The 58,931-nt window shown below is 42.7% G+C and overlaps 2 protein-coding genes across 8 annotated transcripts; one reads left to right on the top strand and one right to left on the bottom strand.

Annotated features, from left to right (window-relative positions):
- Positions 1–2,360: 2,360 nt before the first annotated feature.
- LOC143328559 (equilibrative nucleoside transporter 1-like) lies at positions 2,361–32,310 on the top strand. Of its 3 annotated transcripts, none has more exons than XM_076743756.1 (13): positions 2,361–2,506; positions 21,183–21,273; positions 21,401–21,482; positions 22,554–22,735; positions 23,521–23,660; positions 24,817–24,951; positions 25,681–25,778; positions 26,043–26,124; positions 27,059–27,141; positions 27,413–27,521; positions 28,145–28,230; positions 29,598–29,797; positions 30,521–32,310. In XM_076743756.1, the coding sequence occupies exons 2-13, from the start codon at positions 21,245–21,247 to the stop codon at positions 30,630–30,632; spliced, it is 1,338 nt and encodes a 445-aa protein (XP_076599871.1). In that variant the 5' UTR covers positions 2,361–2,506; positions 21,183–21,244; the 3' UTR covers positions 30,633–32,310. The 3 variants fall into 3 exon arrangements, with proteins under 3 accessions (XP_076599871.1, XP_076599870.1, XP_076599872.1); XM_076743755.1 differs by lacking the exon at positions 2,361–2,506 and adding an exon at positions 13,037–13,109; XM_076743757.1 differs by lacking the exon at positions 2,361–2,506 and adding an exon at positions 20,582–20,634.
- Positions 32,311–33,171: 861 nt separating this feature from the next.
- On the bottom strand, positions 33,172–48,637 carry atl2 (atlastin GTPase 2). Of its 5 annotated transcripts, none has more exons than XR_013077790.1 (15): positions 48,548–48,630; positions 42,969–43,135; positions 42,382–42,594; positions 40,495–40,626; positions 40,205–40,309; positions 39,388–39,438; positions 39,251–39,307; positions 39,032–39,124; positions 38,658–38,796; positions 38,433–38,560; positions 38,049–38,105; positions 37,853–37,924; positions 37,250–37,685; positions 35,823–36,237; positions 33,172–35,636 (listed from the first exon to the last, which is right to left on the bottom strand). XR_013077790.1 is itself a non-coding variant. In XM_076743090.1 (15 exons), the coding sequence occupies exons 1-15, from the start codon at positions 48,618–48,620 to the stop codon at positions 36,118–36,120; spliced, it is 1,854 nt and encodes a 617-aa protein (XP_076599205.1). In that variant the 5' UTR covers positions 48,621–48,630; the 3' UTR covers positions 33,178–36,117. The 5 variants fall into 5 exon arrangements, 4 of the variants coding, with proteins under 4 accessions (XP_076599207.1, XP_076599206.1, XP_076599205.1 ...); XM_076743090.1 differs by adding an exon at positions 36,505–36,519 and having other exon boundaries at positions 33,178–36,237; positions 37,254–37,685; XM_076743092.1 differs by having other exon boundaries at positions 33,172–36,237; positions 48,548–48,637.
- Between the last annotated feature and the right edge of the window lie 10,294 nt (positions 48,638–58,931).

Raw genomic sequence — 58,931 nt, 5'->3', positions numbered from 1 at the left:
ACTCACCAACCCACCCAGCGAAGTCTCTGCGCTGCCAAATCAGCGGCCAGATGTGGATGGAGGTGATCCAAGGGAGTTCCTGGTGCAAGGGCGATGGATGGAGGGGGAGATCTGACAGGATGATCCTCGTGGGGTGGGCTTGATGTGGAGGAGGACAGCAAACATCTGGTGGACGTCCTCCAGAGACAAACAGAGAAATATGCTGTTGGTGAAAAACTGTTTTCATATTTTTTTTTTTTTTAAATTATACCCACACATCTGTTTCAATGTGGGAGTTGATGGGAGGAGACGCATGCAGACAAAGTGCAGGAACATGAGCCGCGATGAAAATCCTTCACTTCGTTGGACAGATACTCAAACCCTGATGAGGATTTCTGTTTTTATTTTGCAGTCCATTAAATCACATTCCTGCTGTAGATGTTTTAGATCCGTGGAGTAAATTCAAAGACAGCTTGTTTTGTGGAAGAACTTTGAGGAAGTCCAGATGATACATTTACCCCGTTGTTTACTTTCTATCGCTGATCCCAGTGTAAATAAATCACACGCTGGACCTTTCATGCATTGAGGAGCTCGGCTAATAAAAGCAGAGAGAATGGCCGACGCTGCTGCTGCTGCTGTCGTCGCTGAGGGGACGCGTCCAAACACAGTTGTTTCCTCGCATACCTCTGCACATTTGTCCTTTACTGATCTAATAAGTGGATCATGTGATGCCTCGATTGTCATCTGTGACCTTGTTTGTACAGCCTGGTTCACCAAATGATTTTAGCCAGAAACTTGAGCAAAAAAGGGCTCGCAAGCTTCTCTCAAATGGCTTTTTTTCTCTCCTCTTTGTCTCAATTGTTTAAAAAAAAAAAAACTTCTTACAAATCAACTTTATTTTCTTCCGCAAATCAGCTGGTTGATGCTGATCTTTAAATGCTGTTGGGCCGCTGTGCACAACTTCCTTCGTCCCTCATTTCCACTACAATCATCAGATCAATCCTCAGATCATCAGATTCAGTCTTCCACCTGCAGGGTCTTCATGAGCAGACCTCACTAGAGGTGAAAGATCTATCTTATCTTGTTTTATCTTGTCTTATCTCATGTGATGCATGTGACACTCTCACCGATGCTGTGTGTCAGCACCGCATTGGCTATTTTACATGAATGTGTCACAGATTGAGTCTCATTTTAATTCTTTTTTTAGTCACTTCCTGTCATCTCTGAACCACCCACAGACTATAAAACATGGGCGTAGCCTCGACAACTTCACCCACAGATTTCTGAAGAGCCGCTGTGAGGCTCAGTGACAGCAGATCCGGTTGTCACCATCTCGGCAGCGCCTGATCCAAAAATGGGCAAAGAAGCGGAGTGGAGGTGGGCTCAAAGCTTTGATATGGTTTAAGTGAGAAGTTAGATCAACATTTACACCCTGTACAGTTGTTATGAATGGGGACATCAGTTATAGAGGCCAAAACAGGCTTTTGTGCCAGGCTGTAAACATGTAAAGCTGGGTATTTTAATATGGGGGTCTATGGGGATTGACTCGCTTTTGGAGCCAGCCGAGGAACTTTAGCGTTGACTTCATTTTTCAGGTCTGGAGGTTGCTGCTCGGAACAATCCTCCTCAACGCTGCTTTAAAACAGCAAACAGGCCTTGAAAGAAACAACATCTGTTGTCTCACAGTATCTGCTCATAGCAACCAAAGCATGACGCAACTTGTTTATGGCTATATTTAGGCACTCGCAACACTTGGTGAAGGTTAGGCAGAGATCAGGATGTTGGTTTGATATTGAGAAAGTAAAGTCAGTGACTGAAACCATGTGTTTTCTTTAACCTGGAACCTCAACCACCACTCAGGATGCAAACAGACGCTCGCCTGTATTTAGGTCACCCTGACCACTATGATGTGCACGCTGCAGAAAACACTTTCTTCAGTCTTTTCAAACACTGCCAGTCAAATCCAGGCTGTGATTACCTGTCCCTCAGAATGTATTCGACAAAACAAATAAACAGAAATGTAATATCAAGGCTGCTCTGACTGCTTTGTAAGTCCAGCTGCTCAGTGACTAAATGAGATGTTAGTGGTTGATGGTGGTGACCCACAGTCCTCAGGACCGATAACTTGGCCTGTGTTTGTATCTCTGGACGATCATTAGCTGCGGTGATTCAGAGCCAGTGAGCAGTTAGTTGTATGAATAAAGACCGTTTGACTGTCTGTCTGACCCAGTATCTGGTTTTGGACACATGCTTTGTAATCTGGTGGTTTATTTGTTTTAAAAAAAAAAAAAAAAAAAAAAATCCAAAGTAACCAGCTGGTCTGCTATTTGTCGGAATCTGGACCAGTCACAGACACCCCCCCCCCCCCCCCCCCCCCCCCCGCAGACCTGCAGCCCGTGTCTCTGTGCCAGCTGCATAATGCGGAGCGTTGAGTTGAGTTTTGCTGCTGAATGAGCCGCGAGAAAACCGGGCGGATGAATGCATGATCGTCGTCGCCTGCGGACCGACGCGCCGCTCAGATGTGAGGGTAAGTCTGCGTTTCTCCTGCACCGGTGATGGAGAGCGAAGATCGGTGTTCAGACTGCTGCCAAAAATACTGAGCCATGGGGGGAGGCGGGGGGGAGGAGAGTGCATGGGATGCCCACACAGTGCAGGTTGCTGCTCTCCGCTCAGAAATGCAGATGTTTGGTTTAGAGGCGCCTCTGCAGAGCAGAGACGGTGACAAGGTCAAATGGTCACAAGTCGCAGTGCGCTGCTTTGGACGCGACAGGAGCATCCCTGCTGAATGCCTGCAATGGCATTGACTGATAGCTGCAGATGGTATCAGTCTACATGCATGCTGCCGCTGCTTTGATAGCCTATTTTAAGACCAGGAGGATCTCTCTGTCAGTAATCCAGCATGCGTGTTGTTGTAGCTGCGGAGGAAGTTGAAAGCGGACCTCGCTTTGGACTCTGGGCCAGAGGTCGAGACTTGTGCACAGTCTGAGTTGAGGCATCACAGCAGGTGACCATGTGAGAATATAGATCTTCCTCACACACACTCACACTCACACACACACAGCAGGGGGACAGCATGAAAGAGATCTGAGAGTAGCCCCTGTTGAGCCAGTAACCACTATAGTATCATGTAAGCACTTGGTACAATGTTTACACACACACACACACACACACACACACACACACACACACACACACACACACTTCAAATCCCCCTATCCCCACTGGGCTTGATATAATGTTGAGTGTGTTCGATAACTTTTGGAGCCGTTGTCTTATCAGCGGTCCTGGAGCTTTGAGAAAGCTGCTGTTCTCACAGTGATAAGCTGTTCTGTTGATGCCAGGTGTCACATGCAGCGCGTTAAATGGAGAGACAGGTGTTGCTATAGTGTTGAAACAATCAATAATCAAACAGTTGATCATTGAAGGCTAATAGATGCTTATTTGAATGACTGGATCATTGTCGCAAGTAGTTTATCAATTATAAACGGCAATCAGCTGTAGGTTGAAGCTCCTCCGGGGGGAAGATTTGCAGCTTCTTTCTATCTCATGTAACCGAATCCATTGTGTTTTGAGCTTTTGTTTGGACAAAATATGCAACTGCAAGACAATCTGATGAGCATTTGTGCCAGTTTTCTGATGCTAAACAATGACTTTGACCTGATTTCTTACCAGGATTTTGTGTCCTGTAACAACTAAACATGTGCAGGGCAACATGACGCAGTAGAACGAAACCAGGTTGCCGAGATTGGATCATCACAGGCGTCACTGTGTTTACATCCAGATGTCCTCTGGCACACAAGGTCATGAATACAGGTTAGGCTTAGACTTTAACACGTTTGTTGTGTTGTGATACGTTTCTGTGATGTCATCTGTCCTAGTTTTTACTTTTCTATGAAAGCCTTTGATTTATTTTTCTGCTTTATCTTCCTGGCAGAAGAGATCACGTATCTCAGTGGGACCTTTCTGGTTAAACAAATTATGAATTAAAAAAACGAGCAGACTATTGACTATTGAAACTAAAAAAGTGGAAAAAATTGTCACATTTTAGAGGCCGGAAGAGGCAAATGTTCAAGCATCGAGGCTCTAGTCTACTGCTTTGGCCCAGAATGAAATATCTCTAGGAACACTTGTGCATCTGTGCAGACTTTCAGAGGACGATGTATCTAGATGACTTTTCCTCTAGCACCAGCAGGTGGTTGGCATGTGCTTTTCATAGACATATCTCAACAACTATTCATGGATGGACATGAAATCTGGTACATTCATGTCCTCCAGAGGATGAATTTGCAATATCCGACTCTTCATTTATCGCCACCATCAGGTCAAATTTATAATGACTTTGCCCTCAGGTGCATTTTATCCGTGCTAATTAGTACATGTTAGCATGCCAGGCGACTCAAAGCCAGACATGTAGTTTATTCGCAGTATCTAGTTCTTGTACATGCAAACTGACCTGAATCCTAAAAAATGGAGCGAATGAAGGAGGGAGCGATGGTTGGATAGAGAGAGCTCTTCTAGTCGTCTAAAAGTAAATTCCAATATAAAAAAAAAGTTGAAATAGTTTGAGCGTATTTGTTCAGAAAATAATTTTCAGTGCAGTGAAGTTTAGCTTAAACACGCTGGAATGTGGTCTCATTAACTTCCCATAAGAAAATAAACTCATTTTTGTTTTTACATCTTGAGTAAAACGTCTCACACACACACACACACACACACACACACACACACACACACATGGGTTTGTTGTGCTTAGAGGAGGTCAGAAACTGGGGTCAGTCTGACTTCTATCAGCACATCTTCACACATATTTGTATTCATCCCACTGGTAAAATAATACAGTGTATTTCATAATAAAACAATGTGGCAGTTTCTTGATATTTCCGCATGAATACTGAAGTGGTAGGAAAGACATTCTTCATCTGGGATGATATTACATAACTTCCTCTTGTTGGTTCAGGCACACTTCTCGGAATAATAACATATGTTTGTCATTTAACAACATATGCTTAACTTTCTTTCAAATAACAGTGGAACGCCGTCAGTGTTGCTTCGTGTTTGTTAGATTCACGTAGTGTCTGCAGAGTGCCTACACAAAATGAAGTTGAAAGAAAAGAAGCTTTTTATACACGTTTTAATCACAAGGAAAAGCACAGCTAATCCTTTGAATGAGTGGGTTTAAAGAAAGAGTCTCTGACTGGAACAATTTTACACTTATTGGAGAGATCTCTTAATTCTGTTTTGATATCCACCAGCACACTTAATGACTTCTCCTGATTTCATGAGATTTTCTCCTAAATTACTTTATTCGCAGCACTCCCAAATCCCAGAGAAGTATAGGAGGTCTAACGGGGGGTCAGACCGGGGCTAATTTTGACATTGGGAAATTTGTTTTATGTGAGAATGAGCCAAGAGCAGATGAGGACTGAGTAGATTAAAGACATTTTCTCCAACCTCAGCTAAAAAGTAACACATAAATAAAGAAAACATACGAGACTGAAATAGTCAGACACAGAAAGAACGAGAAGTGCTGCCAGGAGTGTTGATCCAAAAAGAAAAAGTTGATCTAAAACTTAACTTGTCAGTCATGGTTGGAGGTAAAGTATGTGTATGTTTCTCCTACACGCCCTCTGATTCAGATCAGCCAACATGCTGAAGCCAGAGGAAGACTCCTTGTGTGAAGCAGAACCTGCTGGCTAAGCTCCTTCACATCCCAGAGAGGAAATTAATCTTCAGACTGATTTTGGGTTCATTTTTCAAAAACACACACTCACACATTCACACACCCTGCTCTGAGGTTTGTGGTTTTGTTGATTCTGTAAACATTACTCAACACGGCGAGACTGCTTCGTTTTCTAGACGACCACAATTTAGCTTGAGCGGTGTTTAGTCAGCTCACCGGGCTGACCCGCTGTGTCCCTGCATGCTGCTGTGATAAGTTCAAGGACCGTCTGACACAACAGTGTGGCTGGAGTTTTTTTAAGTGATGCTACATGGTAAACATTTCGCTATGCTGTGATATTCAGATGTATCATCGATTTATCTTCAAAGCATCCGTTTTAATTGATGAAGTAATTAATCTATGGCACTTTGTTCATAATTATAAACTGTTTAAAGTAAAGTAAAAATGTTTGTAGTTTCTTACATTGAAGAATATGTTTGCTTCTTGTTTTTCATGCTGACTGTACTTTTTGCTTTTTGGATTGTCAGACAAATGAGAAATTTGAAGACATCTCTGGTAACTTCTAAGTATGACATAATAATCCATCCAAAAATCCAATAATCATAATCCAAAAAAATATTGACAGATTCCTTGTTGTTTGCCAGAGCTAGGGCTTTAAAGATGGAGTTTTCATTGTTCAGAAAACGTTTCTCACTTTACAAACATGCTGAGTTTCTTTCTTTCATATACATGTTAAATCAGCTCACTGTTTTCTTTCCTCTTTCACTTCCTCTCTTTTGCTGCCTTTGCTGCACATTACAGCCTCCAGTCGCTGGTATATCAACATGTCTGCATTCTGCTGCTCTGTGGTATCGCACCATCTCATACTTGTGGCGCGCACGTGTGTCTTTGTGTTGGTTGAACATGAAATACACACAATATGTTTGCTCTACAGCGCCGCCAGTGGTCAGAATCTCCACAGCGTAACTTTAAGTAGACAGACATCAAAGTCAGGTGAACTAAACAGTAATAATTCAGTCAAATTCCTCTTATGGGTAAACATACCTGGCTTATAAAGCTGATCCAGATTTACAAAAGTACATTGAAGAGACATCCCGTTGTGTTAAGTACTTCTCCAGTCTCTTTATTGTATCTGTAAATACCAACCACTGTCAGGTTTCCATTTGTAAACTGAGGTTTCACCTTTCATTGTCTCTTTATTGACCGCACAGCTATACTGGGACACAATGAATGCAGAAACAGCAATGTGGAAACAACAAAACCGTGTCTGAAGATTAGATAAGATTACATTCAATGTTGTTGTCATTGCACAGAGAACAAGTACTGAGACAACGAAATGCAGTTTAGCATCTGACCAGAAGTGCAAACAGCAGTAAACTGCAGATTAATGTACATATGTATAAAAACAGTGAGGGGTATATATGAATAGGCTAAGAAAAATACAGTATGACCACAGAGTGAAATGAAGATACTAAGCTATATACAGCATGTGCAGCAGTCACAGTAGGTAATATCAGGTCTAAGGTATAAATATACAGCGTGGGTGTGAGCTTGAGAAACGCTTGTGGTAGAAATGCAGTCAGTTGACTTTAACTCAGCTTATGACAGTATTTAATACTAAAATATCTTTAATAGTAATATTGAAATGTTACTGCTGGATCTCGCTCGGTAGAAAGGTTGAATGAAGCTCTTCCCTGACACGTTCCACACACAGTTGTTGGGACATGCATGTGGCAGAGTCAGTCATGTGGGTGTCAAGATGCAGTCTACATGCATGTGGACGGATCTGGTAACAGCTTCTGAAATGACTTCATTTCAGCCTGTGAATAAGCAGGGGAGCTCGGGAACAGAACAACGATGTTAAGTGCACATAGATAATAAAGAAATGGGTTTTAAAGGCCTGCACGTCCACGGCTCCCACGCAGGTGTTTTCACTTATGCAGGCTGATTAGACCTCTTCTCAGGACCGTGTGGGTGTGTGCAGACTGTGCTTTATTGACATTTCCCTCTTTCTCCTCTTAGTTCTGTTGCACCCTTTAAGTTCAAACGTCTACTTACTGTTCTTACTAGTACATGGACTTTGGTGTTATAATGTATGTTCTAGAGCTCCCCCACCTTCAGGCACAGCTCTAACTCGCTAGAATAAGTGAAAACACCTGCGTGGGTGTCAAAGTTAGAATAAGACTCTTTTAACATGGGCAAAAGTAACACCACACAGTCCTACATAGATAAAAGTACTAGATGTATTTTATTCAGAATACTCAAAACTGCTTTTGCGAAAGTATAAAAACAGTTTTTTGAGCACTGGTCTGAATTACTGTGTCAATTACAACATGAAAAACATCCTCAGAGTTGCTCTAGAAGCTGGTGACCTTGTTTTCTCTGTAAAAGTGAAACTGAAAGCAGCTGATGTGTTTCTGGCAGCGTGCAGGTCAGATCCTTGGGGGCGTATGGTGGGAGCCTGAGTTGGAAATTTTCAGTTTCTACAATCTGTGCATTTAAACTTGTAGTAATTGATATTCTTTGGCTGTTTAGGGTCTGTGGAAACAAGCTGTGAACATAACATTGACATAGTTTAAGCTGATATTGAACTGGTTAGCAACACACTGTCAACAGTTTGCATCGGAGCAGCTGAAGTATCGTCCATAGACAATAAGAAGTGCTGATAGTCATCAGGTACTCATCAGGGCCACCTCCAACAGGCTAATTGACCTGTAACATCTGGAAGAATAATGAAAAAATATCATTGTATTAATCAACAAATTATTTTTCTTTGTGTATACGTTTTCCTCAACAACAATAGCCCTGAGTATTGTCCTTGTGGATGTGATGGCTTCAACAGATGACCCCCAGGCTGTCGCGAGTCAAGCCAACAACAAGTCAGGGCTCAATGGTCTGGTATCAATAAGACTGGTGCCGTCTCACGCAGCAATAGAGAGAGAACAATTGGGTAATGAAATTCGAATGGGCAAACAGGATGTTAAATCGACATAACCACGCCACAGAAAACATGGTAATGGCAGAACTCCAAAATCTTAAAAAAATAAAACCTTGCCCTCAGTTACCTCAGTTTGAAAGATTTTCCTGACACAGAAGAGGCCAACAGGATGGCTGTCAGCCTCCGATAAGATAAGAGGATGGGATGATGTGGATGATCTTTTACCGAGACAAAATCACTGAAGAGAAGAGTAGATCTATAGATGGCCACGAGCGAAACTGACACAGGATCAGAAGCACTTTAACAGATGAGACTGTAAACAGAAAATTCAGATTTCCTGATTTGATTTCAAAGATGATTTCACGCACTCTGTAGGCTGACATGTAGAGCGCAAATCGCATGTACAGTAAAGGAATGAACTGACACACATGAAACCCCTGAACAGCACACACACATACATGCTACAGACTGATGATAAACAACAGCCTAAATAGCCAATAATGAAATAACAAAGTGAAAACTACCTTCAAAACCTTCAGTGGGGCTTTTTCTTAAAGTGCATAACGATATGAAACAAAGGCTCAGTACTGGTTTAAAATATTATATTTTTTAACTTTAAATACGCTCTCACAGCCCAAATTTAATCAGGCTATCGTACCTGTATCGTAAACCAACCTGTATCGACTGCAGCAGTTTTCTGCCCACGTGAGTAAGTGTGGATTTAACCTTTAACACCGACCCCGTCATCAGCACTACACTGTCACTACGCATGTTGAATTCAAGCCTAACAGCACAGCCGTGCAGAAATGAAAGGAATGCACGCTCCCACACTCCTCCTCCTCATGTGTGGAACAGAATCTGGACTGTTAACAATGAATAACTCCCAAATTTAATGCGCAGAAGAAGAGCAAGAGCTCGCTGTTGGCCAGAACGATTGATGTGAACTTTGCCTCAAGGCCTGTTTGTCTCGTTGATGTCATATAAATGATCACACTTGTTTGGCCTCGCTGAAATGCGTAATGAGGTTACTGAAAGGTGGGGAAACACAATGTTAACAGGCTGTATTTACAGAGCAAAAGCCAAAAAACCAGCGTGGGACGCATTTGGTATTCACATATTTTACAAGATTCCCTCATTTTTTAGATAAGTTTGCGCCCAAAATCTAAGCCTTTGTCAACATTTAGCACATTCCAAATTGCTGATAAATGAGTGTAATAAAGACTGAAGGGACGAACGGAGTGAACTCTTTTTTTGAAGATTTTGGGTGATTTCCATGGCTGCAGAGAGGAATGTGAGCACCACGAATGCAGAATGTCAGGACTAAAGCCAGTTTTGAATTTGCTGGACTTCACCCAGAGTTGAATCCCATAATGGACTGTCTCAACCTCTTCCCTGAACGCACCAGTGGATTGAGAGGAATGTATTGTCTCTGCAGCAGCAGATTTGCGGATCATCCATCGTGACAGGGATTTCATAGCAGTGTGTGACCCTTTCAGACCGTTCGCACTCTGTTGGGAATTTGAGGGACCTACAGAGGTAAAGATGAGGAGGGATTTCACTCTCACAGACCTCCCCCGGGAGTTTTTTTCTTTGTTTGCCTGTCTTCATCCCCTCAATCCAAACCTTAATCCCTAAAAACAGAGCCAGGCCTCGAAATTTTTAATCCCAAATGGGATCTACTTCACTCCCTCTGTGTCTCCTGAGCCATTTAGGGGTTGAAGAGGCCATCCATTGGAATTCCTTTCTCTACCTCTCTCCACTTAAATCTCAGTATGTGGTCAGAAAGCCACTTCCAGCCCATTCACGTCATGCCCTCCTCCTCTCCCTGAGCTCGCCTCTCATGCCACAGAATTCACAGGATATTCTCAAATTAGACATGTATGATGTTTATTTGCTCATAAACTTCTGTTCTAAAAATGGCGTGAGAGCGAACTGTCAGCAGGAAGCGAAGGGATGCGTGACATAAGATTTTGTCTGACCTACAACCATGCAACATAAAGGAGGCCATTGAATGCTCCTCCAGGTTCTTCTTCTTGCAAGCTGGGAAGTATGGCTTTCTTATCAGGTCGACTGGGCTTGTTGTTTAGCGTTTGCAGGCTGTACCTGGCTGGTTACTGGCAGATATACTGTCACACAGATGACTCATAGAGATCCGTTAGACCTCAACAACCCCAGTGCACCTGTTGAGCTGCAGTTAAGACTCACTGTTGGCACTTTTCAAAGTCTTTTCCTTTCCATTCAAATCTCTCAGTTCTGCATGTTCAGTGTCTGATCAACGAGGTGTCTCGTAGAAACCATCCTCGCTCTTTTTTTTTGCCTCTGTTTCACTGCTTCCCTCTTTTTCTCGTATTTTCCTTCTTCATGGAAAAACCCCATCAAGGCTGTGCCCACTGAGAAGCCTCTGACTGACTTTCCCCTTTGGCTACACAAGACAGTAAACAAGCCTCAGAGGAACACAGAGAGTAAAGAGAGAGCGAGCAGAGAGAAGTGTAGTTTTGGACTTCACACCAGCAGACAGTAGCCCCTCAGTCCTCAGCTCCTCTTCGTTGTGCATGTGTGAGAGGACGCAGCCAGACTAGCGCTCCTTCACACATGGTTTCTGTCCATAACCACAGCAAGCTTTTTTTAGACAGGGGGTAGACAGGGTGTGGATGACTGCCTACCTACCGCGACTATATGAGCAAACAGCAGAGACCAACGCTTACAGCGTCCAGACTCACATGCAGCACACAAACAGAGCGTAAACAACGCCTCGGCAAGGCGGGTCAGACGGGCCAGAGTGTTTTGGTGAAATTATACAGTGGTGTCAGATCTCGCAGACACTTAAGAAAACAAGCTCTTAAAGCAGCACAAGAGAGGATTGTAATGTGTCGTTTTTCAGGCGCGTTTGGTGTGATAGCATTGATTATTTACATATTTTTCTGGGAGTCAGTCATATGCTCCATCTCATTTAATGCACAATAATTTAATATTTCTAACTGCCCACATGAAAAACTCTTTGAGGTCAGTTTCACCACAGTCTTGTCCTTTACTTGTTTTGTCTTTGACTGAATTCTTCAGACTGTTACACGCAGTCAGCATTGACCTTCAGAAATACATGTGCTGTCTTTGCATTTGGAAAACACTGTGGTTAAGTGTGAAAAGGGCAGAGACCGTATGATTCATGGCACAGTTTAAAAACAGTGCCCTCCGTGGTTCTTTACACTCCATTTCTTCCTAAATATTCACACAAACAAGAGTGTTTAACTGTGAGTCAGTCCGTCTAGTCGTCACTCATCGTGTCATGCAGCTTTGGAGTAAACCTCTGTTGTGCCTTTGGGGAAATATGAATAAACAGACCACGTGTAGTCCATAAGTTATGTAGGCTAATGTAATGCCAACTGCTACACCGAAAGAGTCTTTGCAGTTGTGGTGCCTTTGGATCTCTATCTTGCCCCAGAAAAATAGGAAATGACATCTTGACTGTGCTATTCAAGGCGGAGCAGCAAATTAATTGCAGCAGTTTTCTTTTCTGGCAAAACAAAGTTAAGCAGCCAGCAAATGTGTCTCAGAAACTGATTGTGTTCACTGCTTTCAGTAAACATAATTATTACTGCACAGGATTAAGTGGTATATACTGTGAGACGGTATGAAGTTTGTTTCATTATTCTGTGGTATCTTTATCTTTAACAGGTATGTTAGGCCATTGTGCATATCACGCACCCCTATCATTGAATTTAATGGCACTTAGTGGGCCAGTAACAGCTCAAATTTGAAATACCCAAAAGCTATATAATGTTCATCATGGTTATGTGTTATCACTCTATTCCTCTGCTCCCAGTCGGTGATTATTGAATGATAACAACTGACTGGAAGTCTCATCTTGCTGCACCTTTGACTACATTATCGGAGGGTATTTCTGCTATATGTAAATTAAGAGGTTATTCTTAATCAAAGATGTTTCAGAAACAGTCAGCACTGGCAGACTCATGCCAAATGACATTTAAACGTGGTCTCACAGTTTCCTCCGCCTCTGCTGACGAAGGCTGATGGCTTTAAGTACATTCGGAAATTCTAAACAACAAGTCAAGGGCAGTTGGATCGCCTTGAAATCGCCCATAGGTCACTGCATATGTATGTATGTATATATACTCAATTTTTAGTATTTAAAAGATGTTGCACATTGTGTTTTGGCCTATTAATGTATTTTACTTTTTGAGTTATTTTCCTTTGCTAAGATGGCTCACTGCAGTATAAAGAAAGTTGACGATTGCCTGCAAAAATAAGTTAATTATTGACTTCAAGGTGTGTGATCGTCATTACAAGATTTTTAATTTTGCTACACAATCCATCTGATTATTTTTATCGTTGAAAATATGTTCGAATTATTGTTCGGTGAGCCCTCGCTTCACTTCTGAGAATAACTTTTACGAGGAGCTCCTGAAGGGCACATGGCTCTCGAGCTGCTCTCCCGGGCACTGAGGACACAAACGGGATCAGACGCACCGAGACTTCACAGATTGTAATGATAAGGTAGGACATCCCAATGTAGTTAATTAAGACAATGTTGATTAAATGTTACTGCCCGTCTCTTATAAGCTTTATCTCTGGAGAATGGCGCCTCTGAGAGTGTGTATTCACGTGAAAGCTGGCAGTTAAAGGCGAATTTACTGACAGAAATACGTTAACGGTTACTCCTTCTAAGTGAACTCCTGCCTTCTTTCAGGCGTGTTCGGCGATTTTGTTCATTATTACGATTCCGCGGCTGGTTTTGATGCCTTTAACTGTGTCTGGGAGACGAAAATGAAGACAATGCTGCCGGTGTTTGGACGCTGGACGTCAGCATGCCTTCTTTGTTGACTACAGCGGGGAATTAAATTTAGCGCCAACTTTAGGCTCGGTCCGTCCGTCCGAGCCGCGGGGTTAGCTTTAACTAACGTTAGCCAGAGCGTTTAGCTAGTGATCTGCAGATTAACGCGACAGTGAGCGAAGATGTTGAGAACTGATAACTGCCTGGGAGACTTAAAAATACTGTGTGTAAGCTTGATTTTCACTGGCAAACATGTGCTGGGATGACTTCATTTTATTCCTCAGATTTTGCCTCACTTTGTTTAATTTCAATGTCCCCTGCCCCCGAGAAAACGAGCAATATCCACGAAGATGTGTTAAGAGTCCTAATTGTTGCGCTTTCTGCCTATTTCTGGGATGCGATTTAACCAGTCAAATGAAGCTCTTTACGAATGATAAACGTTATAAATGTAGTGAGATGATCCACTATTTTAGTATACTATTTATAAGTAACCCTCTTGATAAATCACGCGGCTCTTGGTGTCTGTGGGAAAGCACGTGTGTGACTGGCAGATCTGATGAAATTATCAGCGGCAGCACGTGGAGAACTGCTGCATCACATGACGAGACAATAGAGAAAGTTCAGAGGAGCCCATTAACAGTTTTGGGCATGTAAGTGATGCTTCAAACGGAGGAACAGGCATTGGTGAATGTTTGTCAAATCGGTGTTTATGTAATTCACTGCAATACTGTGTCTGTTGTACTCAGTGGTGACTTGTTACATGTTTGTATTACCACAGGATGTGTTGTTAAGTGTGTTTGTCATTCAGGTAGCAGGGTATTTAATGATTTTAGGGTGTTGTAGTAGTCTGACATTTATTACAGGATTACTGTAATACCTAAATGGCGATGGCTCCCTCTGACTATGACTGAGTGTTTCCTGGCTTGGCTCCATGTCACACGTGTCTGTGCTATTTGCGACTCTGCTGACCCTGAAGCAAGGAGAGGAGCGCACCAGAATGGTGGCTTTGTTTTCCACTGAACAGCTGGTAGGACAGGGGTATTGATCCACCATGAGCCGTCTGTTTTGTAGGAGCGGGAGTGAAGCTTTCCTATCCGGTGCCTGGGTTGACTGGTGCTGTTCGCTCAAAGCAGTCGTGGCTGGTAGCAGCTCCTCATGTCAAGATAAGATTAGGCTGAAGTGACTCATCAAAGGGAAAATGGGAGCCAAGACCCCCTCTAGTCTTACTCATTAAACCCCATCAGTGCTGACTGTGGCGCAGTCATGGTTGGAGGTGGAGTTCCAGTTCATCATTCAGACACTTGAACCAACTGAAATGACTTGCAGCTGGAGATGAGCTTTGTCCCTGTCCTCCCTGAGGGGCGGGAAATCATCTGTGGCATACAGGGGTGGGCCAGGATAAAGACAATGGATTTAGAAACCTCACACCCTCCCTCCCTCTTTTGGCGTGAGATTTTTTTCCTTTCCAGAGCTCTCCCCCAGGATTTCCAGAACCTTTATGCCGCGCTCATTAGCGTCCCACAAAAGTCTTTTCCTGTCTCTGTGCTATTTTCCTGCGTTTACTGATATTATTCTGATTGCGTCCCAGTTTTACAAAAGCATGATACTTTCTGTGGTTGCCTGCCCTGCACAGACCTGTGACTGGATGGGATTTGCTCAGGCACAACTCATAATACACATAACTTCACTGTGGTTAGTAACAAGCAGAAATCCCAAACTATCATCGTTCATCGTTCATCAAAGGAAAATGGATTAGAAAACGGTATTGTTTGGAATGAAGCTGCATCCTGTTTTCATTGAAGCGTTTGTGCTTCCTCAAAAAGGAAGCAGTGGCGTTGTTGCCGCAGTACTTTCATTTCAAAGTAGATAATAAAGACAATTTTCTGTTCTCTGATTCATTGTAATAGTTCAAAGTAAACTACTCCAGCTTTCCCTTTTGATGTGTGCAGGTTGTGCCAGTTTTTCCACTCAGAGAAGAAGCTTTAATGTTTTAATTGAATAACTCAATTATTTCAAGAGAGAACATTTACATGCATTTGGGCTTTTGAAACTGGTGAAATATCAATGCAGGTTAATCTTTTGGTGATGAATAATCTTATAGAGATGTGACCAAGACGGACGATGTCGACGTCAACATGTGCGAAGATAAATTTTGTGTTTTGTTTGGTTTCCCAGCTTCCCAGAATATAAAGGTCCAGTTGCTGTTGTTAGAGGTTTGTTTGAGTTGAATTTATCTGTCTCTACATCCTTTTGTCAGTCAGAGCATTGGGACCCCGACAGTGTTACCTAGGCCTGCTGCGTCTGCTTGGTTTGTCTCTGAATACCCAAATGCATCTCCGTCCATGTGGAAGTGATGAGGAGACTATGTATTTGGCCACCTGTCGGGGTCCTTCTGTTCACAGTCTGTGTTCCCTGAAATGAGCTTTGGTTCAGAGTGAGAAGTTGTTTAATCTGTTGAGTTTTATTCATTTATTTATTTTCCATCAATAGGATTTCATTTGGCCACTGGTATAAAGCCAGTGGGCGACATGAAAGGCCTGTGTGGACAGACTGTTTGAAGGAACGGCTGCTGACTGTGAGATCGGCTTCCCACCAGACCGCAGTGTGTGCATGTGATGTCAAGTTGTTAAATGTTTAGGCAGTGTCACATTTGCTGCCAGGGTGACTGGCTGCAAGTACTATCAGAAGTCACACTTACAATGCATGACCTACTTTACGTTCAGAAGGTGGCACAAGTTATCACGACATGTGATCAGTGTGGATAACTGATTGTTAACTTGTGCTTGCAGTAGATGCAAGTTGTAGATGCTTGTTTTCTGCTGTCAATTGAAAACACAAATTGATTTGTGAAACCAGCTACAATGTAGACTTTGTCGGATAGAAAATAATTGCAAACTAATTTCATTAATATATTGTTCTGCCATATTTTAATCGTTGTAAGCAAAATATTCTTGCCTTTTCCATTTCTCGCCAGACAAAACAAGTGATTTTAAAACTTTATCTTGGGCTTTAGGGAATCTGTTTTTCCTAATTTTTAGTTGTTAATGTTAATGTTAAAGACCAAACCATTAGAGGACTTGTGTATAGGATTTACTGCAGTGGCATTTAGCGGTTTGGTTGCAGATCGCAACCAACTGAATACCAACTGACAGTGTTAAGCACAACAGATCCATATACTGTTTTTCTGGTGCTATAACAATAACAATCCTGTGCTGAACTATTAAATTATTACTACATCAGAGACAACAGAGAGACAGAATTCCAACATGATATTTATTGAATGATATTTATTAAGAAATGGAGACCAAACATCTTGAGACAAGGTGGCTTCTCAGGATTATGTAAAATCTTCTTTTTAAGATTAGATTACAGTCACCCACAGGTTCCTCAATGTTTTTTTTTTTTTTTTTTCCCCATTCTTATGATAGACTTGAACTTTATAAACTGAGGGCAGGGTCAATAATACTGTCCTTGAAAGAAGAGCAGGAGGAAATACATTGAAATCTGAATCAAGGTTGTTAAAGTCAATGTACTGCACTGTAACTGCAACAGGCTATTGAGCAAGCTGCATTCTGTGCGTGTGTGTGTGCGTGTGTGTGCGTGTGTGTGTGTGTGTGTGTGTGTGTGTGTGTGTGTGTGTGTGTTGGTCATTCTAGGAACGATGTGAAACTGGAAACCTGGTCGGTCAGGCACAGATGCGAACGTCATATGAATCATCAGTGACTAGTTTTGCGAGTTGTGCATAGGAAGCCTTTTTAAATATACACTGTATCAGTGCATCCTGCTTCTGCAGAAAACAGACCTGTGTGGCAATGAGCACTGAAAAGGGCACAATTTATGCGTTTTTGCGTGGTGAGTGCAGATTACTCTGATTGCACATTATCCAGTCTCTCCTGTTTCTCCCACATACAAGTGACATGTTTAAGGGATGGTTAAGAAAATGCTGTTTTGTGTGTGCAATGCTTTGCACCCACCAATGGCAGCAATTAGATTTAGTGGTTCTTCCACTACTAGCTAGTTAATTGCAGTTAATTACATTGGGGTTGTATCCCATTTGTGAAATAATCTCTAATTAGATTGCTAGAATGGAAAGCAGCACGTCTTCACGTCTTTACATTAAATGTAACTTCAGTGAGAGTGTTCACCATCTATTAGCACTGGGAGATGACCTCGAGGAAAGGGCTTAGTCGCCTCATCATATGAGCAGCATCAAAACTATTCTGTATGTCAGCCTGGGAATAAAGGTGACCCTGTTAGTGAGGTATGCTGCTGACACAAGAAAAATGTATTGCTCTTCTCTTAAGATTTACATGTGTCCAAGATATACAAAAAATATAGATATTTTTTTCTCCAGTTATTTTTTACACGTTTGTTACATCCACTTCCTTGTGCATCAATGTCACTACTTTCCTGACTGTTAACCTGTAAAGAGCTGCAGACAGACGTGTGTTACACCTCCATGACAAATGGAGTTGCCAGCCAGTTCTCTTTACCTGCCAGCAATGAGCTTTACCAGGAGAGCATGATGAGCAGGAGGTCCACTGTGCAGGCTCAAGCAAAAAAGAGAAAAGAGTGGGAGTTTTAGTTCAGTGCCACCTGGGCACCAAGGTCAAACTTTTTTTTTTTCATGCAAATGTTTGATTTCAACTTATCTTTTAAACTGAAAACCAAACCTCAGCATTCATGGTTGAGTTCAGGTTTGTCTAACGTCCTTCATACTGCTGCTGCTTCTAGCGTACATAGTGCACTGTGGCACATAAGCAAGACTACACACGAAGCATTATAAAGCACATCAGGTTAATTCAGAGGCCTCCACAGTCTTATGTGTCTTATTTTGCTTTTTACTCACCAGGATATTTTTCTAATCAGCAATAGTGACTACACTGCTCAGATTTCTATTTGCGGTTTTCCTAGGGCTGAAATTTTGTTTGTGATGAGTGTGTAGATTCCAGTGCTTATGGAGAGAGCCAGCATCTAACACAAGGTCTTCTGCAAATCAACATTACATAGCTAAATACTTTGTAGTGCTGCCAGGACTAAAGTTCAGTAATCATCTGACCAACAGCAGACGCTTGTGGAAATCATAGGGTTTTGAGAGAAGAAGCCTCAAGCAGGAAATACAGATTTTAGCGAGTAATAACATTAATGTGAGGTCAAATAAAATAGTAAGCTAAATATACAGTGTGGTCTGACTAAACCAGGTTCCCAAGTTGCAAATTGTGCACATAATTGTGACCATGACAAGCAGACTCTGAACGGCCAGAACCCTCTGAACTGTTTGGCAGTATCTGAACTATATTTTTTACCTTGACAGGAGAGGAGGAAACAATAAATTACTGTCACTCCTGTTAAATCTTTTCCCTTTGGAGTGCTGATTGTTGGAGTTGGACGTCACTGAGAGGCCAGCTAGTTAAAGTGTCAGACTAGTGCCAAACTGGAGTTTTGTACCACTCTACAGACTGCAAAGTGCCTGTGTGACTGTGTGTGTGGTGGGCACCATTTCAACACCAGGCGACTCCCGCCAGCTGGCTCATTTTCATGACACATTAGGTCGAGAGAGGCAAACTTTACAGGAATCTGGGACATGGCTGAGCCAGTGTATTTTAAACTGTGACTCGCAGTGGTGTCTGTAATACCACTGGCTATGAGTTTGGACTATGTTGTGGGGTTTGACTGTTTTAAGACAAACCAGAGGGAGGGATAAAGAAGAAGAAGAAGAAGACAAGCAGTGTAAAATACTGATTTGGCTATATGTTTGTGAAATGACCATTCAAACCTGGCTGAGGCATTGTCAAGGCAAAAGTCGATAGGAGCGGGCACACAGGGCAAGTTGAGTCCTGACAGCTACTTTGGGTTTAGACTCAGGATGTGGGTGCGGCTCTGATGCATCAGTGACATGCAAATACCAGCTGATTAATTAAACGTGGCTGGGTTTTATTCACGTAGTGTGTGTGCCTGGTCTCGTGGTAAATTTCAATGCAAGGAAGCACATGTGAACTTGTTTAAGAAATACAGTCTGTTGTCTGTGGGACTTTTGTCCCATCTCACATGCCATACAGACCATTCTCATAGACCGTTGTTTCTCAGAGTTTGACTCCGCTCAATCAGTCCAGTATATCTGGGATGCATGGTACTTAATGTGCCATAGTGTGTGTGGCCCCCTTCATATAGAGCAGTATCTGTTCTTACTGAGAGCACACTCATGACCAGCCTGATCAAACACGGTATTTGTCATCTCACGTCTGTCAGCAACAAGAACAACAATCTATTCAACGTTGAATAAATCAAATCATTCATGCCGAATCATGTGTGAAACATCAGATTTTAGGCAATTATAACAAAAGTTAATGTTACGTCAAAATGCATTGAATGCCACAGATGCATTGGATGCATTTCCTTCCTTTCCTTCACTTTCTTCCGCAAGGATTTTTCTTAACAGGGGCCACCTGTTGATCAGTAGAAGAGTGTGAAACCATTGGTAGGAATGTGTATTGGTGTTTCCTGGTGAGAAGAAATGAAACTGGAACCCACACCAACTATGTTCCATCATACCACTATCAATGGGTGGCCAATCAATCAGTGCATTTCATTTTGAGCTGTTGCATTTAAGTGCTCATGATCTATGTGTTTACTGAGACCTAAACTTGGTCTCATGTTGTTTAGCTTGACTTTCTGCCAAATTGCTCTGTGTTTTTTAAGGAGGAAGTGTCTTGAAGAAAAGTTATTCTGTTTGGATAAGGTGTTACATAGCTGTCTGAGCACATGTCTTCCATCAGATCCAGGGGAGAAGATGCTAGGAAAAGAGCATATATGGTATATAGAATAATGTAATTAGAAAAACAATCCTTCATGTTCTCCTCTTAGCTATCACATATGCTTATTTTCTGGTCACTGCAGACTAACATGATTCTTAGGAATTTTGTCAAGGAAGGATCTGACTTTTGCACTATTTACCTGAAATGATATAAATCTGGGAGTTGATATCTCTGTGCCGAAGTGTGTCATGCATGCTTGGAATGTAAGTGTAAAACTGTGTAGGAAGTGTCGCGGTACAGTGGAGTTTAAGGTAAAGGGAAGAGGGAGGGATGGACTCCAAGATGCAAAGAGGGCAGGTCCAATGGGCAGCAGACTGCAGGGTGTCAACCTACTAAACCTCTGTATGCCATGAAATGAAGCATGCAGAGTTTGTTCAGCCTTTGTGTTAGTTGCATCTGAGGAAAGAGGAGCTTTGACTGAACTCAGTTGTGCGTAAGTTTCTAAAAAGTAGTTTTCCTTAAAGGTTAATAGGGGCAGAAAATAGTTGTTTTTCACATTTATTTGACATTTTTATTCTTAACAAGGTGATTCATGTGTTTCTGACTGATGTGAAGCTTTTCTTGAGTTTAACAACTGTTACAGCTTGACCACAAAGCAGCAAGACTTCTTTTATTCATGTTGTCTGAGTGCGACCTGAGTGAGTGTTTGACCACTTATTGTTTTTGTGGCTTGTTTGTCACTCTGGAATTACTAAGACATGTTCACATCACAGTCATTAGGAAGTGGAGTTGTTACTGTCTTTGCTGTAAAGCTGGAGGTTTTCTACAGCTGATACTACCATGCTGCTACTTAAGAGCTGTTCACATTTCTTCATGCTGCCCAGTATTCAATAGTTTTGTTGGCCCATAAATTAATTGATTCATTATAATATCTAAATATAGAAAGGAGAGACGTGGCTGCTGACGACAGACATGTAGCTGCAGTCGCACTCTAAATGTTAACTACATTTCACACATGTGTCTGTTATCTGTATATTTCAGACCTGGTGCCGCCCTGATTAACCTCTGACTGAGCACGAGTCTCTGACAGTCCAACGTGAACCATGACGGCCATCAATGCACCTCAGGACAAGTAAAAGAAACTCTCTGTTTTAGTTTCAGCATGTGCACAATGAGATCTGGATGAGATCCAGTTCATAAACTGTTGATATAAAGTTGACTTCTTTGACCTGCTTTCATGCAAACTTTCTCTTTCCCAGATACAATGCAGTATGGATCATTTTCTTCATCCTGGGCTTGGGAACCCTCTTACCATGGAATTTCTTCATGACAGCAACGATGGTCAGTACAGCAACACTTTAGGACAATTGCAATCATCTGAATGTGAGAATATTTGCAGCCAAATGTGGTTAAACAGACAGATGGAGGTGAAATGAGGAGCCCTGTTGGTGGCCCTGTGCTTAGTGACCAGTTGATTAAAAAGTTGGGCCCCACTTAGAAGAAGGTCACCTCACTTAGGGAAAACAAAGATTGTTTGTTTACCTTTTCTTCCAAAACCACCTGGTTTCACTCAGGATGGCTGACCTGAGTCCAGCCAGGTGGATTTACTTGTTGTGGCATGGCCTCTCTAATCCCTGACTATTCTTTGTGAGTTTTAAGGGGTTAACTTCTTACAATGTGGAATTTCTGCACCATTATCTCGGTGGAGTTCATTTGGAGCCACCCTTAGGGGGGAAATTTCTGTTAAAGCTCAAATTGTTTATGGACCTTATATGTTTTGACAAAGAAAAGTTGGAAATTTGAAGAGTTTAAAGTCAGGGCTTTACCATGACTATAAGGACAGAATCCATAAATGCACAAGCTGTTCAGGCTAGCTTGAAATGCCTCACTTTTGCATTTGTAGCCTGACTGACTGACTTCATTGTTTTTTAGCTTTTACTCAGTTGCCAGTTAAACTAGCAGTAAATTGCACCAAGCTAGAACTGATACGGTCTAGAACAACAGTGCAGGAAATCCTACACTCCTAAAGCTTATAACTTTCAGCCGTTATTGAAGCTGTTTTAAAGTTTTGATTCAACTCTATGGTCATTTTGAAGGTCATAACTTGTGCTTCTGTTGAATTATATTATGTTGAGATTTTTCTAATATTTAGTCCACCCTCACTGATGTAAATGGGCTTAGAAAATATTGAAAGCACCTCTCAGTATTGGCCTTTTGGGAAACCAGAGTTGGTAGATGGCTTATTTTCCTCAAATGATACAGAACAATAAAGCTCTAGGCTGTGAAACACACTACATGAAACTTACATCTGACACATATGAACATCATAAATGAATCCTTCACTGCAACTGTTACTTGCAAGAACTGATAACCACTGACAAAACATATGCATTTCTCCGTCCTTTTCTACAGTACTTCACGAGTAGGCTGAAGGACCCGGCCACTGACCTTTCCTCCAATCTGACGGCAAATCAGACTTTGGCCGGCGTGGACACTCGCAATGTTTTGGAGTCAAAGTTTAACAATGTGATGACGCTCTGTGCCATGGTGCCTCTGCTCATCTTCACCTGCCTCAACTCCTTCATACACCAGAGGTATCCACCCTGCTCCACACTCGCGTAGATTTAAGGAACGGGCAGTTTATCTGTCAAAGGGAGAAATGTGTTAACGTGAGACATTACTTTCAAAAGATGAGCTTTCTTCAGTCAAATTCTGCCCCTTTACTTTCCCCTGCTCTCTGGCTACCCTCCTGCTTATCTGTACCCCTTGGTCACCACATGCCACTATAGGTAACACGATCCTGTTACGTGAACGTATGTCTGTATACCTTCAGTATGTTTGTTTTAATTAGAGTCGGATTAAAGCGATCTGGGGTGGACCCCGACCACAGCCTACTCCTGCCCTGCACAAACACACCCAGGAATGCTATGTTCTCTGCTCCCCCCTCCCCATCTTCTTCTTCTCAACCTCTATGCATCTCTTCCAAACTTTGTCTGTATTCTTTTCCTCCTGCTGCCCCTCGCTTTCTAACTATACTCACTAGCCTATTTTTTTGGTCTATTCGCTCCAGTTTTCTCTCACAAAACAAAGCAATGCTCGGTGTGAATTGACCCATCATCGTCCATTTTCCACTTTCAAATTGGAGATGGCCCGTTTTCCTTCCTCTTTCCTTGAACACTTCACTGTTATATGTTTAATACAAGTAATTGGATATTTGTTGACTTGAAACATGTTAAAATCCACTTTCAACATCTGAATTTTTTTTAATGATTGGACTTAACCCAACATTTATTTGTTCAATGAACACCTGAAGCATCCTGAAATGGTTATGGGCTGTTAAAATTGAATTGCTCTTTGCTGTTTTCACTGTGTGACTCAGGATTCCTCAGAAGCTGCGGATCTCTGGCAGCCTGACGGTCATCCTGGTGGTTTTCATGTTGACGGCAGTCCTCGTCAAGGTGGACATGGCCCCACTGCCCTTCTTCACGCTCACTATGATCAAAATTATCTGCATCAACTGTGAGTTTCCGAGTGCATAATACTGACATGATTTTTCACTGCAGAGAAAGTCTCGGCCTTCTCAAAAAGAAAGCTCAAACCTACTGAATTTCAAACTAACCAACAGTGAGTCACAGAACAAAATGAGGTAATAAAGTATACAAAATAAAAAAGGCTAACAAAACAAAAGGCACACAAGTAGCAGAGACATAGCAGTCCTCTCTAATCTAGCCTAGGAGACAGGATGAGCATTAAACTATGGGTGTGTGCAGGGAAAGTGTAGCCTGAGAATTGAACTGAATTAGCATTTTGTTTAGCTTAGCCTGAGTTGTGTTTATGTTAGTGGAATTCTTGTTATGATTAAGGGTTATTTTGTTGTGTCTGCCTCTAACCAATTAGTATTGTATCCGTCCTGCCAGTGTGATAGTGGTTGGCCAACAACGCCGATTCTTATCCACTTGTTCCCATTTTTATGTTGATATATTCAGAAAATGTAGCGAGTGTCATGGTTGATTTTCTGACTGGTTGGGATATTCCCGATTGCTGCAAACAATTACTTCCATGCATCTTCTCCCTCTCTGATCAGCCTCTTGTGCTTCCACTGTGTTGGGAAAATCCTCCACTCTCTCATACCGCGCTGAGCCTCAGAACACAGTCTGATCTCACTGTGTTTGTTTATTTACAATGACTCACGGAGCAGCAGGGATAAGCTCACCCCCCTCCTCATCCCTGTTGGGCCAGTCCTGACCCAGGTCCTCATGAGGAGCAGCCCATCGTGTTTGATGTAGAGGGGAGGACGCTATGACCTTGTAGCTTTGATATCGGCGTCAGCACATTCCTCTTAGCGCACACACGTTTAAAGATTTCTGCAGCTAATTAACTTCCAAAGCCGCTATGTAAACGGCCTTAATCCATTGGGGTGATGCAAGTTTCTATGAAAAAGCCTGTTGGCTACAAATTCTTGCAAAGTGGCACAAAGAAATTAGTTATGTAACAGTTATGCAGAACAAACACGTTGTCCACGTTGTTTTTAGAGAGGGTGTCATCTCTCATTGTTTGTGACGGCGGTTCATTTTTTTATGAGCCTGTTTTTCTGCGGTGTTTTTTCTGTCGCAGTGACTCTTTAAAGTACACAAACTCTTTAACATCCTTGCCTTGTTTTCTGTGTCCCTCCCAGCGTTCGGGGCCATTCTTCAGGGCAGTCTGTTCGGGCTGGCAGGGATCTTGCCTGCCTCCTACACCACTCCCATCATGAGTGGACAGGGGCTGGCCGGCACCTTCGCTGCTTTCTCCATGATCTGCGCACTGGCCAGTATGTCCCACACACAAAGCACGAGCTCACCTCCTCTATCATTACAATTATGGATGCGCAGGTGGAGATAATAATAAAAGCACCTACAACACAACACACTTACCAGTGCTGAACATGAACTGAGGTGGTCCTTGACAGATTTACAAGAACAGAAGTGGTCTCTTGGCAGTCCTTTTGGCACTTGGGCTTGTTGCTGTTAGTTGTCTTCCTCTGTGTGCTGTGAGAGTTAAGCTGTAATCAGTAAGATCACATCTAGCTTATAATTAATCTGCCTCCCAAAAAATGGTTTGTTTGGCTTTTCAGCTGCAGCAGGCTGCATCGAATTGGACAGATCTAATCTTCTCAGTCCATGTGACTGTGCTAACGCTGGCTGATGAGGCTGTTTGTGGGAAGTGGTGTTCAGTTTTCAGTCACTTTTAAAGCAGTGAGAATGGTCTACCAATCTCATCATTAACTTCAACAGTGTTGTTAGGAATTAACAACTTACAGTAACACACAGATATAATCAAGTTATATAATCAAGTCCTTTCACATGATGCTGGTACTAGAGTGCCACTGTGTTCATGTTTACGTTTGTGCAGGATGATCCTTCCATATTGTCAAGGATGTAAAAGCTTTTTATTACACCTGATGGTCACAGTGTTGATGAGCAGATGTTCCTTTAGGGCTCATCCTGTGATGGTCTTAAAAATACAGTAATGATTCTGAGTGTCTTCTCTTTGTCTGTAGGTGGCTCAGCCCTGCAGGACAGCGCTTTTGGTTACTTCATCACAGCCTGCGTTGTCATTCTCCTGGCCATAATGTCCTACCTCTCTCTGCCCAGGATGGTAAGACCTCATTTCCATATTAGTGTTTTTTGTCATAAAGAGAAACTTGAGATAAGTGCTGAGTGTCTGTAGATAAGCGATTTTAGTTAAGTATTTCTTTCATTTTTTGACATCAGTCCAAATTCCATCACCCCTGTGAGGTGATAGAACGCAGAACACAGCTGCCTGTGAGAATTTACAGCATCTGATGGAACATGATGTCCTCTCTGTGTCCTCTCTGTATCCTGTGCTCTGCTAGCTGATTATTGACTTTTTTGTCAACAGGAGTTTTTCCAGTACTTCATGGAGAGCAATGGATCCAGGCCCTCTGCTGATGAGGAGAACAAGATGGACTTGCTCAAAAAAGGTGCATACAGTGTTACAAGCCTGCTCAGATATTCAGCTTCCAAAAAGTAATTGAAGGTGAAACTGTGGACACGTGTTTTTGTTGAAGATCTTGGTTACATGTAAAAAAAAAACAGCAACAAAAACCACAAGTCAAAAACCAAAAATCTTGGAGCTGTAACTTTAGCTGATATTGTGACAAATGTGATCCACACGGATGAAGATCACCTGTACAGTTACAGGAGGGGGCAGCTGTTTCCCCCACTTTAATTTCCCATTGCACAGTTTACTGTTTGTGACATCCTGAACATAAACACAAGTTTGTCACTTGATAACGAAATAAGACTGTAGGTTTACGTTATGGCTGTCAGTTTTGTGTTTTTTAGTCTGAGTAATCATGTTTTTTCTGTCTGGTTGGTGTGTTTGATAACTTGATAACCTTTGCATTACGTGGGTGGTTGGTGGCACAGACGGTGATTTTAAGCGCTGGAGAAATCATTCCTGGGAACTGTACTTTAATTCTTTTTGTTCCGTTTTGATGTACTGAGACAGAAAAAGAATCAGACATTTCCAACACAGGTGCTCAGCTGTTGTCCGGGTGGTTCAACCAGGAAAGTTTCATGTCCATCAAAGCCTTTAAAGCGCTGCGTCTGGAAGTCACCTAACATAGCCTTTGCAGAAAATGACCAGGGCTTAGCTCCCAGCATAATACAGACACTAAGATGAGGGAGTGCTCTCTTGACCACACACTGATGGTGGAAGCCAAACCCACAGAGAGTTTGTGTTTTGGCCACAACTTGTCTAACTTGTGATTCTGTGGCGTTAATTAGCAGTGTGTGAGAGTGCAGTGGGATCCCTGTGTTACGTAACAGTTGTGTGTACACTCACTCAAATGCTGCAGTGATGGTCTTAACCCCATGTGTGACTTGACTGACGGCTGTTTGTTTGTTTCTCAGAGTCAGCAGAGAAGCGACCGGTTATGAGTCTGATGGAGGACGAGGCCCAGCCCAGCGTGTCCGTGTTGAACATCTTCAAACAGGTGAAATCACTTTCTCACAAATGAATGGATCCCATCCGAACGGAATCACTGCAGCCAATAATGCATCACAGATCAGTCCTCACAGTGATTATCTTTTAAAACTTCACTTCTTGCTATTAGATTGACCTGTAATAACTGCAGCTGTTTGCAGCATCCCGTCGCTCGGGAAAGACAACCAGCTCCATTCTCATGACCTCTTTCCCATCTGTGTGACAGAGATTAAAGCGGTTACATAGTGTTGACTTACATTCATCTCGTGCCCTGTGATCAGATCTGGGTGATGGCTCTGTCAGTGTGCTTCATCTTCACTGTAACCATCGGAACGTTCCCGGCCGTCACAGTCGAGGTCAAGTCCACAGTTGCGAACGGAGGCGCCTGGGGTGAGTCTCTGTTTCAGCCTCTGTCCAAAGCTTTACTGTCACAGTAGCTAGTGAGTTTGATAACTGGACGTTTGAGAGGGATGGCTGCCAAGGTTGTGTCCTTGATCATTTACTCCCAAACCTCTTTGGCAACATTTGTTGTTTCCCAGCAAGAAGACAGTAGACAGGAAAGAGTCTGAACTCCTAACCACAGACAGTAGGATTGGCACATTTGTGTGCTTTTCTGCTCTTTTTCATGCACTAAATTACTGTTAACTGTTGCTTCCATAGCGGATCTATGTAGTTTACACTCAAAGTGCAGGGGACAAGGCTTTCTTTGTGACTGTGAGAGCAGCCTGTAAAAATACTGGAATCTGGTTTAATCCTTTAAGCACATACAGTATCTCCTCAAAGGAAAACTGCGCTGAAACTGTGTCTTCATAAATCCTTGCAATGAAAAGTTTGCAGCTTTCGCCCTCATGGAGCTACCATCCTCCACGAAGGACAGAGCTACAGACTTTTAGCTCCACCTTTCAAGCCCACAGAATTTGGGTATTTGGTGCAAGTGGAGTTTTCTTCTAAGCAAAGGCATCTGCTCTCTTGTTGTTGCTAACAACAGCTTGTTTGTTTTGCTCCATTCTCAGAAACTTATTTCATCCCCGTGTCGTGTTTCCTGCTCTTCAACGTGATGGACTGGGTGGGCAGGAGTCTGACGGCCGTCTGTATGTGGGTCAGTAACAACACGGACGGCACTGGTGCTCAGCCGTTCCACCCTGCTGTGAAGGACTGGGCTTCCTCTTTGGGTTCAGAGCCAGTTTGAGTATTTCACAGGCTCAGTCTCAACTTGTCTGATGGCCTGTGGTGCCATGGACAACAGACACACTTAAATGAAAACCTTTGGCCAGATAAAATGTTTACACACTAATAAATGAATGAGTCATGAGTGGAATGGTGGGAAAACATCAGTCGCTCAGAGTGTGCTAAAAGAGACGAGTTTTGTTTCTGAGATCAGAGGTTTGTTTTGGAGAAAAGTGTGTGCGTGTGGCTGCATGTGCGTGTGCGCACACAGGAAGTGGTTTCGGTGGTCAGAGAAGAGGTTTTGACTTTGAAAGCTTGCTCACTCTCCTCTGACATGCACGTCTGGACGAACTGCGATGAGGCTTCAGTGCTGTTACACATCTGTGTGTCTGTTCTTTGGCCCCGCCTCCTTCATATTTAATAATCCAGGCTGTCACTCAGCATTATTTTATATTTACAGAGTTTAGTGTGTCGGGCAGTCTTCACCTTTCTCCTTTTCTGCATAAACTCACATCTCTTAAAAGTTTCTACAGAGAGAAAGAGACAAATTTTGTGTGATCCAGATGAAATAATCAAATTGAATCACTTCATTCTGTGCAAACTGAGTACAGTTAGGTAACCCAGTGTGACCTGCGCTTTAATGCTGCGTCTTGTTACATTAGTACAGATAACAGCAGTCAGCTGCTCCAGGACCATGTGAGGACCATCATCATAAGACAGCACTGTTCAGCATCCTGACGGCTCCCACTGAGCTGCTGAGTGACTCTGGATCTTTTGCTCAGCCAAGCCTTTAAACATGTTTCTCCCACTATGTCACATATAAGATTGTTAACCCTACTTTTTAGGAAGTTAAATGAATTGAAGAGGTCGTTAAGAAATGAGTTTATTCAACTCAGCCTTTCAAATATTCCTGATTTGACAATGAAAATAGAGTTCTAAGCTCATAAATCTCTCCAGAAAACAGTGAAAGACTGTCCCGTGAGAAGCTGGAGATAGAGAGTGTGTGTCAAGTTTGATAAGCAACTTAAATGATTATCAAAACAGTTGTTGATTATTTGTCTGACCGTCATCTAATTTATTCATCGACTAATCGTTTTAGCTCTAAATGTATACCGCTGGACGGGCCAAAAACACATGAATACATACATATATGCCAGCCTAACCTGTGCGTACACACATACACTGTACATCTGTGTATTTACAGGGTCTGTGGGAAACAATGACACCACAGTGTTCTTGTTAATTGAAGTCATGAGTTCTTGTCTGTCCTGTGGCTCATGCTGTCGTGTTTCTCTCCAGCCCAACAAAGACAGCATGTGGCTTCCTGTCCTGGTGATTCTGCGGGTCGTCTTCATCCCCCTCTTCATGCTGTGTAACGTCCAGCCTCGTCACTACCTCCCCGTGCTGTTCTCCCATGACGCCTGGTACATCATCTTCATGATCTTCTTCTCCTTCTCCAACGGATACCTGGCCAGTCTGTGCATGTGCTTCGGACCCAAGTAAGAACTCTGCACATGCACGCTGTGAACTCTGAGGAAATGTGTACACTGAGACTGAATCAATGAACAGCTGAATCTATGACTGGACTATTAGCCGTTGAGTTGCATTGTGGGTAATGTAGGCGCCAGGTTTTGACAAGAAACGAAAATGTGTGAAATAAGAGATGGTATCAGAAATCTGCAATTTAGATTTTTGGATTTAATTCATTTTTTAAACTGTCCCTTTATGAACATGACAATGGAGATTAGCCTAGCTTAGCATAAGGAAGAGGGAAAAGCTAGCCTGGCTTTGGCCTCTGAAACTCAAAATGAACTGTGTGTGTAGTGTTTGTTAAATCTGTTCACAAACAGTTGGTCCTCTCAGGGAGACGTGCAGAAACCTCACAACCATTGGGCCACGTGTGGGTGGATAATGTGTGTTTTGTTATTAAACAGTAACGGCTTGTAACTCAGCTTAAAACCACACAGTGATGTTTTATACATTTGTTTATGTAAGAAATAAACAAGCAGATTTTTTTTTTAAATTTCGGCCAGAGTTGGGCTAGCTGCTTTCCTCTGCGCCCAGTCTTTATGCTAAGCTAAGCTAAGCTAACCTTAGCCAAGCTAAGCTTACAGGCTCTGGGCCGTAGCGCTGTACTTGTCCATCAGCTTCAGGAGAAGTTGTGTTTAATGGTGAGTGATTTCATTCCTAATGACTTTTGTCCCTCTGTTGTCTCTGTACAGGAAGGTGCCACAGCACGAAGCAGAGACAGCGGGGGCCATCATGGCCTTCTTCTTGTCCCTCGGCTTGGCGCTGGGCGCTGCAGTCTCATTTGCTTTCCGGGCCATGATCTAAGATCTCCACTACACCCTTCAATAGACGTAGATTAGACCACCCCGCCCTCCAGCACTCTCCCTCTCTTTACACTTTATGGGAGAACTTTTCAATATCTGGACTCGCCGCTCTCTACAACAACCTCCGGCTGAGTGGAGACGGCACAACAGAGAAGAAGACTAGAAGACCTCGGTCTTTCGAAGTGTACAGTAGAGACTCGTCTCTTCCAGCCATCTCAGCAGAAGCTGAAACATGTTACTGAATTTTTTTCTTCCAAACTCAGCAGCACAGTGTGTTAACCTGTGCCACTTCTCCTCTTTCTTGAGGGTATTTTCCAGTCGATGCCATTGATCAAACTGGTTGTTTCTGTGGAAAGTCGAGTGCAACTCATCAAGCAAATCAAAACCAGAAGTGTAAAAAAAAAAAAAAAGGTCAGTTTTACTGGACTCGTCATGTCGAAGACGGCAGAAAATCTTTAAGGTGTTTTTAAAATTTTCATCACAAAGCTGCCAATTGTTGAGCCCAGGCAGCGATAATGAAGACGGCCTGCACGTAGTTTCCCAGAGCCTCGTTTAGAAAACTTCCTTTTGCACTAGATTACAAAAAAAAAGGAGAATAAATTGCAATAATGTTTCTACGTGATGTAAAGTTCTGCTTGTTTCACTTCCTTTGAAACGGTCACATTCTGTAGGAATCACATGAAGGTCAGACGGTGTGTAAATAAAGTCTTAACACGTTTTTCTAAGCGAGGCTCTTGGATTCTGGTGTCTGCTCGTCCACACCAGCCGCTAAATTCAATCAGTTTGTAAACTGTGATCATCTTTTTAATGATGTTTGCACTTGAAACGTGAGCGTTACATCACTCTGGACTGTTGCAGCTTTCAACTCTGATCAAGCCAAATACACAAAGACAGCACGGGAAGCTTTGGAGGGATCTGGTGACCCATCAAACAGCCGCTTCGGTCACTTGTGTGCGTGTGTGCGAGCTTCCTCCTAACAAATCAATCAGTTCTCAAAGAATGTAAGGAAGGACTACATCCTGAAGACGAGGTTTTAATCAATCATCTGGGCCACTAACTGCTGAATATTCGTTGTCTTAGAGAGTGGTGCTCTGTGTTTGTCGCTCTGTAGTTTTAGATGAAGTTGTTCCAGCGTGGGTCAGTTTTTACTGTTTCTGTGTCTTCCTGCTAAACACGCGAGAGATTTTTGCCGTAATGTATTTTTGAACGCAGCAAAAAGAAATGTACGCAGCTTTGGGCGACGTGAAATGTGCCATCGTGAGTGAGATTTGGAGACTTTCTCGAGCCTGTGACATTTCTCATCAAGCGTGTTCAGATAAGTTTTATATCAGAAGTAGTTTTTAGTGTGTTTTTCAGACTTTACCAGCTAGTTGTGTGGGAGGGGAGGGGAGGGGAGGGGGGATAAAGGGCCTTGAGCCTGACAGTGTTACATTTTTGTTTCTCTGCATCTTTGTGGCCTTTTGAAGCTTTTTTTTTAAAGTCTGCTTTAACTGTACACAGTAGTATTCATAACACCAGCTGCATACATCCTAACAGTCTGTTTTAAAGCACAACGTTGGTCTGTTCTTCCATGCAGTGTGTTGTGATCGGTGTGGGAGTCTGGTCTGGACCATTAAAATGTTACTTATATTGCAGCTTAAGTCATTTCTGTGGGAAAATAAAACTGTGTATTTTTAAGATTCTGGCTCCCCCTGTTGGTCATTTTTGGGAAATTGAACATCTCAGCGGGCGATCAGGTTGGACGAGATCTGATGAAGAATATCACCTGTGCTATGAAACATGTTGATCCAGGAGCGTCTTCCGGTCACTCTTGTAACACAGACATCCTTAATCAATTTGATTGTATAGTACAAACAATCAGCTGATCTCTTCCTCGTGCTGCCTCTGCATGTGACTAAATAATGAAGTTAACTGTCCAGAATGCATGAAAACGCCTCTGTTAGTTCCAGAAAAATGCAGCCTTTCCTCTTCTTTGATGGGAATTTGTCACTGACCTTTATAAACGAAGGCCACAGACTCAAAGAAAGCTGCATTTCAATGTTCTCGCTCTCAGCACAACATGCAGAGAACAAGTGTGGAACTTGTCTCATTTTGAGATTTCCCATCGCAGTTTCACGCCTTTTACACACAAACCTCGAGTTACCACACTGCTTTCACACGCTCTTACCCAGCAGCCTTTGCACCCAGTTCACTAAACTTCACATGAATGCTTTGAACAGTGACGTAGAGAGCGTAGAGTCTACACTGTCAGTTTACACATTTCTAAATATATTGATTATAGCTGCTTTAAAGGGGTGGCAGTTGATAAAATTTAGATATTCTTTGCCCTCAGTTTTGCCTATCAGGCTACATTCAAGCTGCCCTTATTCATGCAGGTTGCAACTGTGAGCAAACTGAAGGAAATACCTGCAGGCATTACTCAGGGATGAACAGAGTGCTGATGCTGGAGTTGATCGTAAACGAGCAGCTGTCTTTGTAGAAACGTAAAAAATGTGTTTCGTGCTGTGAAGAACTGGTTTAAAGACAGGAGCCAGAAGGTTCGAATTGATGATTTATTCTTAAGGTAAACATTTTATTCAAAAATAAATTACCAGAGATATCTTTAAAAGGCAGACAGACATTGTCTCCAACCCACTCGACACAATCAAGAAATTCTCCTTGTGTTTGTACGACATGTTTCTATGACCATCCGTCCTCATGAGGAGAAGACTAGTGTAAACCCTACAGCAGCAACTTATCATTCTTAAACAAACCACAGACTGTTAAGTTGATCAAGAAAAATAAAAAACAGCCATTGTCAACTGATTCACTATAAAACGTATACAAAGTTTATTTAAATATTTAATTCAACATACATGCCCGATTTGTAATGAGTGAACACAGAAAAGAGAGACAGTACAGTACGAGACTGGCGCTTGAGGTGAGAGATAATGTGGATGGAATCGATGCAAAAGAGCTGAGACAGATGTGATGCAGCTGTTGAGCAAAATCAAACAGGGCAGGTTCAGTCTAACATCAAGTCAAGGTCCTATTGTGGAGGAATCACATCTGAATTATAAAAGCCACCCACCACTCGACTGACTGAATAATTTGGCTTAAGAGAGGAACAAGAATCCAGTGATTAGACTTATCCGCCTCAAGATGAAGGGGGCAAAAAGGTCAGTTAAAGGAATAGTTCAACGTCTTGGGAGATGTGCTCACTTACTTGTCACAGTTAAATGAGAACACTGATACCACTCATGACCGGTCAGCTAAATATGACACTACAGCCAACAGCCAAGTTAGCTTAGCTTAGCATAAAGCTTGGAAAACAGCTAGCCTGGCTCTGTTGGAAAAGGTAAAAAAAAGAAATCTGCACTTCTCGAGCTCCATAACCAGCATGTCTGTTTAAGATATATATCATGTTAACCAGTGAGCTTCAGAGGTGCTGGTGTAGGCAGATTTTTTTTTTTTACAATGTAGCTGCTCCATCCTGCAGTCTTTGTGCTAAGCTAAGCTAACCAGCTTAGCTGCTGGCAGTAGCTGCATGTCCATATTCTTTAAATCTCAGCTAGCAAACAAGCATATTTTCAAAACATCAATTTGGGTTTGAGCTAAAAATGATCAATATCTCTGATTCCCCAGAAGCAAGAATCAAACTCAGCCTGTAGCTCCTAAAGATGTGACGGGAAGCACGGCTAGAGCGGCTTTAATGAAAGGCAGTGGAAGAGAAAATGGTTCACGATGACAGTCCTCCCTGGCTACCTGACCGCAGAGGCCTGGGCTCCAAAGCTCTTAGCTATCTTAATGCTACAACGCAGCTCCTAACGGCACACTGATGGCCAAACACTCACAGGTCCACTACAAGACACTAAAGGCCAGATAAAACTCGTCAGTTCTACATTAAAAACAGATCAAACCTCCTACCTTCCTACAGTTCTCTTAAGGATCACAATTACAAAATATTAAAGGGAAACACGGAGACGCGCACTGAGGAACTAATCTAGAGGCAACCTGAGCCCAGGGTTTGATCGTGTTACCTGGTGAACACACCTTCAAACTCAGCGAGAAGAAATGAATGAATGGAGGCAGGCAGGTGAACGACTGCGCGCAGTTTGCTTGATTTCCTGCACTCGTCTGTTTTCAGTTCAGATTTGTAAATGGAGACAGATCAATCGACCGAACAGCCTCTCGGTCCAGCATGTCCATGACGGCATTTTCAATTCAGCAGAATCAATAAAATCTGTTTCCTGATTTTAATGAAATAGTTAAAAAACAAACATCACCTCATCGTCAGTTTTCTGAGTCTGTTAGTTTGCTTGTGCTTGGATACGTTAGTAAACTGAGCTCTGGACTGTCAGACAAAACCATTAAATGCACAGAAAAGGGTTTTAGTTTGCATCCATTGTTGATAACAGCTGCCCACACCGGAGTCAGTTTTCCCTGAATTACAGCTCAGTCCTGAAGCAAGTGCAGTCCGCTACCAGCATGTCAGTGTGTGTGTGCGTGTGTGTGTGTGTGTGTGTGTGTGTCAGCCTACAGTATATGCATTACAACACAAGATGCATCTATCACAGCATGGCACACTGGAGAAGTCCTTCATGTCCCGTTTTGGCGAGAGGCGCCGCCGCCGCCGCCTTCTCTGCTCTCCTCTCATGAACGTGCAGTTTCTGCTCTGAGGCACTGGGGGGCGATGAAGAGCAGGGCAGCCAGCGAGCCTACAGGTCCACGACAGCAAATAAAGATGGGGCAGCGACGATGATGATGAGCGTATGGGCGGGGGGGGGGGAGAGGGTCAGCTTTGGTGTTGAACTAGTTTCACAGTTCTAGGATTGAACACATTACGCGAGTGGGCAGGAGGGGGATGAATATGATGAGGGAAGGAAGAGGAGGAGGAGGAAGAGCGTCAGTGAGTCTTTAACTTGGTGTGCTGCGAGCCCTGTTCTGTCAAGCTGGCTTTGATAGAGTTAACCACCGTCTGTCTGACGTTGTCTTCCATATACTGTTCACTTAATGGCTTCAAAACCTGCAGGAGAGAAGGAAGCAGAGGATTCTGTGAGAGCAGATCAGGCAAACTGGTCAGAAAACAGATGAAAAAGGGGACAAAGAAACTGAAAGAAAGTAGGTTAGGGAAGAAAAAGGTTAAATAATAAAGGAACAAAAACAGGACGCAGTCTCCAACATGCCGACCACGGAGAGATTCACAACAAACCTGAACAAAACCTCTTCAACTGAAAAAAACATTTAAGAAAAAAAAGAAATCAGCTATCCAAGATTATTAAAAAAAAACGCTAAGGCGGGCTTCAAGTCCTTGAGATCCTGAGATGGGCCTGGCCCGCTGGCGTCCAGATACATTCAGTGAAGCTCAGAGGGTGTCCACACTGAGGGACCCAGGGGTTAAAGTATGACAATCCAGCACCATCGGCCTGAAAATGAACAATAACGAAGCCAACAAACTGCAGAGTAAGTTTCTAAAACAGTCTCTAAATCCGCCAGTCGTCCAGCAGCTATTTAGTCTTCTTGTAGTTGTTGTTGAGAGGAGACAGAACTCCGAGTCCAAGTGTCGGAAGGAGTGAGACGGGCCACGCCAGGCGGCTCCTGACAGGCTCCAAAAGTTTGGAAATCACCTGAGAGGACAGCAGGGAGGAACGGGAGAGTTAGACCAGGAACAAGACTGACAGGCAAAAAAAGATGAGAAAGATCCATCCAGAAGATTGGGGAGAAACAAAGGAGGAAAAGAAAGAGATGAAAGACATGATCGATGCTGGACCGCACAAATGGAACGTTACAGGGAGTCTGGCAGCAGGAGGTGGAGGAGAAAGTAAAAGGAAATGAGGCGGGATGTGGAGAACGGCAGGCAGAAGATCAGAGAAACGGGACGCGACACCTCTCACCTTTCTGATCGTCTTCTGTAAAGCAGTGGAGGGAAGGAAGGAGACAAAAGCAGAGGAGGGAAGGAGAAGTCAGAGGAGACATGAGGGCTGCGTTCAGGTGAATCCCAAACATTCAAAACAGAAACACAGACACTGGTTTCATATTTGTACTCCTGAGTCTGCTGATGGAGTTTGAGCGATGTGAAGGCTTCTTCAGAGCTTGTGATGGACGGATGGACGTGGAGACAGAAACAAAAAGTGATGGAAGGATTCCTGTTTCTCAGGCTAAAGGCAATAAAAGGGAACTTCAGGGAAAATCCGACTGACACAGAAAACAACAGTAATGACTTCAACAGCAGGTAAAACACATCCAGGCTTATATAAAGTTATATTCCTGCAGAAGAAATGAGAGTCAGTCACTTCAGAAGGTAGTTTGATCCCCGTCTTCAGCTTTAACCAAAACCAGAGCAGAGAATGTCTGCAGTGTCTTTAACACAGACAATATAAACTTAAACACATAAAATAAACAAAGACTGTCTGATTGGAATCACTTGCTCGCTTACATTTCTGTGTTTTGCACGACAGACTTGGACGTGTTATCGTTTCAGTTCAAGCTTTAAGCCGTAACTTAACACCAGCTTAATATCTAAACACCATAACAGCAACAGCAACCATCACAAAGTTAACCATTGAACGGTTGTGTTGGCTAAACCACGGAGATTAACCTGAACACACACACACACTCTCCTCCTCTCACATGGGCTACCCACCTGTTCCCAAAGGGTCTCGGCCACCAGATCTATCATTGTTCCCACCTCCCGAAACTCTCCGGAGTACTTCACATAGGCCCAGGCGCACAGGGACAGCAGTGCCATGCCCATGACCAGGTTAACCAGCGCGGCTAAGGTGCTGAGGCCGATGAAGCCCGTCACTCCAGACACCACGTAGGTGACAAACATGACTGCAAAAAGCGTGGCGGGTGTGCGTGCGGCGTAGAAGATGTTTTTGCCGTCGTTGTGCTTGGAGAAGTTGGTGTAGGCCTCGTCCAGCTCTGACTCCAGCTGGCTCTGGTAGCGCTGGCAGAACTCCTCGCCGCCCATTTTCTTCACAGAGCGGAAGAATCGCACCGAGTGCTCGCGAAACTCCTCGTGGCAGCGCTCCAGGTCAGCCGGGGCGATGTATGGCTTGTCTCCACCGCAGACCTGAAAGGGAAGTGAAAGTGTGACTGACAGAAGAGAAAACAAAGATCCAAACTTTGCAGTCGCACATTCTGCAGGACCATGACGACATCCTGCTGTCCCTCAATGACACACTCGCACCTTCATCTTTAAACTTTTCATTTACATTGTGAAGAAAAACACGTCCTTACCAGCTCCATGTTCTTGCTGTACATGTCTTTGGCTCCTGCCACAGCAGTCAGGTTGTTGGCTTCAGCTGTCGCCTGACGAACAGGAAAACACAGTAAGATTCAAGCTAGCTTTGATGATCACAGGAGATGAGAATTAAAACCTAAAAAGTGTGAAACATACTCAATGAGATCCCTCAGTTTTCAGACAGTAACTGACCTGCAGCATGGACTTGGGGTGAGGCAGCTCCTCACCTTGGTAGATCTTTATGTAAGCCTGCAGGAGTGTAAAATAATACAGACGATCACACCAGTGTTTCCAGTATAATGTTCGTATTCTGGCAGCTAACAGGAAATTAACAGCCTGTTTATACGACTCACTTTGGGGAAAATTGATTTTGCAATACTGCCATTACCACGATAAATGTTTTAGCAAATCATAAATAATGTGCTTCAATGTGGCATTGATAACAGCCGGTGGAGGGTTATGCTTGTACTCATAGAACTGGAGTTACATCCAGTAACTATTGCCCACCACTAGTGTTCATTGATCTGTGACTTCTGAGTGTGAAAACCACTGGACTTTAATAAAATCCGGCAGGACCTTGAAGTACTCCAGCAGATCTCTGCAGGTGACTTTGTTGCCTCCGATCTCCTTCTCTACCAGTCGATCTGGGGCCAGGAGGAGCGGTACCAGCTTGGCCAGCTCTCTCTTAAAATCCCCATCGATGTCTGAAACACACAAACACACCTTGATTGTCCTCTGGAGCATGAACATATCAGTCCAGCATACTTTAGCAATCACTCCTCCTTATAAGTACATAAGTACCTCTCAGCCTGCCGTCAAAGTACGGGTTGGTGGCCACCTTGAGGCCAGGATGAGGCAGCAGGAAGCAGCCGATGTTGGAGAAGCAGGAGTGGATGTGCTTCCTCACGTTCTGCAACTCTTCATGCTGGTTCTGTTTCACCTGCATCAGCAGACAACAATTCTCCCACAGTGAAAGTGTGTTTTGGCTGATGTGCGACACATGACTAAGCACATTCACGCACGCCTGAACAGATGATGGCATGAAGTACGTCTGAGCCTTTCGAAAAGTGGCGTGGTGTGTTTGACAGGAACAGCGAGTGTGTGACCTGCTGTGCAAACATTTAACCATGTGAAGAAATATCAGCGTAGAAAAAGAAAAAAAGAAAGATTCTCACCTGTAGTCTTTTCTCCAGGAAGTTGTTGCCTCCTTCCAGCCCGTAGTCGTGTTCGTAAGGATAACTCCAGTCTCTGATCAGGAACATGAGGGACTGGAACACAGCACCAACATCACAGAGACACAATGAGACACATTAAACTTATAATACTAACGGTTATGTGGCTACACAAACGTTCTACACTGCAAACATGCACACACAGTGATCAGCAGCCAGTACCTGGAAAGGCTTCAGGTAGATCTCTTCCATTGCCAGCCGGCCATATTCTGTGAAGAGCTACACATGAGAGAAACACAGACTGAGGATCAGAAAACAGAAGCTCCTGTAACAGACTCTGGTGCTGAAATCACACCAACCTGCAGATGCTGCAGGTCGTCCTCCTGTATGTTCTGGGAGAGATTGTACACCTAAAAACAAGGAAGTAAGCACAAAGTTAGACATGAACGTTGACATTTTCACCTCATTTACACCTGGCATTAAAATAGGATCTGGATCCCCACATGTCATGTGGATAACAGGTAATCCGATCTTGCCTTTGCATTTAAACCTGGTAATTTTAATGTGTTCTTATTATCCTTATTGAAATTGGATCTCTGCCTCCAGACTAAAGTCTGTGAGCACTTTGAAATGGCAGCAAACAGAGTCCCTTAAAAAGAGTTCGGTGTGTTGAGTTAGGGAGAACTTCCTAAACTTTGTGTAATGCTGTTTATGACATTTGTCCCCTCATAGATTCAGAAAATGTAATACATTTATTCCTTTCTTTTCATAAAAATATGGTCTCGGTTTGTCCCTGTGCGCTGCAGCACCAGCGTGTAGGCTACTCCATGACTTGATAAATTAGATGCCTTGTTAACAGTTGATGCAGTGCACACCGTCGCACACAGTTACTTCTTACTATTTATCACTACTTTCCCAGCAGCACTGCTTTCATTTCGCGCAGTTCTGTTGAATAATGCATCCTTTGGCTCTTTCAGGGCACAGAATAGATGTGTAATCAGTAATTACAGCCATGTCTCTTTCAGCCTTCTCGTTTCATCACTCTCTTTGAAATACAATCTATATTTTATGTTTGCTATAAACAAATATCTGTATCGGAGCCTACAGATGTCAGCATGTTGTACGGACTGTGATTACACCTGTATAAGATCCAAATAAGACATGTTTAAGTCTCACCTGCACAGAGCTGGTCATTGTGCTGAGGGCGAACACAGTGGCACAGTCCTTTATGGTGGACTGGCTGTCAAATGCTCCCTGAGTGTCAACGAGGAGCACAGCAACCTGTGGGGACGAGACGCAATAAATGTAGTACGCTGCCAACTTCAGCTTGTCGACAAAGGACTGTGATGGCTGCTTGAGAATACTAATCTGATATTTACCAGGTTGTCCCAAAAATACATTTCAACCCTGTGTGACGTGTGAAGCTCTCGGGGATTTATGATATTGTCTGCTTGATAACTGTCTACCTTGCTGCCATCAGGCTTGTCGACCACAAAGACGTCGCTCCAGATCTGAATTCCTGTGGTCTCCCTCTCGCAGCCTCCTCTCCAGGTGAACCCTGTCAGGGGCTCATCATCACCTCCCATCCATGACTCATCCTGCAGTGGAGGGAACGAGGGAGGAGACGGGGAGGGGGTAAGATGAGAGGAAAGAGAAAAAGGAGAAGAGGCGGTTGAATAAGGGGGGAAGTGGATTGAGAGGACAGACGAGGAGTAAAGTGCGAGGCGCAGACAAGACAGATGGTGGAGAGGAGGTGGAGAGATAAAGGTACGAGAGGGAGGAGTGAAAACAGGGTCAATGAACTGAAGTCCACCAGCATTTGGCTCAAATTAGCACCTGGAGGGAAAATTCATTTTCCAAGAGGAGCTGTCTTTAAATAATGTATTGTATTGTAGTGTTAAATGTAATTTAACTACCCAGACCAGAGAAAAGAGCCTTACACAACTAACCAGGACAACGCTGGCTGAGAAAGTACCTGCTGACTGGATGATTATAAGACCTCACTGAAGGTCTGTACTCCAGAAAACTAGAGCTTTTTTCTTTGCCAGTAGCAGCTCACTTAACACACACGTTTTACAGTGTATAGTCTGCACAGTAACAGGTGTGAACAGAACACCCTGAATGAAGTGGCTTGTGTGAGTAGTGCCAAGACTTCAATGTGAGACTGAAAACACGTTACAAGGCCATCATCACAAAGACTGTTCAGTTATGATTTTGAACGAGAAGGTCAGAATAAAAGCAACTCATTGTGACCTGGTTTGTTTGTCTGGTCGACAAATGACGAACCACAGACAGGAAGTGTGTAAACAGGCCCCAAGAGCAAATACCTGATTTGCAAGGCAAACTCTGATTCCGGCTACTACACCATGAAATCTGTGTTGAACGCCTGACGAGGATCGTATGACAATATTAATACTGTGTGTAACATTAACTGTTGAATATAAGAAGCCCAGCCTGAACAAATGGCATCAGCGCTTGGTGAAACATGTGAACATGTGCAGCTCTCTGCAGACTTGCAGGAAAACCCATGTTCATGCTGCTCAACAGCTGCGAGAAAGGAGTCCTAACATTCCTCCGTCTTTCCTGTTGTGTGTGTTAAAGTGTGTGTGTGTTAGAGAGGGTATGTGCAAGTGAGTGAAAGGTGATCCCGGCTGCCTCTGTGTGTCCAGCTGCTGCCACAAGGACTGACTACTGGTTGATACCTGTGACGGAGCAAGTCACAGCTGTTGGGTGGACATGCTCAAGAATGTGTGTGTGTGTGTGAATATGTAATGTAGAGCACTTACACCACCCTGTTTTATTGGTACACCTTGCTGCACCTCCTACTCACCTGGTTGAGCAAGTATCTCAGCATGAGGCTGAACTGGAGGCGCTTGTCTTTGCTCGTCACATTCTGGTACACATGCCAGTTCTGGTTGTAATCTCATCTGCTGTACCAGCTCATCTAGCCCACCTGTTTTCTCAATCTCTACGGACTGTGAATGTTACACAATATTAACGGCCCAGGGGAGAGATGAGCTGTTTTATGCGTATTTAGCACAAGTAAACACACCTTGAGCAGGGGCCTTTACCACACATAAGTGAGTAATTTAACTGCCTGATCTTGCTGTCACTGTGCACCAGCGCAGGAGCTTCATTTCAGACGTGCATGAGGTGAGGTGAACTTATCAGGGTTGGGAAGTAATGGTTTAATTATGTGTTGTTTTATCAGCACTGATATCGAAGTTAAACCAAACGTGTCGCAACAATTTAGCCAATGGTTTACTCATTTAAAAACAACTGCATGAGAGTGCATTTTCCAGTCACGACAAGGTATTCATATGTAAATATTCTAAACTTTGCTGTTTATATACCTGACTGTGCATGTAGCGCAGCATGAAGTCCAGCAGGAAGGACTTGCCCTTGCGGAAAGCCCCAGCCACGGACACGACCACCACGTTCAGGTCCTTCACGTGATCCTGCAGCAGGATCTTCTCCAGCGCTGCGGCGTCCAGCTCAAAGCTGTGTTCATCCTCGTTGGCCAGGACGATCTGGATGGGTCTGGCCTTTTCTTCCTCTACCGCAGCCTGAAGACATGAGTTTGCAATCAATCATGGCTTTCGCTGGCATTGAAGAGAGAGGCTTAAGTGATCACACTGGTGATGAGGCAGATTTCACGGAGGACAGAGGGGACTGAAAATCACAAGTCTGAGATCAGCCGACAAAGCGGGTACAAAGAGGAAATAAGATGAAATGAACACATTTAGACGTAAAGAAAAGATGCAGAATACTGGTATTTTTCTTAAGTATATAAAGAAAAAGTCCTCTAGATAAAGCACAGAGTGGTGAAGGAAGAAAGAGAAACAGGGACTCAAGTTATAGCTGCATCAAACACTAGTTAATATGCTATACATGCTTGTCAATAGACAGAAATATGGCAGGAAATGCAGTAAAACTTCACCTCTTCTTCCAGATTCTCTGCATCTGATGAAGGGGTGCGGCTGGCACTTTTGATGGAGTTTGAGGCCATGGTCCTGGGAAGCAACTCATCCTCCAGGTCTTCTGGCCTGGCTAAAGGAGGCCTCTGCTTATGTCGAAAAATGGGGACATCTTCCATTCCACTTAAGCCTTAACAGGGCAAAGTAAATGTGCACTGGTTAGATGACAGCGCTCTGCATGTTAGTGCAGTCCAGACAATGGATGTAAAGTGAGAAGGAGAAAATGTGGAAGCAGGGTTATGCAGTAAGAGGTTTCATTGACTGACTTTTGTTTACGTGTGAGAGACGATTGTTCTGAGACAAGAGTGGAATGTCCTCTATGTGGTCAAATTATAGACGGGATCTTTCCAGCATTTTGTGCTGGGCTAAATACTGTCATCCACTCTGGTCTACACATCTAGGTCAAGCTCGAAAATAGCCCTGCGCTGAAAATCACAAAGGGGCAGCAAAAAGGACACAAGACAGGAGAAGGACAGCGTTTTCACATTTTTCTTCTCAGTCATTTTGATGTTCCTGTGAAAGTCTTTCCTTGTAAAATCTAAAGCACGTTTCCTCTAAAACTGCAAGGTTCTTCCTTCTTGTCCCAGTGCCACAAGTGCAGTATAAGCAAGTGAGCTGAACCACAAACTGGACTGCATGCAGATGAGAAGCTTCTCTTGATAACAGTTTTGTTAGGGCTACAAGTAATGATTATTTCCATTATTGACTCATCTGCTGATTAATGATCAATTCATCATTGGTTCTATATAATGTCAGAAATTGGAGAAACTATCCATCACAAAAAGTGACGTCTTCAACAGTCCAACACCCAAAGATACACGGTTTATTATCGTTATATGAGACCCAGGAAACCAGCTGGAGCCGGAGAATTTTGGCATTTATTCTTCAGCCCTAATTATTTTAAGTGACTAAATTGAATTTCTATTATTTAAAATGTAAAGAATGGTAAGCCTAATCTTGTAAAATTCATTTAAGCTGCTAAAAAAAAAACAACTTTGCTTTGCCTCCGACTTCATCACAGTTTACCCTCATTACCAGCTTTCCTCTACAGATACAGAACTCAGTGGAGCCGGTTTGGGATGACACTCCCTGATGTGCGTAGTGAAAGCGGCAGTCCCCTGGTCATACACCAGAATCCACTGAGCAGGTAGGACAACTAGCATCAAGCATTGCTCATTCAAATATTATACCAGTGATTACCATTCAATTGTCCTGAGCTGGCTCTCACCACATACAAATGTAGGTTTGGGCAAACCAACAGGACTCCTCAGATCGCTCCTGTTATTGCTTCATGGACACACCTTGGATACACCATCTGTTTTGAACAATAAGAAAACTGTCGCAGCATATAGCCGACTTTGCAATGATGTCATCTACCTCAAACAAGTAAAAACAGATTCTGACGGCACATCTAGACGGCTTTACAGCGAACACCAACCGTCACAAACAGCTATTCAGACGTTACTCATAAGGTTACGTGTCAGTGCAGATCAAAGATTTATGCTTCACCTATTAGCCACAGAGATGCTGACTAGTGTCTAGTGATAATTTTCATGAGCAATTAACCTGTTGATTATTCGTTCCAAGCCTGTGTGTTTAAGTGAGACAGCACTAACAGTGATGAGGCAAGAAAAACTCTCAAAGAAATTAGTACTTCTTTGTGCCTGACTGCCGGATGCTCATATGCCACCTGTGTTTGACTCTGGAAGAGAGCAGCTTATGCTGTGCAAACAAGCTTAATACAAACTTGCTCTCCATGCAGGGCCCCAGGTAGTGTCTTCTGTCTACACAAATTAGATTTCACATTACCCAAGATGGAAAGCAAGACAGCCAGGGATCGCACCTTTTTCACAAGTACACTGATACATCATACATTTCAAATTAGCATGATTTTGGCAATGTCCAAGATACATGACTTTTAGTTGATTTGCTGTGTGCTTGTTTTATTTATATATACAGATATATGTCTTTAAGAGATGGCAATGCAGGCTTGTGTGACTCCCTGGCCCTGCAACGGCAGCACCTGGACTCAAAACTCAAGACCATTTCAAAGAGGTGGGAGGCCAATTTTGAAAATATTAAAAAGGTCCATTGTGTAGGACTTAGTGGCAACCAACTGAATACCCCTAGCCTCAATCCTCCCTTTCCAAGCATGTAGGCCAACCCTTGGTGGCTGCGAAACTTGTGAAAAACACAAAAGGTGCACTCCAAAGCCAGTCTCCGGTTTGTCCATTCGGAGCTACTGTAGAAACATAGTGGTGCAACATGGCAGACTCCGTGGGAGAGAACTGACTCTCTTTGCAGAGATAAAGAGCTCATCCTAAAAACAATGATTCTTATTTTCAGGTGACTATACACTAATGAAAACTATGAAAATCATATTCAATTTCTGCCAATATGTCCCCTTAAATCTGACACGCTGGTCCTTTAAGTGATCTTCTTCTTTCTCAAGGGGACGACTGTAAATGGGGCACTCAAAGATCCAGCTAGAGGTGCTGCGAATTCCCACAGGGGTAGCAGTAATGCTGCGCTGGTGTTTGAGTATCTGCTGTAAGCATGAGGCAGTTACAGTAATCTGCTCTGCACACAAATTAGCCCTGCACATTTTCCTGTCTGTGGCAATGCAGGTTCCCTTCACGTCCAGAACAGCACTCAGCACGATGAAGTGGCACAGACTGCAGTCATAGAGGGGACCCACACAAAGACACTATTCTGCTGGGACTGCATGGAGTCTGTACTGCAGCAGAACGTGTTTGAGAGACAAAACACAATAAGCATGCTAGAAAGCATAACAGCCTGTGAAACACTGTTTGCTCTGCTGATATGTGCATTCACTGCTGCACTCACACTTCATGAAAAGTGGCTAATGCACTCGTCAGCTGGCAGAAAATGAGGGCACAACTAAATTTAGCCACATTACTTCTTATCTTATGGAGGCACTGAGCAGATGTTAACTGGCCTACATGTTTCTCTGCACTCACACACAAAGTTACCAAGGGATGTGTTTGTACAGTACATCACGCACAGAAAGCATGAAGCATTGCACATAAACACACAAGTATGTTCAGTCTTGCATCCCTCCAGATCTGATGAAGGACTATCTTTAACTATGCATGGCAGGAATAGAGCGTGTCTACGCAAGCTAGCCTACATCTCGACACTGTGTCCCAAATCAGCTCTCCCTTCCCCGGACTCCTGCGCTATATCTGAGGCAGACTTTGCCATGGCTTTGGTCCATCTAACTTAACCAGCTGTCTAAATATGGGAGGTTTCAAACTTTAAAGAGACAATTTCCCTGGCTTTTCCAAGACATTTACTGTAGGAATGAACAAACCTTTGCGAGTGAAAAATAGTCATACATGAAAATTACACTGCTGTTAATTAGCCGGAGACAAATGTTCTGCAAGCAAGATTAAGCAAAATATTTCCTGGTGTCTTGCTGATTACGACATTTAACATTTTCATTTGTTAAAGGAGAACACAGGTACTTCAAGTGTTTGGAAAGCAGGGAAATCTCCTCTCTACTGTTGCAACATTCCAGTGCTTCTCAAGGTTTCAACACCCCCCTTTAGCCTTGTCTGATCCAGGCTGCGCATTTTAAATAATCTGGGAAAAAATAGTTCACAAGACCAGGAAACATGAGTTTAAGAAACAGAACCAGGAATCCACTATAGCCCATTAAGATGCAGTTACACTGACTTCTCTGCACACCGTTGCCAAAAGACAACCTGACACGGCCTCCCTGGACAAGAGTCAAGGAGGGCAAATGTTCAGTTGCAGCAAGCAGACCAACAGGGAGTCTGTGAGGACAAAGTGCATATTAACAGCAGCCACAGTTAGCGAATGTTGTTGCCACAGACTCAGCTGGCCTGTATGAAAGTAGACACAAGGGTTATCTTGATAAGGGGCACCTGACCATATTTCAGTGATGAGTGAAATTTGTATTAGCCATTTATTTTCTGCAAAGGAAAAAGACTGTTTTTCTCTCTTTTAGGATGGTAAAACAACATGTCTGTATTGAAAACAGGGTAGGGCTCTAACCAACAATATTATTAATTCATTAGTGATTATTTTTTCAATAAAGCAATTAATTGCTTGGTACATAATATCTAAAAATGCCTTGTTTCATCCGACCAACAGTGCAAAACCCAAAGGACGGTGAAAAAAACAGCAAATATTCACATCTTAGAGGCTTGAACCAGGAAATATTTGCCACTTTTTCTTGATTACACAACCGCAATGAGTAACCAATTCTAAAAGTTATTGCTGAAGCAATAATGACTGATACTGATGCCAATGAACTAATCAACTGATCACTCCATAAACGAAGTGCTGGCAATAGCCTTCTCCAGTCCAGTGTGAGGACAGCACTGCTGTCACAGATGGGGATGTGGATCGTTGCTAATATAACAATATATATACTGTATATTTAGTGTTTTCAGGGTGAAAAACACTGTGGCTGTTGCCTAATGTGAAAAAACACATTTACTTTGAAAAGCTTGGGAATACAGACAGTCATAATATCCACATTTGTAACTGTATTAAACTGAGGTAAAGTGAGGAACCTGCATATAGTTCAATGCATCAAACCCAGCATCAGCTCTTTTCAGCACCAGTAAATCTGCTCAAGGCTGGGGTTTAGCCTAACCCTTTTACATTTTATTGAAATTTACAGATAGTCCACAGTTTTTCTAGTCTATCTTAGTAGTCAAGTGCTCATATGAACACTGAAATAGGTTTTACTTGCTCTAATTCTACTTCCTACTCACGCTGACGCTTTTCAAAGTAAGTGATGGGGACAAACCCACAAAAACTGTAACTGCATCGATTAACAATTACGTGTGTTTTTCTGGCTGTAAACTGCTCAAGTGTCAGTTATACTCAGAGGACAAAATTAGCCTGGTAATCAAGTGGATAACTGCTGGTAAACTGAACAGACTAATAATAGAGTATTTAAAAATATCCGAGTCATTAGTGAGATGAGGGGATTATCGTATACGTGTGGTTGGGCTGAAAACCCGTTACAGGAAACCGGTGACTGTTTCAAAGTTCAGACACGGAGACTGTGCGGCCAGCTCCCCGCAGCTTTACAGACAGGACACCGCGGACGACTCGCCGGTCCTCCGCGGGCCAGGTGAAAGTGACGGCCCGGACGAATGAGCCGACAGGTGTCGCGGTTTTGTATCCGGGTCAGAATCAGTTTCAAACATCAGCTTTTAAGTTACAGACAGAAAACACGTTTTAACAGAGCGAACACACAGACTGGTAAAATGAACCTGCCTCCAGTTAATTTTCACACAGCTTGGCCTGTGCTGCCGCTGTGCTTCTGTTCGCAAACCGGAGGAGACCTACCCTGTCAGGGGTGCAACATTTGGCAGGACACCGCGGGTCCCCCCGTTGAAAACAAGAGCTAACGGAAAACGAGAGTTTGCCCCTCACAAAGACAAAGACGACAGAAGCGAAACACTTCTACACCTCCCTCCTCGGCGGTAAACTCGGTTCACTGCTTAAAATCTATAAGACAAAATCGACAGCGGTTTACCTTCGTCGGCGACTCGGCTTTTGCAGTTGGGCTCGAAGTGATTTCTGCTCCTCAGCCCGCTCACCTCCGCCATCTTGGACTGCTGAAACCTGACGTGGCTGACGTCAGAGGAGCTTCTTTCTCCTCGCGCTGTGAAGTTCATGATGGCCCGCAGCTGGCGCGAGCACAGCGCGCCGCCAACTATGTCTGCTTTTCACAAGTTTGTGTTTTAGCTACACTGCCGCTGCATGGTTGACAGGTGTGTTTCTTTGACTCTTTGAGACTGTAACCTGATCTCAGGGGCGTAGCAAGGAATTCTGGACCCCTGCAAGACTCTTGCCCTGGACGGGGAAGTGATGCCCTTAGTACTGTTTTTGGACATGTGGGACTTTTTACATTCAACTGACAGCTTTAAGTAAAAACAATGAAGCAGGGGTCTTTGAAACAGCCATTATGTCATCACAAAAGGAGATAAAGTTTAAAATATGTGAGAAATATTTAATTTATTTGTTGGTTGGTTTATTTACTAGGAGCTGTTCAGTTAAATATTAGCCAGATGTCCATTAGGACTTCAACTAACTTATTTTAATTGCTGATTAATCTGTCAATTATTTCTCAATTCTTCGATTAGTTGTTTGGTCAATAAAATGTCAGAAAATGTTGAAGCCTAAGATGACGTCCTCAGTTAACTGTTATAGAGGAGTGAAGAAACCAGAAAATAGTTACATTTAAGAAGCTGGAAAAAGAGAATGTGGACATTTCTTTTCTTAAAAAATTACTCAAACTGATTAATCATTATAGCTGGTGATTAATTTAATAGTTGACAACTAATCAATTTATCATTGTAGCTCTGTTTTAAATGCAAATATAGTGCGAATTTTAACAAAATTTAAGGAAAATCTGCAAACGAAAATGCAAAATGAATTTGTATTTCCATGCACTGCTGTCATGCAAATATTAGAAGTTGAGCAAGATAAACTGGCTGTTGCCATTGAACCACTGCAGAAGCAGAGGGCGCAAAAAGAGGACGTAATTAAATGAGCACCAGTCAAACTCTGGTAAATGTACTTAGTTACACTGCACCACAGCGAGGGTCCCTGTTTTGACTCAGTCATGACATGATACCATTCAGATACAGGGTGGTACTTTTGGAGCTGCAGCTTTACTCCTCTGACCACAGCGTCCCCATCTTTTCCTGTTGTTGATACTGCACTGCTGGGCCTTACGCTCATGTTGTGTGTGTCCAGACTTCTGTCACATGTTCTCCATCCCCTAATGCCATTATCATCAACAATGTCGGTTTCCATCCTAAGAATGTGAGATAGGAATCTTGGAGGAAATTGGATCCATTTCCTCAACATGTCCCGGGTCTTCCACACTCGCTGCACTTTGTTTGGCTTCTGAAACCTGAACATGTACTTCAAATCTCGCTTTGAGATTAGCTTGGTTGTGTTTTTTTTTCTCGCCTGTTAATCACAATGAAAAGATCACATTGGGTCTTTCATGACAACTTATAACAAAAATATCCGATTTTATTAGGTATTTGTGGGTTTTGTAGACACAAGTAGAAGTAACTAAAGCTGTCAGATAAATATGAGTAATGCATATAATCATTTTTTTCATTTAACCCGTCATGTTATGTGTAGGTGTGATATAACGTCTACACACTGAAGCACGCTTCCTCTGTGTACTCACTACCTTGGTGAAGGTTATGTTTGCTTTCACAGACAGACTGTCGCAGCAAAGACACTCGTCTTATCTCCTGTGTTTAGCCAGATATCTGTGATGCAGTGGAGATATGCTGTTCTCCACTCAATAACTTTATGGTGTTTTAACTGCTGTCAGTGATTATGACTGCTGAAGAAAAAGTCATAAAAGCTCTTGAACTCAGTGGACAAACTCACTGCATGTGTTTACCCAGCTGTTCACGTCTGCCGCTGTGCACTGACACTGTGGAAAGACTGTCTGCTGACAGAGATGCAGGAATAGGAGGGCAGCTTTTCTTCAAGTAATGCTATGTCAGATTCCACTTGGCTGGCGTTAAGTTGGCTGTTGGAGAAGATATGACTTTAAAGCCTTTAATTACACTGAAGTATCAGGTGCTTTTGATCTGATAATGATGATAAAGAGTCTCCAGTCATGCTGATGGCTCCGTGAGGTGGATGCAACCAGCATGCTACATGTGCACAATGACAAAGCAATTTTGATGTGTAGCAGGCATAACGTTACCATGCTCACCATCTCAGTTTAACGTGGCGACTTGCTAAAAGGAGCTAATTAGGTCCTAACACACAGCTGGGGATAACTGGAAGAAGTTTTGCAGATGTTCAGTATTAGACTAATGAGAAATTTTGATGGTGCTTCATTACATCACAGTTCATTCAAGGGGACATGTCTTTACCAATCCCTCTAACAGCTGTTGAGACATAAAAGTTTCAAATGTCAACCTCATGATGGTGCTAGAGGAAAAGTTAATAATCAGTCCAGATGAAAGGGCAAGCAGACTTTAAACAACCCCACTTGGTACCTATGAGTTTTTATATTTCATTATACTCTGGCCGTAACTGGAGACTTTAAAGTATTAATCCTATGCATGTTGTATTTGACAGAGTTGCTACTCGTTAACTTTTTCGGAAATGCATCTGCAACTGGGTAAGATCATGTGACACAAACAAAACGTCCCAGCAGCTGCTACGTGGACCTTGTAGTCAGATGATTTTGTCAAGGGACTTAATTTACTTGTCCTCAACAGGTGTGTTTGGGTCTGTTTGCATTAGCTGCTGCAGTGAGGCGTGTTTGCATTGGCATTTAGCTAATCTAAATCCTCACTGAAGCTGCGATACCTCACGAAGCTGCTGTTTGGAGAAAGTGATCAGAGGCGCTGCTGTTACTTTCCAACTCTAACCTCTAACTGACCTGGACACACACTAACACACACACATCAACATGGAAGGCAAATTGAAGACGCACTCAAAGCTCACCCTGAGTAACCGCGCTCATGAGCCAATCAGGTGTTGTTGGCTAACTGTGATTGGGTGTCGTGTGTGTGTGGGGTTGTCCTGAGGTACATCCCCACATACACTGGAGGTCCCGCTCCATCCGGGGATTAGATGTGACATTTAGGAGTCACTGAAGGACTCTCTTGTCTTTCCTGTGCTGCACATTCAGAGTCATACATAAAGCTTTGTGTCAAGGACATTTGGAGGGTGTAAACTTTGATCTTTTGCAGGGAATTTGAAAATCTTGCTTCTACCACAAACCCCTTAATGCTCAATGAATATACTCATAATACAGATCAAAACCTTGTGTCAGTATATACTCTGGCCTGTTGAGGTTGTGGTTGTCCTGTTTGTTTGGATGGTAAGTTCCTCAGTGAGCTCTTCTGCTTCCTCCCTCTTCTTCCATGCACTATAATGGATGAGGTCAACGCTCAAACATACGTAAAGGTCAAGACACACGCAGAGAAGGGGGAGGCTCATGGCCGAGAGAGTGACAGATGGAAAATAATTGGTTTTTAGAAAGAGCCGGGGGGACAGCGAGACCCGCCGTGTTAATCTGTGTCACTGCTCTTCTATTCTTAGCGTGTCCCGTCGGCCTGCAGAAATATGAGAGACGCATGTGATGACAAGCCCTGATAAATTTAGAGAGAGGGTCACAGAACAGTGACAGAACCCCCAGACAAGGACTAGACTCCAGATGTGTGGACCGCACAGCATGTGTCCTGGAGGTACGCAGGAATGTGAATGGAGTCTTCGCCCTGGGACATTTACAGAGGGATTATTCCTTTGTGTCCTATTTTACTCCTGCCTCCCATCAACACTCATCTCATATTAGCACACCAGTCCCTTGGCCTCACGTTGCAGTCAGTTCAGATGAGCTTGACATCAACTCTGCGTTTCCTGAAGAAATAGTCGAGACTGAGTGGAGGGCTCCCTCTAGTGCCCACAATGTGAAATACATCAAACAAACAAACAAACAATAAATCCACAAGCTGCGATAAGAGGGGTCCAAGCACATTGCTGGAAATGCATCAAAGAACTTTTAAAGAACAAGCTTTAATAATATTTTATGACTAGGCTATGAGTCCAGAGCATTATTTGTTCAATGAATTTCAGTCACAGTGGTGGAATGTAACTGAGTGCAGCTAATAATGTACTTAGATGCAATTTAGAAATAAATTATGTAGTGTGTAAGGAATTGTATGACATTATATAGGACCTAAAAAAGTTAGGACAACATAAAAAAAAATTGTAAAACACAAACAAAACAGTATTTAAAAAAACAAACAAACAAAAAACATATACTCAATTGAAAACAGAAGACAGTATATTTAATGTTTGACCTCATCAGCTTCATTGATTTTTGTAAATATCTGCTTATTCTGAATTTGATGCTGTTGATGTTTCAAACAAGCTGGGACAGGAGCAGCTAAAGACTGGGAAAGAGGTGGAATGATCCAAAAACACCTGTTTGGATCATTCCACAGGTAATCAGGTTGATTGGTAACAGGTGATAGTGTCATGATTGGGTATGAAAGGAGCGTCCTGGAAAGACTCAGTCGTTCACAAGCGAGGATGGAGCGAGGTTCACCACTTTGTGAACACATGATTGGATAAATGAGATTAATATATGAGCTCAGGAACACTTGAAAAATGAAAAATTGCAAATACGGATGTGAAATTTTAGTTGTTTAAGTCATTATTTTATTTATTCTATTTACCCTTGAATACTATATTCATGTTTAAAAAAAGGAAGCCAACACATATTATTTTATATTTGAAGTGAATTACAAAACCATTGACATTTCACCATTAACTCACATTATACACTTTCAGTTAAGGATGCTGACAGAGTTATTTATCAGAGTGGATCAACAGGAAGAATATCTCCAGGATATTTCACATTATGCAAAGAAACTTAAAACCGTTTAAAAAGTTGTCCATTTGTTTCCGATGCTGCCACACGGTGGCAGTGTAGGCCTGGTTGAGTTTTGTGAAGCCAGTTTGTATTGAGGGGTTAAGAATAGTTATTTTAGACAGCGATAACAATAATTACAATTACTATTAATCAGTGTCTGGTAGACTTGAACTGAAGTTTCTCCTGTTTCACCATCAGCTCATCAGGTCTTAAAGATGTCTCTTGTGAAAAAGTTTATTTTTTACTTGCTTTGAATGACACGTTTAGACTTTGCTCTCTGAGCTTCAGCAGCTCAGCATCAAGAGCCAAAGCAGCATTTTATCATCTCAAACAAACAGGAAGAGTTAGAGGTCTCATGCCTTCGTCTCCAGCAGGGCGGACTGTTCACTTCCTTGTCTGGTCTCCCCAAAAATACCATCAGTGTTTTAACAAGGCAACATGTGACCTCTGTTCTTACATTTTTACTCTGGTTTTAAGTTAGTCATGGAGTAGATTTTAGCAGTGGTTCTGGTTTAGCAGTCACTTAACAGCTTTCATGAGGTCTTTTGGCTCTTTAGGAAGCAGAATCGAACAGGGTGAAGCTGCTTTTAGCTGCGATGCTGCACACAGATGGAAGCAAACACTCTGAGCTTCTCTGGTGTCTTTGAGTGATGCATTTCTCTACAGCACGTCCATTTCTTTTATTGGATGTGGAGCAACTTGCAGCTTAGCACTGCACTGTAACTGCTCCATTACTGTATTCCTGATCTATTATTATGGTAATCTAGTTTAATTTATTTTATTTTTCCTTTTTATTGTGTTTTTAAATGTCTATAAATATCTAAAGCACTTTGAATTGCCTCTGTGCTGTACAAATAAAGCTGCCTCGCCTTTGGAAAAAAAAAAACTGTAATAAGCTGCGATAAGTAATTTTACAAAATGCACGTAAGATGATTTTGATAAACAAATGATAGCATTGTTTTCATGGTGTTTGAATCACATCAGGACATCAGGAAACATTTCAGCCGTTCATTTCTCTAATTGATGATTTTAATTTGATGTGACAGACTTGATGTGAAATCTGTCCTCACAGACGATGAATTTAAACTTTTTTCTTTTTACTTTTGGATCTCAGCAGACAACAAGTGACATTAAACACAGAACACACAGACTACATGTCCGATGGCACAAATACTGGAGGAGGGGTCTTCTCTTATTGTTTTTAAAAGGCCTGCAATGTTATTTTCAAATATCTTGGAAATCAGCTATGTCATATCAAATCCTATGTAACAATAATAATAATAACTGCATTTGTATAGCATTTATCTAAACAAGGTTGCAAAGTGCTTCACAAAATATATGAGAATAAAAAACTAAAAAGAAATGTGACAGAACAAAAGAAAATATACATCAGGCATCATGAAGGCTCTCCTATAAAAACCCTCATGTTTTCAAATGAGCAGGGCAGAACCAAGATGAACTGATTCAAAGGCATCGCTTCACTCTAACTGTAAAACTGTCCAGATTTTTTAAAGATGTTGAGAGCACAGGATATGCTGTGTGAATGGCATGGGTGACACAACGATAACAATACATCATCAGCATAAGGATTTATTTGAAAGCCATGCACCTGTTTCGATGCCTTGTATACGGGCTTCCTGCACACGGCAAAAGGCTCCGATGTCAGCAGAAAAGTGGCGGGTGAGACGGGGCGGCCCTGCCTGTGGACAGGACCGGATAACACACTAATCACAAAATACTCTAAAGGTTTGGACTGAGGCTGCTGGTTTGTGATAAAGTGCTTTAATCCATTTCTTAAAGACAAGTCCAAAGTCACATAGCTCACATAGGGCCACTCTATCACAAGCCACCAATGGGAGCTGGCTCTGACCATCACATGTAGGCCCCTTCATGTTATTGGAGGAACGTCTTTCAGGATTCATGTGCATAAGAGTGGGGGCTATCTTTACCATTCGCTATTTTTTGTTTCTTGATTAGATGGTTGTAAAGAGGTAGCAGCTCCTGATAAAACACTGAATCTGTCACCTGGAGACTTCACAGATTTTATTTCCAGCTCCAGGATGGGAGTCTCCGTTTCCTGTCTGAACGTTATTCCTGAAATGTTTTCCACACGTGAATCTCCTGTTGTTCCTCTGCAGGTATTAAAATGCAGCCTGGTTCAGTACAAGCCTTTGATGCTGTAACACCTCACTGTGTTTTCCTCCGCTCAGCAACAGGCTCATTGTCCCCTCTCTCCAGCTCCTCATACAGTTCGGCTTGCTGAATCAACAGCATTGTTGCCAGGTTGTCATGGTGTCTGATTGTTGAGTATCATGTCACGCGCCCCGTCACAGCCGGACGTCCCTCCGAGCCTGCGGCCGATCCCATGGTCGCCAGGACGTTTACCTTGGCAACCACAAGAGGCTGGCAAAGACGGGGGAGCCAGGAGACGTTGGTGGTGTCGTGTCACCGTGTGTCATGGCCACAGAAAAGCTCCTGAACGTTGACCAGAGTTATGTTTGGAGATATTTCCACCGAGGTTTTGTATTTGGAGGTAGCTGACCTGAGGAGGGCAGAGAGCGTGGGTATCTTTAAGAGCACCTCTTTAGCCTGGCTTTACAGTATTTAGTGTGTGTTTATTTCATTATATTAATTTAGTTTTTAATTAAACTTGTCTTCTTCTTAACTCTCTATCTTCTGCACTTGGAGTTGTCTTTGATGTGTGACTTGTGCTTTATAGATAAAGTTTGATTAATTGATCCACAAGTGTTTTATAGTGTCTTTACAGGAATATTTTATGTCATGTTTTAGCATCAAAATAAATTAAACTGTACGAGGATTTATTCATGCATTCTCGTACGCAGGCGTGAGGTAAGAACAAGCCGCACGCTGTTAAATGTGTTCCCACGGTGTGTTTTGAAGGTGTTTTTGTAGCATCAACAGTGAGCTGACGGTACTTTTGGTTTGATAAAATGCAACCAGAAGAATGTCCAGTAAACTGAATCATAAACAGTATTTATTCACTCTGAAACCTTAATTTTTCCTCCCAAATCAGGTGTTTCCTTATTATAATATGGTTATGGAAGAAATCAGCAGTTAGCAGTAAACCACTGCAAAAATACTCCTGCAATCAAAACTGTACACAAGTATTAGCAACACAATGTACTTAAAGTATCAAAAGTACTTGTCATGCACAATGGCCCCTTTTTAGAGTGTTATATTGTTTCATATTTTGTGTCTGATCTTCTTATCTGATCACTATCATTGATGCATTAACATGTTGACTCTTAATTAGATTTTTTTGTCAATCAGAAACTTGTTTTTCAATCAGGCACAAGTCGAAGAAAACGTTCAGTGTGACCAGTGGTAAACCAGGACCCGGGCCTCTCCGGGATCCTGGTGTCTCCGGGACTCCGAGCCCTCAGGGGCAGGAGTCTGAAAGGGAAAACCGGGGAGGAGGCTCCGAGGCCAGGCTAGCTAACGCACCTGCAGGGGGTCTCATCACTCTCTCCACACTTCTGCTGTCAGGGCTTTTGTTTCAGCAACATTACTCACCCACAAGGTCCTGCCTCCCAGGTAACTCTACTGCTGAGCTGCTGCTGCTGTCGGAGGGGCAGAAAATCCACAGCCTCAGCACAGCCCTCACAACATGTGGATCACAGCCAGAGAGGAAGACAGACACATCGGCCTCTGGACATGTAAAAAACCAAAGCTTGGCCATAGAGACTCTACATAATGTACATTAACTTGTGACAGTTTGGACAGTTTGTCCTATCTGGGGCTTTGTGCCTCATTTCTCTCCCTCCAGTATTTTGACATACAGCATCTTTTTTGTTGATAAATCCTGCAGATTGACAGTAAAACCTAATCACTCCATCTTCACGTCAATGTTTTTAACTGTGCAAAAGTTCCTTAAAGCGAGACAAAGTAAGCTTTAACGGTGGAGATAACACATGTTGTTCATATAAATGTAAAGTCAAATCCATAAGCAAAAAAAACATTGTTGTTCAATTTGATGCACTCGGGACTTAAGGTGCTACAGACCTCAATCATATCAGCTAATTGTAGCAAACTAACTAAAATTTTTACTCAAAGCATGATTTTTACCTAAACGAAGGTTTGGTGCGCCTGTCACTGGTACTCTCAAACGGCCATGTAGGTCGTTTTGGGAGTCATCGACCTCTCCAGACGTTCAGCGATGAGGACGTTTGGGCCTTAAAAGATACAGAGCGGTCTAAATATCAGAGCAGCTGCAAACAGCAACAGAACAGGTAACAGTGTTTTCCAAGTGCTTCATATTCTAATCCAACGTTTGAATCATTCAGAGAAAAATGATTTTGTCTTGCATCATTTTGTGTTTCTCTGAGGAGGAAAGTTTGCGTTCACTTGTCCTCAGATCCATCTCTGGTGAAAAGATGCGGCATAATAACAGGGTGCAGATTTGATTTCAGTCGTCTAACAACAGAGCTGCTCTCGTGTATCTGAATCCTCCACAGACTGGAGGTGGATTTTAACGATGTTGTGTCTTCTGCTTTCCTTCACACCTTTCCATTTACTTCCACTGACTATTCAAATTTACAGCTTACCCCCTGGTGTCATGGCACATAGCAAGAAAAAAAAAACTCAATAAACAAAGAGGTAACATGTTGAACATTCTTGCAGGAATCACGCTGTGTTTTCTAAATGTTCTCGTTTTTTTGTTGTAGATGTTTTGGCATTTACTCAGTAATTATCTATGCTTTAATTCCCATCAGCCAAATTTGAAATAGCCTGATGAAATATGATTGTTTACCACGTTTTGCTGTTTCAAGACTCTTATCAATCATTTCCAAACAATTTTCTCTTTTCCTGGAAAGCAGAAACTTTTGTTCTCCCCAAGTTAAGAGTTTGTTGATTCTTCACATTTCACAGCAAGATAGCTGGGAATATAATAACACAATCTCCTCGTATTATGTTGTATTATTACACTACATAAACTCACATCATTATTGATGCTTTCACAGACATTTGGTCTCTCCCTCCTTCAACACTTCAGCTGTTTGTTAAAGGACGTTGCAGCATGGTTTCTCTTGAGATGGTTTATGTCTTTTAACATGAGAGACCTGGCTAAAAAAGCAGCCTACGTTAGATTATACAGAAACATATGAATAATTTGCATTATTCACATATAGCACTATAACATATGACAATTACAACAGTTAAATTCTTCATAAAACACCTGACATGAGAGTGATTTCTCCAAAAGGAGTGTGTCTTCACATCTCGAGGATCTGGTCTGACTGAAACAGGAAGAAGCATTTTGCGGCAGTAGACGGGAGGTTTAGCTGGAACGGCTTTAGAAATGAAAATGTGCATAGTCCTTTGTAATTAACACATAAATTACAGTGATGAGTTTGTGTGCATGCATGCACGTACAAGGCGTCACCAAAATCCAGAACAGATAAACACAGAAGTCCTCCACATTAAACGACCAAACACGTCATTTATAACTGTCCCTCCAGAGACGCAC

Source organism: Chaetodon auriga, chromosome 11 (genome assembly GCF_051107435.1).
Source record: "Chaetodon auriga isolate fChaAug3 chromosome 11, fChaAug3.hap1, whole genome shotgun sequence".
NCBI classification, from domain to species: Eukaryota; Metazoa; Chordata; class Actinopteri; order Chaetodontiformes; family Chaetodontidae; genus Chaetodon; species Chaetodon auriga.
The sequence above is the reverse complement of the archived record's forward strand: the minus strand, read 5'-3'. Positions and strand labels throughout refer to the sequence as shown.

Bases quoted from the DNA above. Each gene is read 5' to 3' on its own strand.
- LOC143328559 (XM_076743756.1), top strand. From the start codon at position 21,245: ATGACGGCCATCAATGCACCTCAGGACAA. The intron at 25,779-26,042 runs GTAAGACCTCAT...TTTTGTCAACAG, and splicing joins ACCTCTCTCTGCCCAGGATG to GAGTTTTTCCAGTACTTCAT. The intron at 28,231-29,597 runs GTCAGTAACAAC...GTTTCTCTCCAG, and splicing joins TGACGGCCGTCTGTATGTGG to CCCAACAAAGACAGCATGTG.
- atl2 (XM_076743089.1), bottom strand. From the start codon at position 48,620: ATGGCGGAGGTGAGCGGGCTGAGGAGCAGAAATCACTTCGAGCCCAAC. The intron at 38,797-39,031 runs GTGAGAATCTTT...CTGCTGATGCAG, and splicing joins TCCTGGAGAAAAGACTACAG to GTGAAACAGAACCAGCATGA. The intron at 36,520-37,253 runs GTGGGTAGCCCA...ACTGCTTTACAG, and splicing joins CCGAGACCCTTTGGGAACAG to AAGACGATCAGAAAGGTGAG.